Source organism: Poromitra crassiceps (genome assembly GCF_964638095.1).
Source record: "Poromitra crassiceps genome assembly, chromosome: 16".
Taxonomy (NCBI): Eukaryota; Metazoa; Chordata; class Actinopteri; order Beryciformes; family Melamphaidae; genus Poromitra; species Poromitra crassiceps.
Window position 1 is genome coordinate 1,583,049 of NC_139645.1, and position 71,425 is coordinate 1,654,473.

Genomic DNA, 71,425 nt, shown 5'->3' on the forward strand with positions numbered 1-71,425 from the left:
AGTACGCTATTAGAGCAACAAACACTGCAAATAAATTAGTTCACCGTTCTCAACAATACAGCAGAGTCTTACGTACACAGGTGAGTACAGCTGATAATATTAGTGTTTAAACAGAGCAGTGACAAAAGAGCTGTATCCAGGTGGGATGTTTCCACTTGTGTAGTGGTGCCTGGAGAAGTGTTATTTATAAGCGCCATACAGCAGATAAACACCATGTGTTACACAGTGACATGTAACACTACTCTTGTATATTTAGTTCACCCACAAATGGGACAGTAATAGCCTAATTATTTGCACATTGTCACTTAACTTTTACGGCTTAACTTCAGGAAGTAGCCTAGCTAAGCATCATAGCGTGTTTGTCATTTCAGATAACCACATGGCTCTCTGACATAGCTACTTATCACAGGATGTCATTAGGAGATTAACCTCGCGTCACCAGGCTCTTCTCGGCGAGAAAGAGCCTGGCTCCCGCCCACAATTGATTTTGTCACCCTACTGGTTCCCGCCTAGAGCCCGCCCTAGACCGGATGGCAGCGTTTCTAGCTCGTCAACTTTCACGTTAACTTGACAATTTGACCCAAGTATCAGAATCCTCTTTCACCGTTTTGACCGGTGTGTCAGGCGGTGGTGGCGGAGATGCCATATTGCATAAACGTTTTGTTTTATGTAACACTAGCTTTGTTTTGATCAGACTCTAGTTTAGGTAACATCACCGCGTCAAGCTAACGGCAACAAAGACGTTGTTAGGCGCATTGCCATCCGGTGTTAATTCTGGGTCCGGGGTTTACGCCCCCATGACAAAAAGCGGGGTGGAAGGTGCCCAGACTATTAGGAGATGAGCATCACTCTCATGGCTTCAACAACATGAACAAAACCAGGAATTCACTATTTTAGCTTGATTAATTTGTGCACATTGAGTCAGATGAACGCTGCTGGTCTGTCTCCTCTAATCTGTAACACCTGCCTCCATTTGGCTCTCTGTTAAACAGATCAGTGCATGTCTTCAGAAGTTACAGGACTGATGGCTGTCTATAGGAGACTTTTTAAATGACAGTTTAACTCAAAGATATGATAGGCTGCACCACTGAAAATTATTTAGCTAACGCTAATATTTAGTTATCGCCTAGTAAACAACAGATTACAGTATAGCTAAATATGATTCCTTCACTGTCCCTGCCCTGCTAGGTGGCACAAGTTACACTAGTATATAGGCTATAGAGGGGATTTGGAAGTGGGTATACTCAATGCTGACTGAAAAACACCCTGCACTGCTGCTACTGGATGTTTCCTTGTTTTCATTTTGCACTACTTGTCAAATAAAGTTTCCAGTGAATTGCAATTTAACCACATAACTCAAAATGACTTGATAATATTACAATAATATAACTTTGATTGGCTAATATGTATATTCAAGAATTGTGTTTCACTTTCTGTCTCTGTGTCTTAGACATGTCTGCTGCCAGCTGTCTCCTCTCTGAAAAGCAGTTCCTGTGCTCCATCTGTCTGGATGTGTTCACTGATCCAGTCACCACACCATGTGGACACAACCTATGCAAGAACTGCATCACTCAGAACTGGGATGTTAATGTCCCATGCAAGTGTCCCATGTGTCAAAAGCGTTTCAACAGAAGACCTGAGCTGCAGGTCAATACTTTCATATCTGAGATGGCTGCTGAGTTCAGAACGTCAGCTAAGATGAAAGCCAGCAGCTGCCCAGACCAACTATGTGGCAAACCAGGAGAGGTTCCCTGTGATTTCTGCACTGGGCCCAAACTGAAGGCCCTGAAGTCCTGCCTGGTGTGTCTGGCCTCCTACTGTGAGACTCACCTGGAGCCTCATCAGAGAATCACAGGCCTGAAAACACACAAGCTGGTCGATCCTGTGGAGAACCTGGAAGAGAGGATGTGTAAAGAGCATGAGAAACCACTGGAGCTGTTCTGCAAGACTGACCAGATGTGTGTGTGTGTGTGCTCTGCACTGTTTCAGACCACAGGTCACATCAAATTGTTCATCTGAAAGAAGAATATGATGGAAAGAAAGCTGAGCTGGGGAAGACAGAGGCTGAAATTCAGCAGATGGTCCAGGAGAGACGACTGAAGATTCAGGAGATCAAACAGTCAGTGGAGCTCAGCAAGGAAGATGCAGACAGAGAGATAGCAGGTAGTGTGCAGGTCTTCACTGCTCTGATACAGTCTGCGCAGAGAGGCCAGGATGAGCTCATTGAGACGATTGAAGAGAAGCAGAAAACAACAGAGAAACAGGCTGAAGGCTTCATCAAAGAGCTGGAACAGGAGATCTCTGAGCTGATGAAGAGAAGCGCTGAGGTGGAGCAGCTCACACACACGGAAGACCACCTCCACCTCCTCCAGAGCTTCCCATCCCTGAACGCTCCTCCACAAACCAAGGACTGGGCAGAGGTCAGTGTCCACTCATCATATCAGGGGACTGTGAGGAGAGCTGTGGAGAAGCTCAGGAAAGAGATGGAGAAGCTGTGTGATGATGTTGAGCTGAAGAGTGAGCTGAAGAGGGTCCAGCAGTATGCAGTGGATGTGACTCTGGATCCTGATACAGCAAACGCCAGGCTCATCCTGTCTGATGATGGGAAACAAGTAAATGAGGATGATGATGGTGATGAAGAGACAAATCTCCCAGACAACCCAGAGAGATTTGCTCCGTGTGGCTGTGTCTTAGCAAAGCAGAGCTTCTCTTCAGGAAGGTTTTACTACGAGGTTCAGGTTAAAGGGAAGACTAAGTGGTTTTTAGGAGTGGCCAGAGGGTCGATCAACAGGAAGGGAGTCATCATAGCGAGACCACAGAATGGCTTCTGGACTATAGGTTTGAGGAATCGAAATGAGTACAAAGCTTTTGCTGGCCCTCCTGTCCTCCTCTCTCTGAAAAGGAAGCCTCAGAAGGTTGGGGTGTTTGTGGATTATAAGAAGGGTCTGGTCTCTTTTTATGACGTAGATACTGCAGCTCTTATCTACTCCTTCACTGGCTGCACCTTCACTGAGAATCTCTACCCACACTTCAGTCCCGGTCTTAATGATGGTGGTAAAAACTCCGCTCCTCTGATCATCTCTCCTGTCAATCACACAGATTAGACCATTGGTTTTTCTCAGAGGATTCACTGTAATTTAAAATCATTTTACACACGTTCACTTGCTGGTTTTCTAATGTTGACTTTTATAAAACAACAGAAAAACTACTAAACAGACTTGTTTCAGCACATTTGAAGATTACTTTGTTTTTTCAACGGAAATCCCAGTAACTATTAATGTATCTTGTCTATTTACCTTTCTTCTTCTTGGCAAATTATTTAGTTTTATAATGAAAAAAGTTAAAGAAACATTAAACTCTGGACTGTGGTTAATATATGCTGTATTTTTCTTTATATCCTGTTTTTCTGTATGGTATTAATTTCAGCAAACACAGTGTAGCACTGTCGCCTCACAGCAAGAAGGTCCTGGGTTCGATTTTTTTGTAATAATTTGTGTGGAGTTTGCATATACTCCCCTGGGGTTTCCTCGAGATAAGAAAAAAAATGCAATATACAGGGGTCATTATAATTTTATTGAAATCACTATTGCACAAGTGTAGTTAAACTACCAATTTTCTAGCTTCTTTGTAACATGTCCAGGTGATGGTGACTACTGTCATACTGTAGCAGTGTACATATACTGAGCATCTTAAAGCTTTACAATTAACCTACTAATGAGCATTTTATGGAAAAAGAGGGATTCTGTATCGAGGGTTTTCATGGAATTGTATTGCTAAGGAACAGTTTGAAACCTAGCTTCTTTCCTGTTGGCTATTGCATTAGCAAACACTGCAACAGAAAGTAAGCTAGGGGCAATTTAGGATATTTATGTTGTCAAGTTAAAACTGTCTATAAAGAAATTACTGAAATAAATACAATCCAATGGAAAGTGCTTGTATGGGTACATTATTTCCCTGCATAGTCTGTTGTTGATCAACTATTGCCAACAATGGCTAGCCTGGCTAGAGCTAACCCTGGCTGGTTTACCCACTGTTTTAATGGAATGCGGTCAACTCGGGTGTGATGTCACGTCACTCAACTGGGATATCCCTAGTTACCAATACAGAAAGAATGACCCTTATGATCAGATGCAAACCCAAAAACCTCCATCTCCACAATGTGTGTTGTGTGGTCAGTGTGAAATTGACAATCAGAATCAGCTTTATTGGCCAAGTAAAAGGAATTTGACTGGTTTGCATTGCTCTCAAAGTACTTTTACACACAGAAAAAGGTATGCTTAAAGTTACAAGGCACGCATACATTTAAACATTTACAACATTTAGCATTTACTATATACAATAAGTGTGGTGTAAAGTCTATTTTAAATGTTTATATGAAAGAATATATGTACAGAATATGTATAAGTAAACCATAGACAAAGGCTTATATTATATTTTCAGATATTGCAGATTATTTACTGTTCAATGTGAAGGAGGCTTTGAGTCAGCCATCATAATGATCACCCATAACCAACCAATGTATATACAGTATAGACCAAATCAGCGGGATGTTTACATTTACTTCCGGGTACCCCTGAGGTCCACACATTATAATGGCGGTGGACGGCACAAACTGACGTGTTGAAGACAAAAACAGACAAAGAAGACAAAAATGGTTCGTCCGTGTTGTGTTGTTGTTTAATATCATTCATAACAACACTTTCACTAACGTTAGTGGAGACCAGACTAGCTAATTTACCTGTTGGACCAGACCAGAGTAGACTTGAAGCTAAATTAAATTAACGTGGCGTCAGTAGCTCTTTCTCGCCGAGAAGAGCCTGGTGACGCGAGGTTAGTAGCTCTGTCTGTAACGTTAACAAGTCTGCAAAAAAACAGCGAGTTTGACAGACAAACAAACGTTATTAGCTAGCTAACACTACATAAAACAAACACAGAAGAAAGGCTAGATACGTCGGACAAGCATGTTTACCAACCGTTTAACCATTTAAATTGAAAGTAGTCGGCCGAAAACAGCGAGAGGGTTTGACAGCATTTATTTGACAACACGCACATTTAAACCTGCCGCCTTCCCCAAGTGGTACCCGGAAGTAAATTTGTTTACATGGTGACGTCACGGTGATTTGGTCTATACAGTAGGAAACTTCCATAATGTTTTGTGATAGCACTTCCAAATCATTGCTTTTAACAGTTTCTAATCATTCAAACATGAAATGAGTTCTAATTTTCTGTCTTGAAGCTATAGAGGTAGTGGCATAGTCTATTCAATTTAACATGACTTCTGATGCAATATTGCCTCTTTAAAGTTTTCCTACGAGCACCAGTTTTGAGATGTACAAGTGCAGATTTGCAGCACTAACTGATGTTGCCCTGTAGCAACATTGTGATCCAAGATGGTAAAGATAGTGAAGCATTGTGAGGACTGATGCTAGACATCTCTCCAGACCGACCAAGACCACATTTTGATGGTCTCGTCTCGGACAAACTGGACTCTGGATTTTATTTCAAGATCATTCAAGACCACAAGGCCCATTCTGAGCCAGGAAAAACCCTGTTTTCCATTGTGTGAAATTATTTTCTACTGCAGGTTTACATTTCAAATTAATGTTTTCTCTTGCTCTCTCTCTTGCTCTCTCTATGTTTTCTCTTGCTCTCTCTCTTGCTCTCTCTATGTTTTCTCTTGCTCTCTCTCTTGCTCTCTCTCTCTCTCTCTCTCTCTCTCTCTCTCTCTCTCTCTCAACATAACCACTAGACTAATGCTTCTGCGTTCTCCCACATACAGATCATATAGTCTACTGTATTATCACACAGGTTATTATTGACCAATCAGTGGCTGACAGTTTGGAGGAGTCATCATTTAGCAGCAGTAAGGTTCATTCTGCTCACTGTGTTGAGCCTTTCCAAAGGTCTGTGATATGGAATTGCAGCAGATCAAAGGAGCCTTCAGTCACTGAGGATATACTACAGCCTTTTGTATTTGACTACAATTCATAAATAATGATTTATTTCATTGTTATTAGAGCAATGGTGAAAAGGCTAAGCCATATCATTAGAGTCATGCTCTTGAAAATGGGCTTGCATTGGTCTGGCCTTGGCCTTGGTCTCGTCGCCCCTCGGTCTTGGCCTTGACTCGGTCTCGGCACCCCCTTGGTCTTGATCTCGGTCTTGACCCCTGACCCCCCCCCCCCCCCCCCCCTCCAGCATAGCAAGGTAACGTTAATGATCTATGGAGCCAGTGTAGCAACATAGTGGTCATCCAGCATGGATCAGCAGCTCAAGCTTGGGAATTCCATGCTGCGCACTAGCGCCCGGCGAGAAACAAAAAGAATAAAATAAAAACTTTTTTCATCACAGAATCAACTGTGAATCAACTGGTGAAATAGCCTATAGGGTTAACATTATACAGCACCGCAGTGTCCCCAACTTGAATGTAGGCTATACTATAGCCCATAGTAGCCTTTCAATATCCTTTCTATACATTAGCTTCAATACTCGCGTGAATTGGGTGTCCTGGTAGAACCATTGACTAGAATATTAGGTCAAAGATGCATAAACCTTGAACTGTCTAAAAAGGCTAAAATAATCTTTACAAAAAGGAAAGAAAGGTGTAAATGGTGGGGTTCAGGGGGGCCGTACTTGACAGTGTCTAGGTCCCCCAAAACAATATTTCCGCTTTTGGTTCTGGGTTAAAATGTAACACCCAGCAGGGGACAGGTCAAGTTTAAAGTGGGGTACAGAAGGAGGATGTGCACGTTTTGTACCAGCACTACCAGTACCAGCACAGTAGTCTGTTGTATTTTTCAGGTAATAACTCCTTAGATATTTTTTTCTATGATCAAGATTATTTTTAAGATGAAGAATTTCATCATGGGCAATAGAGACAGCTCAACTTCCAGTCACTTGCCTGGCTGTCTCAAGAGAGCCAAAGTCACGCCCCCTACCGAGCCACGCCCCCTACCGAGCCAAGGGATTTCGCCCATAGACATATAATGACGAGAATAATGGAAACAAACAACTCGGCCACAGGACACAATCAGTGTTCTGTGACATGGATTATAGAGCACAATGGAACTATTGTGCTCCTATGCGGCTGGGAGACGGTGCCTGATGAAAGCAGATTGAAGGAGAATTGTGCAATAAAAAGTCTGTAATTGAAGCTGGAGTGCAGCCCTCTGGCATCAAAGTCTGTTTCATCATGGATCCGGAGTCGCTTTTATTCAAATGAGACAACTTTGAATGTCATATTTGAATGCTGCATACTTAGTTAGCACAAAGCAAAATTTGTGATTCATTCATTCAGTCAGTCATTTTCCATACCTGCGCAATACTCCTATTCAGGTTCAGGGGGCTGGAGCCTTGCTATCCAGGCATTGGGTGCAGGAGGCAGGAAACACCGCGGTGGACAGGTCGCCAGTCCCTGACTGACTGGGGGAACATTGACAAAAACACAAGCAGTATACAAATAGGATGTCAAGGGACTACTACTGGTAGCGCTTTACATTACAGCTTAGTAATAACAACATGATAAAGAATAGTGTGATAATAAAGATGTAATAATTGTGATATACCATCAGTGTTGGGGGTAACTCATTACAAAAGTAACTTATTACATGTAATATATCACTTTTAGCAGTAACTAAGTAATATAACTTATTACTTATAGGATTTCAGTAATATTATACCAGGTACTTTGTCAAGTAACTCAAGTTACAAATTGAGTTACATTTGATTAAATCAAAGCACATATTTAAAAAAAAGATACAATCATTTCCTAATCAAATTGTGTGTTTTTATGGAAATAACCACTACAGATGACAATAACAAAGGTGTGAGGAAGCTTGTGGGCCTGCCTCGTGAAGTGTGCTGGATCGTAGATGAGGGCTCACGGGCCGTGGTCGATCAGAACCACAGAGATGTCGGTCCTCGGACGCGGTTGAAGGAATACCACTCGTGACCTGGCTGGTTGTAAGGCAGTCGGTCACCAGGGCCTGGCTGGTTGTAAGACAGCCAGGATTCAGCTCGGGTTCGGATTTGGTCGTGGTAAGGGTAGACATTATGAAGTAGAATAGAAGAAGTAAGAATACCGGATACAGCGTCACAGAGCACCTTGTATATATATGTTATATCTGACATCGCCGATGACCTCACAGGTGAACTCTATGCTATGACATCATCGGTGACCCCGTAAAGTCCCGTCTGCCGTCACAGTCAGCCTAGACCGCCTGACGTCGCCGATGACCTCACAGGTGAACTCTGACGTCATCATTGATGATGTCATCATCATTACGTCGTTGGCGCCGCCGGCTCGTGGGCATCGACTGCCCCAAGAACAGGCCTGGCGGTGGGCCATTATGGACCCTTTTCTACAAAAGGAAAATAATAAAATTTAGAATTTTGGATTGTTTACACTGACTTCAAGGCGGTTGAAATAATTTTTTCGGGATGGTTCTGGGGCAGCGATGTCATTCTGCTGCTGCTGTTGTTTTGGTAAAAGTAATGCAAAAGTATTACTTTCTGTGTAAAGTAACGAGTTACTTTACACAGAAAGTAATATTGTAAAGTAACTTATTACTTTCAAATGAAAGTAACTAGTAATATGTAGAATATTACATTTTTAAAGTAACTTGCCCAACACTGTATACCATGTATATAGAAATGTAAAAGCTGTCTTTCATGTTTTAAAAAATGAACACCTCGCCCTAAAATATCAAACATAGGCTACATTTTCCTCTCACCTGTAGTGCTATTTATCCACCTAGATCGCTTTGTGAATAGCGTATGTAAAACATGCCATATTTTATTTATTTATTATGTAACATTTATTTTCTTGTTTGGGAAGGAGCGCTTTTATTTATTTATTTATTTATTTATTTATTTATTTATTTATTTATTTATTTATTTATTTATTTATTTATTTATTTATTTATTTATTTATTTATTTGGACTGTTGTTGTTTGTTTGAGGTGCTCTTTGGATAGAGGGAGGCGTGCTCTGTACTTAGGGGGCGTGTTCTGTACTGGCCCCGGCTGGAGCTGGATTTGGCTGTTATGGTTATGGTTCCAGGAAGCGTTGGGATCAAAATCAGCTGTCAAAAAAAAGTAGCTAAAGTGTAAGCAACGGAGCTGGAAAGAGGTAATCTGTTAACGTCGACTAACGTTAACGTTAATTAAATAATCAGTCAGCATACATGTCGTCTTTATTACAATGTTTGTTTATTGTTGGTTGTGATTATGGCCGTGGCTACCCAGAGTGTCGCTAAATAGCGAAAGTTAGCTTGCTAACTAGCTAGCGTTAGCTGGCTAGCAAGATTAACTCGGAAGGTAACTTAGATAATTAAGCTAAATTAACGTTAAAATATCGGACGTTATGTTAACGTATTGTTTATTGTTGGTTGTGATTATGGCCGTGGCTACCCAGAGTGTCGCTAAATAGCGAAAGTTAGCTTGCTAACTAGCTAGCGTTAGCTGGCTAGCAAGATTAACTCGGAAGGTATCTTAGATAATTAAGCTAAATTAACGTTAAAATATCGGACGTTATGTTAACGTATATTGGCGAATCTGTAATCCACATTGGTTAACGTTAATGTGCTTGTGTGTTTACTACCATGTCATCTAAAGTGTTGATACGTTGATGTCGTCAATGTTGACATATATAGCTGCTAGCTAACTACTATAGCTAATTTGACTGCGCTATCATAGCAAGCTACCAACGCTAGCTACGCTAAATCTCTCGATCCCAGAATCCATCTGAATTCTAGCAAACCTTACTCTGTCTCGTTACATATGCACAGCACATGCTATAGGATAGCTGAATGACAATTTACTTATTTTATCTTATTGACATTTTACTCATGATCTTGAAAAACGTAGCTAACACAAATATTTGCTGTGTCCAGTCTAGCTTTGGCCTAGCTGTGTGGCCCAACTGTATACGCTATATAGGCTTTGAGATGGGAATGGGAATCTCATTTACCAGAGGCAGTCATGGTTTTACGTTTTTTTTTGTCACAGCCTGTTTGTTCAAAAGCATGTGAACAGCACTGGATGCTTGCTTGTGAGCGTTGACTGAACACAACCGTGAAGATGCCTGTATCCACTGGGGTCAAGGAGCTGTATCTTTCTACATCTCTGGGTGAACTCAATAAAAAGGCGGAAATTAAGCCAGACAAGATAAACACCCGAAGGTATGTTTCACACTCATGATGCCATTTTACATTGAGCAATCGGAAACGTTACATAAGCCTCCAAAGTATACTTAGGCTATTATGTGTTGTGGAAAATTTGCCTTATGGAGAATTAACGGGGCCAACAAGCCAGTATGATGATTATATCATATATGTCAGTGATATCACTGTTCAAAGGAATTGGAGAACATAACACATTCATGTTCCAAATTGTGTGAATGCATATTTTCATCTTTGAAGTTGCCAATTAAGGTGAGAATTGTCTCTTACTGTATCACAGCTATGTTCAGAGTGCCTGTAAAATCTTCAAGGCGGCAGAGGAGTGTCGTCTGGACAGAGACGAGGAGAAGGCTTATGTTCTGTACATGAAATATCTAACGGTGTATGATCTAATCAAGAAAAGACCAGACTTCAAGCAGCAACAGGTAATGGCCATTAATCAAATGAAAAATGTAACTTGGAATATTTCTATGGCTGCTGCACTAATCTACTGTTAGCCTGGGAACCGGATGAATCTGCAGACCAAATGGGAATTGGTCTGGCGATGCTATGGCTAATCTACTGTGGGAATGACGTTTGAAACGAACATGTTTTTTTTATGTGAACAGTGCTTCCTTTTTATGTAAAGACTTGTTGATCCGTGAAAATGAGTCAAGAATTCAATGATTCACTAACTTCTGCTTTAACTCTTCTCTATTCCAATGTCTAAAGGAGTATTTCCTGTCCATGCTTGGCCCAAACAGCTTCAAGAAAGCAATCGAAGAAGCGGAGAAACTTTCAGAAAACCTTAAACTCAGGTTAGAAGCTGTGGTTGTATTCACTTTGTCTGTAGCTTATTCAAGTATATTATATTATTATACGTATTATAAGTATATATATAAGATTTCTGAAGAAGGTCGTGTGAGACCAAAACGTCAATAAATAAATCTATCGGTCTGGGAGAGATCTTGTTCAGCAGAGTGAGGACTATACTCTTTTTCTGCTTATTCAAGTATAACCTGAAACATCTATTCATTAGGTATTGCAAATCAAGAATGCTGGCTTAACATTGTACATATGAGAATTGTAAATATGTAATCTTCATATCTTTTTTTTCTGATTTACATTGCTGAGTTTTCTTCTCCTCCCCCCCAAACAGGTATGAAGAAGTTGAGGTTCGAAAAAAGCTTGAGGAGAAGGAGAGACAAGAGGAGAAGAAAAAAATGGAGGAGATAACGGAGAAAGAAAGGGCTCGAGCCTCTCCTAAAGCACCGTCAGCAAGCAAGAAGGACAGCAAGAGGGTAATGTTCAATACTGCATATATCAACATTTCTCTGATTGGATAGTGGGAGGTCGACGCCAAATTTGTATCCAATCAGAGAAATGTTGACGTTTTCTGGGAAACGGAAGGTCAGATTGCGATGCCTTTAAAGGACTACCGTATATATATTTTTTCACCCCGAATCCACCCTGAGTCTCTACGAGTTACGGTTGCGGAGATACGTCCGCCCTGCCTGCAGGACTACAGGAGAGAGATAGAGGACAGTGGGCGGTTGGGGGTTTCAAGTTACTGACTAAACACTTTCATTGATTGCTGTCACAATATACAGCCATTTAACACTGATTTTAACACAAAACATGGCTGAATGCAGCTTTAAGCAGTGTAGAATTCAGTCAAACTGTTTCAGCTTAATTTTTTGTGTCTCTATTTCAGGTCAAAGGAGAGCAGAATGAGTTGAAGAATGCACCCTCAAAAGGTAACTGTAACATCACAAAAACAACTCGGGAAGCTGTGTAGTTGTTTCTAAGACATTGTAGAATTCCTAGTAGAAAGTCTGAAAAGCCATTCTTCCATGTGGCAGCAGCAGCTCCTGCTGGAGGGCTCACAGCAGTGCCTGCAGGAGGGCTCACAGCAGAGAAGCTCTTCAACATGATGAAGGACCAGACCATTGCGATCGTCGTCATGGACGCCCGCAGCCACAGGGATTTTGAGGACTCCCACATCCAGGTCCCAGCCCAGACCTGCATCAGCGTGCCTGAGGAGGCCATCAGCCCAGGGTGAGATACTGTAGGAGGGCGAAGGAGTTTGGGGATCAGGCTTCATAACCCAAATAACCCAATGTTTTGATTTGACACTTGTTGTGTCAGCGGACTGTGACAACGCTGTGACAAACCAATGAATGAAATGTTGCCTGAAATTGGTCACCACTGTTGGTGTTGATCTATTAATAACTTTCTAAACTGGACTGTCAAAACCTTTTCAGAATCACTGTGAATCAGATTGAGGCGAAGCTGCCGGAGGTTTCCAAAGAGCAGTGGAGGAGGCGGGGCTTTGTGGATTATATCATCCTTTTGGACTGGTTCAGCTCCGTCACTGATCTCAGACTGGGCACCATCTTGCAGAGCCTCAAAGACGCTCTCTTTAAGGTAGCTTTTGTACAGATCAATGTGTCAACGTTTGAATATGCGAGTGTGTGTGTGTGTGTGTGTGTGTGTGTGTGTGTGTGTGTGTGTGAGCTTGAACAGCTGTTGTTCCTGTGAGGTAATGTGCTTTGCACCATCCGCAGTGGGACAGCATCACCATCCTGCGCAGTGAGCCCCTGGTGCTGGAGGGAGGCTATGAGAACTGGCTGCTCTTCTACCCCATGTACACAACCAACGCTAAAGTCCGCCCCCCTAGACAGAAAGCCATCAGCTCCCTACCCCAGTGTAAGTATCACCCCAGTGTGAGTATCACCCCAGTGTAAGTATCACCAGTACGACACGGCAGGGCACCAAGGTTTGGTGCCCTTTGGTCAACACTAAAACCAGTCATGTGTCCGTGGAAGACCACTTGCCCCGGTGATCCATGCTGCTAACACTTAAAGCTAAATGTTAAGTCATCTTAAATGATAATGTGGCCAATTCTGTCAGCGTTGAGGAGATTGGTATCATTTACACGAAACACAATAGACCCCTTGTGTGTTCACAAACAGCGATTACGTATTTTCATGGGCGGAGCCAAACTGGTGGCGGAAAGTGAAGCTCATGCACAAATGTTAAATTGTGATTATAATTTAATTCACTATTATAGCTGGATTTTTGTAAGCAAGTGATGATCCTTTATAATTTCATTCTCTCTTTACTTCTGTATTGAGCAGTGAACTTCAGCTACCCGTCCCTAGAGGAACCAAAGCCTCCAAGCCCACCTCAACCAGAGGTGGAAGCTGCTCCTGAGCCTCAAGCGCCCCCAGCTCCCCTGCAGGTGAACGGGGTCGCTCCAGCAGAAAACTCCACCCCAGAAACGTCCACGGTACCTGACAGGCTGCCAGACACCATCGATCCCCCCGTCACAGATCCTCCCGTCACAGATCCCCCCGTCACAGGCGCCACAAACTCTGGATTGGATAAGACGGGCCCTGCAGCAGGTCCACCTAGCCAGTCAACTGCCACAGCCAAGATCATCCCCCAGGTAACAGCACTGTCTGACTGTCCAACCTTTGAATACAAGAATAGAAGGTCTCTCATAGCACCTTTTAGAGTGTCTATCTAAAGAATAGAAGGTCTCTCATAGCACCTTTTAGAGTGTCTATCTAAAGAATAGAAGGTCTCTCATAGCACCTTTTAGAGTGTCTATCTAATGTTATTGTCCTGTTCTCTTCTCCCAGATTGACCGTACCAAGAAGCCCTCTGTGCGGGTGTCGGACGAGGCAAAGCCCGGTCAGAATGGCTCCGCCAAGGGGGATTCAACCCAGAACGGCCCAGTGGTCCCAAACCGCTCCGCCAAGCCCTCCTTCAATCCCAACAGCTCTCTGTCTGAAGAGGAGCAGAGTCAGATCCACTCTGAGGCGGTCGCGCTGATGGAGAAGGCCAGGCAGGAGCAGGAGAAACGCAACCAGGAGCGCCGCGTGGAGGAGGAGCGTCGGGAGAAGGAGCGGCAGGAGGAGGAGGATGTTGTGAAAGAACGCCACGAAAAGGAGGAAAGTGAGAAGAGGAAGAAGGAAGAGGAGGAGAAACGACACCAGGAGAGAAAGAGACTGGAGCGACAGACGGCACAAGAGGAGGAGGAGAAGGAGAACGGAAGTGGGGAGCAGAAAGAGAGGAGGGGGAAAGAGCAGAACTCTGATGCACCCGCTAAAAGTGCATCTCTGGACTCGCCTGCTCCCAACCACCTGCTCAGTGACATGAAGGTGAGTCCCTGCATCGGTCAGTCTTTTGCCACCAAAGTCAACTTTCAGTTCACCCTCGTTGTCCACGCAAAATCTGTAATACATGTGATTCTTCAACGAGGGAAATTTGTCCCTCAGTCCCATCCATTGTCACTGGGGAATTCTGCCCCAAATCACATATTTTGGGATGCAAATTTGTATCAATTTCCTTAATCGATTAATTGGTCATGTTAACGATCAATTAACCGATTAATCATTATATTAAAAACTGCTTTTGACATACAAAATAAGAAATACAAAAATGCAGGGTTTTACACCTGTCTTTAGGCCGACCCAACAAGTTGATCAACAAACTAAACGTCCTGCATTAGCTGTCATTGTGCTTGTGGACGTGAGATATTTCAACATTGTATTATAATGTTTACAATGATTAAACTGCTGTCTTTTTGGGTGTAATTCTCCACCCTGGACTTTCTGTCTGCTAGCTTGGCTTTCTTCTTCCTCTGTATGAGCAGTGAAAGTTACATTTTGCCCTTGTGGTCTTAAATCATTTCAGCAAAGAAAAAAAAAAGAGAAAATAGCACATAGCCTACATTGTCGATTAATCGGTTACCATATAGTTTGATCGATCAAATTCTTAACGACCGATTAATGGATTGTCGATTAGTCATTAACATCCCTATTTAGATCAGACGTTACCCTTTCTTAAATTGTTACGGTTATGGGATGGAACAAAGTGTAGGGCCCCAGATCTGTGGCTAAACGGGCAACGGGTTGAAAAACGTACCTGCTAGCTAAACCGCCACACGGTCACCGAGTGAGTTGCCCGTTCCATATTCATGCCATCTCATTAATTTGACAAACTCTTTAAAAGCGGAATGATTTGAAGCTCTTGTTTTGTCCCCCAACCTCCTCAGGCTCAAAAGGCAAGGATTTTAAAAGATAGAACGCCCGATGACTATGACAGACCCAAGGTAGAGCAACGATACAGGCATGCTTTTTACCCACAATGCTTCAGCCAATTTCCAAATCCTTTCAGCCCAAAAGCATGTTGTTTAATAGAGCTCAACGGTCACGTGACCTTTCGTGACGTCACTTGCCCCGGAAGTAAGTCGTTCCTTTTCTCCATAGATATTTCGATAAATCCTCATAACGAGTTTTAAGGCTGGAACCAAGCCAACCCCTGACCTACTGAATCGTGAGTGACCATAAAACATTCGGTTTATACAAAGCGAATCTTTGTATAAACAGTTGTTATTTTTTGTTTTTGCATAAACTGAATGTTTTATAGTCACCCACGATTCTCTGGACGAATGGTTGGTTTGGTTCCAGCCTTAAAACTGGTTATATAAGGATTTATCCAAATGTCTATGGAGAAAATGAATGCGGAACTTACTTCCGGGGCAAGTGACGCCACGAAAAGTCACGTGACCGCTGAGCTCTATTGGGAATGGCTTGCCACAAGTGGTCACGAGTAAGTTTTCCCAGGAAAAAAGAAGCGGCTTATTGCAGCGTTTGACGGACTGACCTCATAATACAACACAATGCAGCAACTATATATGCAATTAAAGTGCATGCTTCGCTTTTTGAAATGTCCGAAAATATCAGAGCCATTTGTCACAGCTGGACACAGCCTCAGTCAGTTGTGTTATTGGTAACTCGTTGGATAAGAATCCAGCAGTTGTTGCTCGCATCCAATCAGAAAATAAATAATCTTTTCTGTTCGCTCTGTTTGACTGAAACAAGCAAATAAGCTCAATGAGAGTTTGACGGTGGGCAGTAATGAACAGTCACCATCCAGCAATAATGAGCTGTCAGAAATATGTGAAAGTGTTGACTTTCATTACATGTTGCCTCCATTTGTTTGATCCTTACCATGAAAGCTCCCCTCATATTGTTGTAGAAGACGATTTTAAGTGATGTGTGTGTGTGTTCGTTCGTGTGTGTGTGTGTGTGTGTGTGTGTGTGTGTGTGTGTGTGTGTGTGTGTGTGTGTGTGTGTGTGTGTGTGTGTTGTGTTTGTGTGTGTGTGTGTTTCTTCCACAGAGAGAGCCCCTGACCAGAGCAAGGAGTGAGGAGATGGGTAGGAGTGTACCAGGCCTGCCAGACGGTTGGATGAAGGTACCAGACATCTGCACATGAAAAATGTTTTGCTAGGACATAGATTGTTTATTAGCCACATGCTTAACTCATTGAGTGCCAGCCACTTTTGGAGAACGACGCTCCCAGTGCCAGAGTTTCAGAGCGTTTTCAGTGATTTCTCGAGGCCCACAGAATATTGTGTGATATTACTATGTAAACACCGAACACGCAAAAAGAACAAGGAGACTCTATTGTATCATCAGCAAAAAAAAGTTTATTGATGATACCATTTTCCGTTCTTTAGTTATGAGCCGGAGAAGATAGGTTGTTTTCAGCGTTTTCAGGCATTTCAAATTATAAGCTGAGATATTCAGCCTTTTGTGAACTGAAGCATTTCAAGCACATTCACTGACTCTAGCTAATATTTTCTGATGTAGTGACGTGGTGTAGTTGTGTCCTGCCCTGCGTGCCCCACCCCCCTCTCCCCCCCTCAGCTGAAAACTCCTCCCCACACTAGTAACACACAGCCTCACGCACCCAGCGTCTATTTTCGGAGTGCTTTTTGTGCGCCGCCTCCCAGGCAGCGCAACATGGAAAAGCCACACGCGGACTGCAGGGAAAGGTTTGGCTTTTCAGTGTCGGCTGCTGCTTTTCTAGCGGCTAATCGTGTGGAGAAACTATGCTGACAGACAGACAGAGGCAGAAGGGCTCAGTTGTGGGAGCGGATTGACTGTGTTCGCAGGCACCGTCAGTTGCAGCCAGAACAATCTACATGGCTCTGGGCTGCAGCATGAGCGGTTTTCTCTTTGATCACGGGGCTTTTTCAGGCTGTCATTGGCACTCAATGAGCTAAATGGGTGACTATACTATAAATACTAAACGTGATTTAGCGGGTTCCTTTTATCAGTTTGACTTGAAAAAATGTCACAGGCTGGGAAAGGGTCTAATCTAACATGAAAGTACGTCCGAGTACGTCTTTGGCAGAGAATGAGTTAAAGGAACACTCCGCCCATTTTCAACCAGCTTTGTATCATTAGAACATCAGTAGTATATCAGAAAACTGTAAACGGTTTTGAAGTCTGTCATTTAATTTGACAGTTATTGAGTGTTAAAGTCTGGACCAGTGACATCACTGGTCCACACTAACTCAAATTAATAACTCATTAACTCAAATCAACTCTCAATAACTGTCAAACTATTCATCATTCATCTAGTTTGACAGTTATTGAGAGTTGATTTGAGTTAATGAGTTATTCATTTGAGTTAGTGTGGACCAGTGATGTCACTGGTCCACACTTTAACACTCAATAACTGTCAAATTAAATGACAGACTTCAAAACAGTTTACAGTTTTCTGATATACTACTGATGTTCTAATGATGCAAAGCTAGTTGAAAATGGGTGGAGTGTTCCTTTAAGGCCGGTGGGCTAGTCGGTACAGTATGTTAAGTTAAACTCACAGCACAAGATACATGGACAACAGCAGACACTCGCATATATTATCACGAACAATACAGAAGATCAATACATACAGGAGGGGACTGAAGGGAGTTCTGCTTGATACTTGCCTTCGGTTCATGTCGTCCTCCTTCAACTTCTCTCCAACCAGTTCCTGGACACCGTGACGGGTACCTACCGTTACTACCATTCCCCAACCAACCGCGTCCACCTGTACCCTCCTGAGGTCACCGTCCCCCAGACTCCGCCCTCCACGCCGCCCACGGCCAAGCAGAAGCAGCCGCGGCCACCGGCCGAACCGGACCAGAGCGGCGAGCAGTCCAAACTGAAACGCTCGTACTCCTCCCCTGATATCAGCCAGGACCTCAGAGAGGAGGCGCAGAAGAAGACCATCATCCCCCCCACTGCTACCACACCCACCATCAACAGAGAGACCAAGTAAGACACACACATGTTTCTTTGTTTTTACATTATTTTTGTGGCATTTTGCCTTTATTAGACAGGACAGTAGGCAGACAGGAACCCATGAATAACATTATATATCATCTCAGACATGTGGTATGTGGTAAGATATGTGTATTTCTGTCCTCCAGACCTGTACCTAAGGTCTACACTAAGGTGTATTTCTGTCCTCCAGACCTGTACCTAAGGCCTACACTAAGGTGTATTTCAGTCCTCCAGACCTGTACCTAAGGTCTACACTAAGGTGTATTTCTGTCCTCCAGACCTGTACCTAAGGTCTACACTAAGGTGTATTTCTGTCCTCCAGACCTGTACCTAAGGTCTACACTAAGGTGTATTTCTGTCCTCCAGACCTGTACCTAAGGTCTACACTAAGGTGTATTTCTGTCCTCCAGACCTGTACCTAAGGCCTACACTAAGGTGTATTTCTGTCCTCCAGACCTGTACCTAAGGTCTACACTAAGGTGTATTTCTGTCCTCCAGACCTGTACCTAAGGTCTACACTAAGGTGTATTTCTGTCCTCCAGACCTGTACCTAAGGTCTACACTAAGGTGTATTTCTGTCCTCCAGACCTGTACCTAAGGTCTACACTAAGGTGTATTTCTGTCCTCCAGACCTGTACCTAAGGTCTACACTAAGGTGTATTTCTGTCCTCCAGACCTGTACCTAAGGTCTACACTAAGGTGTATTTCTGTCCTCCAGACCTGTACCTAAGGTCTACACTAAGCTGTATTTCAGTGCTCCAGACCTGTACCTAAGGTCTACACTAAGGTGTATTTCTGTCCTCCAGACCTGTACCTAAGGTCTACACTAAGGTGTATTTCTGTCCTCCAGACCTGTACCTAAGGTCTACACTAAGGTGTATTTCTGTCCTCCAGACCTGTACCTAAGGTCTACACTAAGGTGTATTTCTGTCCTCCAGACCTGTACCTAAGGTCTACACTAAGGTGTATTTCTGTCCTCCAGACCTGTACCTAAGGTCTACACTAAGGTGTATTTCTGTCCTCCAGACCTGTACCTAAGGTCTACACTAAGGTGTATTTCTGTCCTCCAGACCTGTACCTAAGGTCTACACTAAGGTGTATTTCTGTCCTCCAGACCTGTACCTAAGGTCTACACTAAGGTGTATTTCTGTCCTCCAGACCTGTACCTAAGGTCTACACTAAGGTGTATTTCTGTCCTCCAGACCTGTACCTAAGGTCTACACTAAGGTGGAGATCGCCCGGCCGTCGGCTGCAAAGATCCGCAACCTGAACCCTGCGTTCGGGGGCCAGGGCGCCTCGCTGACCGGCCTGCGTAACCTTGGAAACACATGCTACATGAACTCCATCCTGCAGTGTCTGTGTAACACGCCTGCCATGGTCGACTACTTCAACAAGAACTACTACCAGGAGGACATCAACAGGTCAGTAGACTCAGTTCTCACTTAAGGCTCTATCCCCGTCGCTCAACTAGAGACCGACTGAGAACTTTCTCCCAGCTTTCGTTGTTCAAACTGGGCGGAAAACTGCATCGCAGAAGCTGCAGAAGCTGTGTGCTTGTAAACAGAACAAAACGGAATCCAATAATAACGTTCCATTGCGTTCCATTTCCAGAGAAGTGTAACGTCCCTGTTCTCTCCCTCTGCCCAGGGCGAACATCCTGGGCCATAAGGGCGAGGTGGCGGAGGAGTTTGGCGTCATCATGAAGGCGCTGTGGTCGGGTCTGTACAAGTGCATCAGCCCGCGCGACTTCAAGATCACCATCGGGAAGATCAACGAGCAGTTCTCTGGCTACGACCAGCAAGACTCCCAGGAGCTGCTGCTGTTCCTCATGGACGGCCTCCACGAAGACCTCAACAAGGTAGAGCTCACTTGATAGGACAAGCCAGCATGGGGATAACAAGGTAGAGCTCACATGATAGGACAAGCCAGCATGGGGATAACAAGGTAGAGCTCACATGATAGGACAAGCCAGCATGGGGATACAGGGAATCGATGTTTTAACAGTTTTACAGTGTTACTCACAGGTAAAAAAAGATCTGGAATTCTGCGAGCATGGAAAGAAAGGGTATAATGACTTTGATTTATTTTCAGAAGATTTGATATTTCCAAAATGAAAAGGAGGGATTTAGACTATGAGACCTTCATCAGAGCATACTATACTCTGTCTCATAGACCTTCATCAGAGCATACTATACTCTGTCGCATAGACCTTCATCAGAGCATACTATACTCTGTCTCATAGACCTTCATCAGAGCATACTATACTCTGTCTCATAGACCTTCATCAGAGCATACTATACTCTGTCTCATAGACCTTCATCAGAGCATACTATACTCTGTCTCATAGACCTTCATCAGAGCATACTATACTCTGTCTCATAGACCTTCATCAGAGCATACTATACTCTGTCTCATAGACCTTCATCAGAGCATACTATACTCTGTCTCATAGACCTTCATCAGAGCATACTATACTCTGTCTCATAGACCTTCATCAGAGTATACTCTGTCTCATAGACCTTCATCAGAGCATACTATACTCTGTCTCATAGACCTTCATCAGAGCATACTATACTCTGTCTCATAGACCTTCATCAGAGCATACTATACTCTGTCTCATAGACCTTCATCAGAGCATACTATACTCTGTCTCATAGACCTTCATCAGAGCATACTATACTCTGTCTCATAGACCTTCATCAGAGCATACTATACTCTGTCTCATAGACCTTCATCAGAGCATACTCTGTCTCATAGACCGAAAGCTTCGCAATAGTGCACTTTTTGCATAGATTTAAGTGTGCAGAATCCTTCCTTTTCACTTTGGACTCTTTGATGCTTCCCGCACCTTAAACTAAGACTGAGCCGGGTGGAGCGCTAGTTATCCTGCATTCAAAGATTTGATATTGAAATGGTTCTTGATGATGATATTATTACATTATATAAATGTGCTCATCTTAAATGAAATGTTGAGTAATTAAATATGAAGTCATTTAATTATTTCAACCGAGCCTTGTACCCCTGTGTATGTTGTTGCACATTTGCATTTTAATAATCAACACTTAGCCTTTTTTTTATTATCACTTATAATCACGTATCTTTCTTTTTTCACTGGTTTTCATTTTGATGGCAAATTAGCGAGTAAGTAACTAGCTGTGTGTCCCTGGTCCTCGACCTCCTGTGCTGTGTCTGCGTCTGTGTGCTCTGATGCTCCGTCAGAACCTCTGTGCATGCGGACCCGACACATGACCCGACACGCCTCATCGCCTGTACCGGCTGACTTCTCCTCTACTGGCTTCCTGTTCATTTGAATGGGGGAAGGGAGGAGCTGGATTGGCAAAAGACCAAAGGAGAATATTTGATTTTGAAACGTAGATCATAGTACTAGACAAAAGATTAACACCCCTGTATGACCTGATCCCTCTCCATTCAGTCATTCTTTCCTAGTGTCTTCAGCGAAGATGAGGGTGGGAGTTAATACTGATGTCTGTCTCCACCTGGTGGCGTGGGGGAAGTAGAGCATCCAATAGATTTCACTTTTCCCACCTATCCAGTGTTTCAAATGAAAGGAGCCATGGTAGAGCGTGCGGGCTGAGATGACAGCGGGGCCCTCCCACGCATCGCTCATGGCACCCTCTCCATCTCATCTCATCCCTTGTTGTGTGACCCGTCTTCTGGCCCAGGCCCAGTCCACTTTGTCTCTCCAGAATGATCAAGTCCAGACTAATTAATGAGATATTAATTAGCAAGTGTTAAAAAAGCCTGTCTTTTGTGTCTTTCTGCCTACCATACTGGTAGTGAACTGGATATGGCTGATCTGCATGGGGATAAGATTTAACAATGGACAATGTTTGGTGCTCATGGCAATTCAGTATCTAGTTCTTCAGTCCCAATATTCCATCTCTTGTCAAATATTTTAATTGTGACCTAAGTCAACTATCATTGACTATAAGCATTAGTGGCATTGTGAAGGCAGGTTTTTGCTAACGCCTTAGCTGCGGTTGTTCCTATGTGCCAACATGTTTTTCTTCTGTCCGTGGTGTCAGGCGGACAACAGGAAGCGGTACAAGGAGGAGGACAACGACCATCTGGACGATCAGAAGGCAGCAGACCTGGCCTGGGGCAAACACAAGCTGCTGAACGAGTCCATCATCGTGGCGCTGTTCCAGGGCCAGTTCAAGTCCACGGTGCAGTGTCTCACCTGTCACCGCAAGTCACGCACCTTTGAGACCTTCATGTACCTGTCGCTGCCCCTGGCCTCCACCAGCAAGTGCTCCCTGCAGGTGCGTCAGACTAGACCTCAGACACTCGCATCAGCGAGTCATCTGTCATCTGACAGGATGTCAGTTCGTCAGACAAATTCAATTTGATTTGTTTGTGAACGACGACACAACAGAAAAAAAAGTAGTTGTACCTCGATATCATCTGAAAGTAGTTTTGTGCTTTGTGACACTGGATGTTTGCTGCTGTGCGACAGGACTGTCTGAAGCTGTTCTCCAAGGAGGAGAGGCTGACCGACAACAACAAGGTGTTCTGCAGACACTGCAAGGCCCACCGAGACTCCACCAAGAAGCTGGAGATCTGGAAGGTCCCTCCCATTCTCCTGGTCCACTTAAAACGGTCTGTAGTGCTGCGTTTGCCAACTTCGCTTACATTTCAAATTGTGTAGATTGTGCGGCTAGGGCCAAAATACTCACTAACAACCTCATCACTACCTACTGATCAGTAGTAAATACTACTACTAGTTTTTATACAGACACAATATAACTTCTATGGTTAAGTACAAAGATGTAGCCAGCATCCGTGCATGAACAGGTATTAATCAGATAAGTACTATCCACAGTATCCAGGAAATTAGATTATACAAATTAGCCATGGATCGATTGTAGAAATGATAATTGTTAGAGTCCTGATGCTTCCTGACTTTCCCCTGACTACCACTTTCTCTGGACTGAGCTTAGTTTGGGTTTTTCTTTGTGTTACATTACTATGTTGACTAAACTCTGTGTGTGTGTGTGTGTGTGTGTGTGTGTGTGTGTGTGTGTGTGTGTGTGTGTGTGTGTGTGTGTGTGTGTGTGTGTGTGTGTGTGTGTGTGCAGCTTCTCCTACGAGGGCAGATGGAAGCAGAAGCTCCAGACGTGTGTGGACTTCCCTCTGGACAGTCTGGACCTGTTGCAGTATGTGATCGGACCCAGGCAGAGCCTCAAGAGATACAGCCTTTTTGGACTTTCTGTAAGTAGTAGTGTGTAGTAGAGAATCTGAAGCGACGATTATGGTCCGCCAGAACTGTTGCTGGATGGCCTGATGTGTGAGCGTTTTGGTGCTGTTGGAATTAGGGGTGTCAAAAATAATCGATTATACGATGCATCGCGATGCGGGCGTGCACGATTCTGCATCGATTCACAAATGTCAAAAATCTATTATTATTATTATTATTATTATTATTATAATAATAATCGAAAAACTTCTGTTGACATTCAGATTTTAAAGCACTTTCTAAGTAAAAAAGGGACTTGATATTTATCTGACTGCTTGTATTAATTAATGAAAAAGTAGCCATGTGCAGTAATAATACAGACAATTGAGGATTTGATACTTGGAGCTGCAATACTTTGAGCTGTATCGAGATGCATCGTCGAATCGAATCATTGACAGATGAATCATAATCGACTCGAATCATGAGGCCAGTGAAGATTCACAGCCCTAGTTGGAATGTGTATTTGGTGACTTACCAGGGATAGGCTAGCCAGTCCCGTGGACTACCAGTCCCGTGGACTACCAGTCATTGTGCGAAGCTAACTAGTAGGAGAGGCATGTCGCTACTTTCTACTGCACGCGCACAGAGAAGAGAAGGGCATCCATCTTCTCCTCTTAATATCGGGCATATGGCAAATGAGGAGTAAAGCTTAATTTATACTCATTAGAAAGTGTCGCTCAGCACATGGTCGCAGACGAAAAAGAAAGTGTCGCCCATGGTGTTGCATTTATACTTCAGTGAATGTTCGCCTCGGTTCAATGGTCACGCGACACTCGAACGCTATAAGCAGACAGCCAAGAGAAGAGAGGGAATGGAATGCACAGTGAAACCACCTCGGAGGCAAGATGTAACGTACTTGGCTGCAGCCGCATATAAACGACACACAACTCACCTCCTCTCTCTCTGGGAAATTGGTCACGATGTTCTTTGTGATTTTCACGAAGTCATACATCAAGGACAGGCTGATAAAAATAGCGGCGACACGTTCATTCGTTTCAATCGAGTGAAAACCAAAACAAGGAAGTCAAGCGCGTGCCGTCTATATAGCCAATCAGACTTGCGCGACACATCGACATTTCACCAGGTAGCAGACACTGCTCGCCGACACTTGAAAGTGTCGACTCAATTCCTCATTTCTGTCGGCGACCGTTTCAAAAGTGTCGGCAAATGAAGCATAAATTGGGCTTAAGTGTAATGATCATCTGTCTGCTCACATGGCACCCATAATCAGCTCTCTTCTTCTTCTCCACCACCAGAACCACTACGGGGGTTTGGATGGAGGCCATTACACGGCCTACTGCAAGAACTCCGAGAAGCAGCGCTGGTTCAAGTTCGACGACCACGAGGTGGCCGACATCTCCACCTCCTCCGTCAAGTCGTCCGCTGCCTACATCCTGTTTTACTCCGCCCTGTGATGGAGCCGCGCCACACGAGAGGACACTACACCGGTGCAGCGATGCTCCAGCCTAGAGGCTGTTGTGTTTTTTATTTTGAAAAATCACACCTCTGAGGACCTGTTAGTTACGCAGGGTTAGGCCTGTGTGTGTGTGTGTGTGTGAGGGGTGGGTGGAGGTGTACACACGCGAGAGTCTGGTGAGGATCCAGTCAGTCCCAGATGGGAGATTGGTGCAGGCACTGTGCAATGCTTCAGCTACTAGAAGATCCCATAGCTGTTATAAAAACATGCCGCCGTCGATTCATATTACTGATCATCTAGAGACCTACTGAGATTTAACAGACGTGCTCCTGCAGTTCTTAACTGACTTGTGACTTGGTGGTTTTAACAGACGTGCTCCTGCAGTTCTTAACTGACTTGTGACTTGGTGGTTGTGTTGTAGGACTGACAGCCGCTTCAGATGCGCTTTACTCTCTCTCTCGTTTCTGTTGCACTCTGTGTGGACGGCCTTTTAGCAAAAGTGATCTTCAGCTTTCTTGTACTGTGAAAACACCAGGAAGACGGCGTGTTCATAACCTACCAATGCTGATGTTGCACATTCAACCTGTACATATAGAAGAGATGTTTATCTGTCAAGTGACCAAATTCTTTTGTTCCTTTTTCATTTTGTTTCTTGAGTGTAGCAGCCATCATAGTATCACCCTGTTTATGATGACAACACATTGGATCTAGGAGTGCTCTTCATAGCCATATACTGTTCAAGGGGTGGGGAGTGTCTCTTAAAGGGGGTGGAGCTTGTGCTTGTTCGTATTTAGCCACGTTGTTTATCAACCGCTGCAACATGATGCACTTAAGTTGCACAATATGCAACCATTGTAAGTTGTTTCAAGCAGATCACATTGTTTGAAGAGACGCTAACGAGCGACTCGGAACGCTCGACTTTGAGATTGATACTAAAGCCTGATCAGTTCACTTTGCTGTACAAGGTTGGCAATACTACTTCTCTGTTGAATACACTCGACTATATACATTATTATACTGTATCTCCAGTGCAAACACATCTATTTAGGGCAGAAATGCAACAGTCATTTACTTTATTTTTTTTTAGGATGATTTGGTCTGGATGTCGTCCTTATATCTATGATGCAGAGTTTGACAGAACAGGTGTTTTGACTGGTTTTGATCTTGTAGTTTCTCCTCTGTCAGCTTGATTGCGGTTTGCAATGACCTTCAATGTTCAGTACTCATCATCTTGAGTGAATGTTCAGTACTCATCATCTTGAGTGAATGTTCAGTACTCATCATCTTGAGTGAATGGGAAGCCATCAGGAATTGGCCTTATTTGCTTACATGACCGACTGTCAATCTGAACCTGACATTTAGACCGACTGACTGACGGACCGACCGACTGTCCCTGACAACAGCAAGCACAAAGCATACAGATATTCTTGCCTGAGGAAATGTGTTTCTGAGGTGAACAGGTGTGACTCTGAGTACAGAATGTGTCTAGCATGAGATCATAATGTGTTTCCTTTCTTGTATATGTTGATTTTATTTCTTAATGCTCTAAAAATTGTTTCAGATATAACAAGTATATTAACCTCAAACAACTCATATGACTATACCTATTTATTAAAACTGCTTCCAAAATACACATGTGGACCTTTTTTCTCAGTGTGCATTTATGAATATTGATAATTTCAGCAAACGTCCTCCGTGCTGCTGTGCCGACAAAAAGGGATTTGTTTAGTTTCCCTTCATCCTTTGTGTTTGTAAGACGATACAGTTTAATGTACGCAGACATCCTGCCAGCATTTCGCACACTATGCATTATGTAATTGTAGCCAGCAGGTGGTGCTGTGTGCAGCTAGTGAGCAAACCTCACTCCCAGATGCCTCAAGAGACGCTCTTCTAGCAACCGACAGTAGAGCTCCACCTCCCATCCCGGAGGTTCCTGGTTTGATCCCCAGCTGCGGGGGACTACACCAGAGGTTCTCAAATGTTTTTCAGCCAAGGAGCCCTCCCGGCTTACAAGATAGAAAATATACCGGGGACCCCCTCATGCTGATTTGTGATTTTGGGCTAAGCTTAATAGTTTCCATGGTAATGTGCTTGACTTTTAAATTGATAGGTTTGTTAGATTAGAATGTAATCCATGAACCATTTTAGGTTTAAAGCATAACATCTTTTTGTTGAACTATGAATCTTTTACACACAAAATGATATCTAAATATATATATATATATTTTTTTTTCCCCCCTGAAAACCTTTTGCGGACCCCCTTGCAAAGTGCCATGGACCCCCATTTGAGAACCACTGGACTACACAACGCAGGTTACACATCATAATAACACACATACTGTACAATTGTATCACACAGATGATCTGTTTTAATTGGGGAGAACTGAAATGACCGGACGCATAGAGATTTAGCTTGACTGATGCAGGCACAGGGCCAGGTGTGTGCCAGGTTCTCCTCATGGTTGAAATGCATTGTTATTGCAGTAGATGTTATTGCAGTAGATGTGAAGAAAAGTATCTCACCCTGTAAGAATGAGAAGATAGCAGCTCAGAGCCCGGGGATCTCTGGCGGGTGGAAGGGAGTGCGGCTGTAGAGCAGTATGTAGGCGTTAGGAGACTGAAGTGAGCCATCCTGGACCTCCTTGACCACAGAGTCGTCGAAACAGTGCCAGCTGTGGGTCAGGGCGTTCTGGCACAGAGCTGTGTAGTGGCCCATGTCCAGGTGACCTGTGTGGTTCTGGAGAGGGAAGAGTTGCACGATCAGATCAGAAAACAAGACAACCCACCATTGTTGCACAACAATAGGTCTGTTTTTGTCAGTTTGTCATTCATTTCCTTTTGGCTGTATGTAACAAAGTCTTGCAGAACTGCCATAGTGTCGCACTGTCAGTGGTTGATGTATCGAGTTCAAGCTGTTCTAAATGTGTGGCTTTTTTTTTAAACCATCTCAAATCAATAGTCTTTTCTCCAAACCTTGCACAGCAACATTCATCAATAACTTATTTGAATTGGATGTGGCAGAAAATGTGGAAATCGCTAGCAAAGCTTTCTTGAGTAAATGGATCATCGTTTGCTGTACTGTGTCAAATATTATCCCGAAAAATGTTTGAAAAGGAAATTGGTATTTTCCAAAACAAGTTAGTACTTCAGAATAAGCAGAAACCAGAGAACAAAGACTGTGATGTTACACCATTGCAAGGCCTGGATCATCATCCAGTGACAATGAAGCTTCAGTGTTCGACCTGGTGCAGCAGCACAGTGACACTCGCCCTTGTCTTGGTTATTGAAGATAGTAGTTGTGTGTGCTTTCATGAGTACAGCCAGGTATGAATATTTCAAAGATGTGTGTGTGTGTGTGTGTGTGTGTGTGTGTGTGTGTGTGTGTGTGTGTGTGTGTGTGTGTGTGTGTGTGTGTGTGTGTGTGTGTGTGTGTGTGTGTACACTCACCACTACAGCGTAGAGAGAGTAGGAGGTGTGCTGTGCTGAGGGGCTGCATAGAAACGGGTTGAGGTCAAGGTTCTTTGAGAACAAAACATTGGTCCTCCTCAGTTTCACCTTGTTCTTTCCTTTGCAATAAAACCTGCAATTGATATCAACATGACACAATAATTTTTTTTAATATAAAATAAATTAAATATAATCTTTTATGATCATTTCAGACTTTCAACAGATGCAGTGCTGATGTGTCGTTGGATATGTATCCACCGTTTGAGGTGCAGCAGGAGGATCTCAGGGGGTTTGTCCAGGGAGGTGAGCACCGTGGTGTCTCTCCTCACTCCACATGCTGAACACAACAGCTGCTCTCCTCCGCTCAGTATACTCTGCTGGAAGAACAGAGACAGGCAGTCCTGCCCGAGACACAGACAGAAGAATACAGACGAAAACAGAATAATAATGTCAAGACCCCCTGTATGTAAAATATGACACACACACATCATGGTGTGTGTGAATGGGAGCTGTGAGGAATCTGCTCCGGTAGAAGATGGGTTACCTGAAGGGAGCACTTGGTGGTGTCTCTTGGGATGGGTAAGGACAGCATGGTGAAGGTCTGTTGGTTGTGGGCCTGGTGGTCACAGTGCAGACAGAGGCTCATGTAGCTCAGCTGGCCCTCGAACAGACTTGACACGATGGTGGGCTCCCCCGCTGCAGAGCGAGGGTCTCCATCCTGCTCCTGTCTGGACTCTCGTGTGGAGAACATCTGATGCCTCTTACCCTTTGTGCGCGCACACACACACACACACACACACACACACACACACACACACACACACACACACACACACACACATAAACACACACACACACACACACACACACACACGCTCTCAAATGAGTTGACATACTAGGTCAGTGGTTCTCAATGTGGGGGTCCATGGACCACCAGGGGTCTTTTGGGGGGTTTCCATGGGGTCCGCAGAAAATCAGCATCAAGACATTTAGGTCTACAAAAAGTTACAAAATCTCATGAAATTGGGGGTGTCTCTGGCTCTAATCTGGACTAAGTAAGGTGATCTGCAGATGAGTGGTTAGAGACTGCAGAGACCTGAGTGTACCTTCTGGAGGTCATCTTGCAGCGCGTTGAGGAGGAAGAGCAGCAGCTCCTGGGCGTCCTGCTGGGATGGGTTGTTGAACTGGGGGTGGATGGAGCACACCGCCGACCTGGCCTCCACAGGGGCCCAGCTGGGGCTCCGTCCCAGCCACATCTCCTCCAGCAGGCGGACAAACACCTCGGCCACCCGACACTTACGCCTGACCACAGGTGAGATCAGGGGAGACTTCAATCGTAAACAGCTGTGGTAACCACAACCATTTAAATCCCCTGGAAACCAAACTCTAAACACATTAGAAATTGGTTAGTTTATGACTAACTAACGTGAAATTATTTTTAAAAAAATGGTCGGGGGCCACTCTGTGGCGGGCCGCATCTGGCCCCCGGGCCGCAAGTTGAGTATCACTGACCTAGGGTCATAAGGGTCCATGTTATGACCCTAGGTCAGTGATACTCAACTTGCGACCCGGGGGCCAGATGCGGCCCGCCACAGAGTGGCCCCCGACCATTTTTTTTAAAATAATTTAGTATCACTGACCTAGGGTCATAACATGGACCCACAGCAGTCTCTATATGACCCTATAGGGTCATAACATTGACCCACAGCAGTCTCTATGAGAGGTTGGTCTTACCTTGCCAGCTCCTTGCGAGTTCCCTGATCGAGGAGGTATTCCACCAGAGGCACCGTAGCGCAGAGACACTGTAACACGGTGTTTAAGTAGCAGGAGTTGCCAGAGTTTTCCAGACCACAAACCCCCGGCTGCCTGCAGGCCTGCAGCCTCACTACAGACTCGTCAGTCTGCATCGCCTTGCCGCTTGTCCTGCAAGACCAGTGACAGAAGAGAAGACAGCAAGTCTGATCTCACCGTCTCCCATAAAGTTCAACTTGGAAGAAAAATATTTAACACTTTATTTTAGAGCTCAAATTGTCCAAATACTTGAAAAAAACTCAACAGAAAACTATTTATCACACGTCTAACACTTTGGTTTGCATTTTGTTTTGGCCCCTGGTCCAAGCATCAATGCAAGCAATATTGTGGAGGGTATTATTAGCTTGAAGTGAAAGAGTGCACAGTAATAATAAACAGTCAGATGAACCTTTGCTCAGAGAGATGAGTGATGTAAGTGTCTTGGTATGAGCCGGTGTGCGGCCCTGACAGGACGGGTACAGCTGCACTGTTGTCCACAGCCAGCTGAGAGGCCAGAGATGTGGTGAAGTCCGTCAGACCGACCTGCCTGCCTGAGTTCTGGTTCCGGTTCTGAAGACTGTGCAGAACAAACGTGTTGATGCAGATCATGTGCAGCGCGGCCCAGAGGCCCGGGAGGAACATGTCCGCCGTCGCCCCCTTCAGGTCCGACTGAGGAAACAGAGCGGGCCCGGTCCAGCCCTGGAGATGGGCCACCAGCTGAGCCCGCGGGTCCTCAGGTGTCCACTGGTGCTGATGCGGCACGGCTGGCAGAGATGAAGAAGAGCCCTCCTCCTCCTCCTCTGTGACTGACCTCTTAACAGAAGCAACAAAGTGGACATTGACCCCCAAGTGGGAGAAGGTCTCGGCGAGTCTGCCCTCCATGATCCACGCAGACTGGTCCAGCTGCACCAGGTGTCCACGGCTGTGATACGGCCTCAGGAGCCGGCCGACGACCTGCTCAACCACAGGTGTGCTACTGCGCTGCTGGAGCTGCTCTGGACAGTACAGGTGCATGTTACAGATGAAGCCTGAGCTCAAGTCACAGAGGAGGGCGAGGTGGACAGGACAAGGAGGAGCCTGCTGGTAGGATAGAAGGTATTTCTTCACAGCCAGATGCTGACCGGGTGTATATAAGGCCTGACACTGCCTGGTTAAGTGGCCGCAGAAGGCAGAGAGGGCCTCCATCTTGCCTCCGTCCTCCACCCTGGACAGAGACAGGAGGTTGGTCTGGAAGCCGCTTCTCTTCAGGACACCCTGCCACCTGTCCAGGTGCAGAGAGGACTCAGACTCAGACTCGGGGCGGTCCTCTCCTGAGGACAGGCCGCTCTGCAGAACGATGGAGAGCCAGGTGACGGCGTCGGCGTACTGCTCCTCTGACAGCTCTGCGCTCTGCTCCCTGCTCGGCCGGCTCACAGTAGAAGCCCTCTTGACCAGCTCCTGGACCGCTCCTCTGTCCAGCACCTCCAGCAGAAGCTCCCGGGCCGTGTGGTGCACCTGGTAGGTGGGGCCCGTCCGAGTCCTGGTGGTGAACGGTTTCACTTTTCTAGACCTGAAGAGGTTTGGTAGACACAGGCTGTCCCGCTGGGTGGCCACTTTCATCTCATCCACTAGATGGCACTCCTCCGACGTCCAGGCGCACTCCTTCACTGACAAAGCCTTGGCCTTCATCTCAGCCTCTCCTCAGTCTCAGCAAAAGCCTTCTCAACTCAGCGTTGGTTTCTCTCGCAGTAAGACACCTCTGATGGGAAGCCTCTGGGATCTGGCAACAGACATGCCACAAAGAAACTCCATTACTATGTGACTTCAAAAATGTCTGCTCCACTTCAGTTTGTCCTGGTAGCTCGTTTGATTTGGCAAGAGAACCAGACACAGAACACAGAGCTGTACACTGACGAGGGTTCTCCTACTAGATGTTGTGTGTGTGTGTGTGTACGTGTGTGTGTGTGTGTGTGTGTGTGTACGTGTGTGTGTATGTGTGTGTGTGTGTGTGTGTGTGTACGTGTGTGTGTGTGTGTGTGTGTGTGTGTGTGTGTGTGTGTGTGTGAGAGCACACATTGTCTGATACTCATGAGGATCTGCTGTGGAGGTAAAGCACCTGGGAGCCACTGTAGCTAGAATGGAGCGAGACAAAACAACTGTGTCTTGGCAACGTATAAACACCGACAACCCGTTGAGATCTCATGTCATGTTTTGCCCAACGTGTGTCACCTCAGAGTTTGGATTGGTCTTCACCAAACCAATCAGAAGGCCGCTCACTGAAGGGAAATGATATAGAAATCATATATTGTCCTTTTGGTTCATAAGTTGTATATATATATATATATAGCAGACATATATATATATATATGTCATTTAAAGTTCAACACGAGATCCCGCTGTAAAAGGTTCAACCTGTGTGTGAGACAGGCAGAGGCAGGTTGAACTTTTTTTTAACCAAATTCAGTTTTTTCTCTCTCTATCACTCTGCCGATGTCTCTCGCCCACAGGAAACCCAGGGTAAAAAAGTTAAATCTCTGCTGTAGAACATCATAAATTTGATGTATGTGTGTGTGTGTGGGGGGGGGGATCTCTGAACTGTGCAGTTTATTAGAAACACTTCAAAAAGTCCCTGAAAACCTGTAATGGTAGAAAAAAATATAGATTTTTTTAACATGCATAAGGCTATTCCAGCTCCAAGGACAGTGCAGATAATCATATATATTTTTTTATAATAACACTGAATAATAAATTAAGTTAAATTATATTTACACTAAAGTCAGGTGCTTTCATCACATTCTTTATGTTATTTTCCTTTAACTTGTGCTTTTTTGTCTTCCATCCATAATTGATTTGTTTGAATAAAAGTGGAAATAGGCATAACAATGTTGTTTTAGTTTTTATTACACTTATAATTAATTAGAGCATATTAAAGTGGGTCGCTAGGCATAAACAGCTGGTGACGTAAAAGATAAGGGCGGTGCTGTAATATGTCTCCTCCATGATTCGGGAATCGAACCAATAATCCACCCGTCAGGTAGAGACACAGACACAGTGACTCAACCTGCTGAGCTATGAGCTGTTTGGGGTTCACTTTCTGAATTCTACACACTGTGTTCAGACTGACAACAACACAGAGCATAAAGAGTGAGATAGGTTGGAATTGAACGAGCTGTTTATCTGACTGAGCTCGAGTCAGAGACTGACTAGACTCCTAAATCAGCTTATTTCTATCAGTGTTCAAACTACTGATGATGATTAAAAAAATAGCATGACGGGTGCTGCCTGAGGCAGGGATTGAACAGACAACCCTTCAAACACCACACAACATCCACATGTTCATCTGAGTGAGCTACAACCCACTTGTACCAGGGCAACACCTGATACAAGAAAATTCTTCAAAAAAGGTGTATTTCCATTGGATGTTGATTTCCATGAGATGTACCCCCCCCCCCCCCCCCCACTCACACACACACACACACACACACACACACACACACACACACACACACACACACACACACACACACACACACACAAATGACATTTACAGACTCACTACTAGATGACATGAGTGATATTTGTTTGCTGTGTGGAATAAAGGAATAAACAAGCCGACAAGCAGAAATAGCAGCCCTCTCAGCGTGCAGTCCTTCCTTCCTGAGTGTTTCCTCCACAGCTAATGTGTATCTCCAGCATGTCGTGACAATACTCTGCCTTTCTCTCACGGGGGCGGATGAATCATACAATTACCTCGAGGGGCCCAGCAGCTCTCTTACTTCAATCACATCCACTTTCAAGCCCGGAATATGTTAATCCGTTCAGATCAAAGCCTTGCTGCTCTCCTTCAACGCACCCTTTGTAGACTCCAGTTTCTAATCACATTGCAGTTTCTTCCTGCAAAGCAGATTTACTGTAGTACATTTCTAAGAAGACAGCCTGGAGACATGATGGTGTCCACTGTTGCTTGATCAAATGCTTTAGTGCTTCTCAACATGGGGGTCTGCTAGGACCAACCAGGGCTCCTTAAGGGGGTTCCAGGGGGTCCCCAGCAGGAAGTGTTCAACTTAAAAATGGATCTGAGAGACAAAATCTCATCAAATGGGTCCGTGTTGCCCTAATGTGGAGTGAAGACATGATCTGTGCAATTATAGAAGGAAAGGATGAGAGAGAACGACCTGATTTCATGGTAAAAGGTGTTGACTCCTGTGGTAGGTCAGAAGACAGTGTATCAATACTGTGTGGAGGACCACATATAGTATATTTTGAGAGACAAGACGAGGGCCACTTAAAATCAGTCTGCGGGCCGCAATTGGCCCCAGGGCCGGACTTTGGACATGGCTGCACAGGTCAATAGCACTCTGGAACTCTCTGCCCAAGGACATCAAATATACTGTTAATAATAAAACAACTTTCAGAAAACTGTATAACATGATGGCACATTCATGTACAGATTCTTTCCAAAAAATTAGAATATCATGTTTTTTTTCCATAATTCCTTTCAAAAAGTGAAACTTTCATAGATTATAGATTCATTACACACAAAGTAAAGTATTTCAAGTATTTATTTGTTTAACTTTGCATATGTCTGACTTCCAGCTCATAAAACCCCCCAAAACAGTATTTCAAGAAATTAAATCATATAAAACCAATCAAAACCCAGTATTTTCAAAACAGAAATGTCGATCTTCTGAAGTTATGTTCATGCCTGCACTCAATACTTGGTCGGGAATCCTTTTGCTGTAATTACTGCCTCGATGCCATATTTCCATGATATTTTTTTTTGGAAAGGATCTGTATGTATGTGTGTCTGTCTGATTGTTATTGTTTCTTTGAATAACCTCTTTCTTTTGTCTATCTGTTAGTAGCCTACTTTATTATCACATCACATGTTTCTTTCTCGGTCTTGTGTTTAATTGTATTGTTGTAGTTGACTAACTGACTATTCTACACGTCTGTATTGTCGACAATAGGCAGACATGCCGATTGTCGACAATACAGACGTGTAGACTGTAGTCTTACTGTATGTCTGTACTGTAGACATTCAGCCTGCCTGATCGTCTTTTTTATCTTATGTTGACTGTACTTTTTTATTATACGTTTGTATTTTCTATGTTCAGAAGCCCAGGAAGACTAGAGGTACATCCATGTGCTTCTAATGGGGATCCTTAAATAAATTAACTAAACTAAACTGGACTCTGTGGTTATGATGTGTGTTGTATTAAAATGTAAAGAGGGCACACTCTACTCTACCTGCTGTGGTCTTCTGGACTCTGTGGTTATGATCTGTGTTGTATTAAAATGTAAAGAGGACACACTCTACTCTACCTGCTGTGGTCTTCTGGACTCTGTGTTTATGATGTGTGTTGTATTAAAATGTAAAGAGGACACACTCTACTCTACCTGCTGTGGTCTTCTGGACTCTGTGGTTATGATGTGTGTTGTATTCAAATGTAAAGAGGGCACACTCTACTCTACCTGCTGTGGTCTTCTGGACTCTGTGGTTATGATCTGTGTTGTATTCAAATGTAAAGAGGACACACTCTACTCTACTCTACCTGCTGTGGTCTTCTGGACTCTGTGGTTATGATCTGTGTTGTATTAAAATGTAAAGAGGGCACACTCTACTCTACCTGCTGTGGTCTTCTGGACTCTGTGGTTATGATCTGTGTTGTATTAAAATGTAAAGAGGGCACACTCTACTCTACCTGCTGTGGTCTTCTGGACTCTGGTTATGATCTGTGTTGTATTCAAATGTAAAGAGGACACACTCTACTCTACTCCACCTGCTGTGGTCTTCTGGACTCTGTGTTTATGATCTGTGTTGTATTAAAATGTAAAGAGGGCACACTCTACTCTACCACCTGCTGTGGTCTTCTGGACTCTGTGTTTATGATCTGTGTTGTATTAAAATGTAAAGAGGGCACACTCTACTCTACTCTACTCTACCTGCTGTGGTCTTCTGGACTCTGTCGGCTGGTCTTGTCCTGAAGAGTCTGAAGTCTCATCCAGATCAGCAGGAGACAGTCAGAGGCCGAGTGAAACCAGGACCCGTCTGCAGAAAACCTGTCTCTATGAACCAGGAAGCCCTTAAAATACTCTTACATTCACAGTAATTCACCCCTTAATTCATGATGAATCCACTTAAAATGAGTTTAGGGAGTAATTAATGGAGGAGATCCCATGAAAACCCTAAACTCCACTTGATGTTTGTCTGTTAACTTTCTATTTAAATGTCAGATACAGGGAGACTGGAACTTTCGCTTAAACTCAATAACCTAAAAACCTGGTAAAATGTACAGGGAACAATATACCTCAATTCAACATCTCATACAAAATATGACAATTCATATGGTGGGTCAGAAAAACTAATGATATTAGCTCCATCAGTGTTTCCCATACATAAAGGAATTTGTGGCAGGCCGCCACAAAAGGATTTTGACCGCCACAAAAAGATGTTGACCAAATTTCTTTTTTTTTTCTACCCTGCACCTGAACGCAACATGCAAGATACCCGCTGAATAAGTGTCCAATAAATGTTCATGTCATTCTGGCCAATACTTCTGTTATAGCATTTCAGTCTGGAATATGGAATATCTTTCAATAATCTATGATTTAGCTGCTAAATTGTCAAATACCGCCATCTGCTCGCTACCCAGGCACTTATGTATGTACTTAACCTAACTAACTTAACCTAAGTAACTATCCGGTGTGCACGACATTGTCAGCCTAAACTCCGGCTGACACCCCAAAAACCTACAATCCGCTACAGAAAAATGTATATTGTTTGTTTATTAACTGGCCCCTCGCCTTCTATCATTTCACGAAAGTGGCAAAGCAAGTTGAGTATCCCTGACCTATAGGGAGAAATTTAGTTTGTCATTGTAAACCCACAGCACAGTAATGATGACATGTTCTTCATAGATCTAGCCTTTTAATTTTGCTCTTGAGCTTTCTCAAAGTACACCAAATTCATGCATTTTACTTTAAAATGTTTTTCAAAAAAACTTGCGGGGGGAGGGCATGCCCCCGCACCCCCCTAGGGGGTCTGCGGTCCCCCACCACAAATACCGGTACTCAAAATCCTGTGGGAAACACTGCTCCATCATATTAGTCTACTGTGGTAGCCTAATCACAAATGAGACACTTAACCATCACAGTTTCACAAGCTGCAAACCATAATTTACTTTGGAATGTCATTTTTTACATTGCTGTTTCTAGCAATCCAATGCCAAGGTTTATGGCTGAGAAATAAACATAATTGTGCACAGTCAGACTTTGCCGTCACTGAACTTTTATTTTGTTTGGATTATCCTGGATGGAAAAACCTATGAGCTAAAAGCTATGGGCGGAAGACCCAGAACCAAAGTAATGTGCTCCAGGAAAAATATTTCGCTAAATGTTTGCGTTCCGTTTAGAAAACATGGGCGACGCGAGTAACTGTTTCAAACACTTTGTTTGCTAATGTATGTCCATGCTTCTTATTTTTTCTCAAACTCGTAGCGACGGCCTACTGTTGCATTTCTGTGCGGGAAGGAAAACACTTTTCTCAGAGGTCACAGTTCATGTCATCATACCGTCTCTCTGTGACGTTCAGAGGTCACAGTTCATGTCATCATACCGTCTCTCTGTGACGTTCAGTATCATTTTCAAAATGTTGAGTACTTTTAATTATTGGTTTTAGTTTTTTTCAGTGCCCACCGGTTTTCTTAACTTACTTTAGGGGAGTCTAGTCTTTAGGGGGGTATAGTTTTTGACATTTCTGTCTGTATCTTGGGAGTTCTTTTAAGCCAGTGTGTTCTTCTTACAGGATAAGAGGAGGGACCCAGTTAAATAGGCTGGTAGGCGGCGGCCTAGGTGGACCAATCAGGTCACACTGCACCCTTGGCATCATAGTGTAATTGAAAACAAGCTGAATATCTATGGCAGGTATGGGCCTGAAAAATTATGATGCAGAAGAAATAGACAAAAAAGACAAAAATTATAGCAATAATGCAGATACAAAGTTCATACAACTTATACAACATACACATAATCAGTGATGCAAAATATATATGGTCAAGATATAAGAAATAGGAAAATTTTAACTTCTGCATTGTCACTTTTCAAGCCCACACCTGCCATACCTATTCAGGTTAATTGTTTTCAATGATGATGCCAGGGTGCAGTGTGACCTGATTGGTCCATGTAGGCCTACCAGCCTATTTAACCCATTGATACCTGATGCAGCATTTGTGTGTGTATCCCTGTAAGACCGCGAACCGCGTGACGCGATTCACGGTCTTAAAGGGATACACACAAATGAGGGATATACACACAAATGCTGCATCAGGTATCAATGGGTTAACTGGCTCCCTCCTCTTCTGCTGGAAGAAGAATCTGATGAAGGCCGTTGGACAGAAACATTATTATTTTGTATAATAAACCTTTACTTACAAGTGAAGACAGTGTGCGGGAGTGCTCCTTTCTCCGACGCACCTGTCATGTTTAGGTGTGCAAAAGTTTTACTCCTCCACGCCAGCGTGTTCAAAATGTGATAGAAACTAGTTACACGTGTCCGGTACTAAATGCTGTAGCTGTTATCTCTGCAACACAAACAGAAAATGCATGCTTTAGGCTCAAACACAAGTTGTGAAATGTTACAATTCGCCTCATAGTCTGGGTTAGATGTAACATGCCATGGGCTGAAATGTAGCATTATGAAATAAGGATTTTGACAAACGCTTAATGTATTGAAAGCTTAATTTTTATTAAACACATTGATTGAACAACAGTTTTATAATTAGATAAGAACTGGGTGTAAGTTGCATTACTGTTTGCTTTCGATAGAACTTGAATGCAGCAGTTCACTTTGAGCACCGGAAGTACTTTGTTAGGGGAGCAGTGAGAGCTTTGGCGCTGTTGTTCCAGGACACCAATTTGCAGCAGAGCCAAGGTTGCTCTTCCACAAAGTTCAGTCATTTAGTCTGGACTCCCTTTTGACAGTGAAGCCAGCAGTCTTGAATGTGCTCGCTCTTCTCTCCTCGTGCAGACCTGAACCTCAACATTTGCCGAACCAGGAAGTGGAACTACTTCCATGCAAACCCGCCCCCTCCTTGCCTGACATGCTCGGAGTGTCCATACAAAAGAGCAGGATCCAGAGCTTATGAATGGGCTTCATCTGCATAGCAGGGAAAAATGTAGCCCCTCCTCAGTCCCTGCTGTGGCCTGGGACTCAAGTCCAGGCTGAGCATTTCAGGACAACATTCCCAAAAATACAACACCAATCAAAACAAAAGAACTGTATTATTGTATGAATCATAAAGTAAACTACAAACTGTTGAAAAGGTTAACTAAAAGTGGGGGGCTGCCTCCAGCATGAACATGTTATATCTTGTTCAGGTACAAAGAAAAGTGTGTCCAAATTCACCTGATCAACAGGGCCAGCGTTGCCCCGATACCAGCAAAGGCCATGAGCGTCGTCCTCACTGTGGACTCTGGGTCGGATACCCGGAAGAATTCCACAAACCCATCCCAGCAGCAGTGTTTAGGTGCAGCGGTGTTTCTTCAGGCTATTCCACCGAATGAACATTCGCTTACAGCCATCGCACCAGTAGCCTGTTCCAGTGTGAATGTGTTGGTGTCTTTTTAGGCTACCTAACCTACTGAACCTGCTCCCACATTGGTCACAGCTGTAGGGTTTAAAGTCAGTGTGAATGTGTCGGTGTTTTGTTAGGCTACCTAACAGACTGAACCTGCTCCCACATTGGTCACAGCTGTAGGGCTTCTCTCCAGTGTGGATGTGTTGGTGTCTTGTTAGGCTACCTAACACACTGAAGCTGCTCCCACATTGCTCACAGCTGTAAGGTTTAGCTCCAGTGTGAATGCGTTGGTGTTTTTTTAGGGTACCTAACACACTGAAGCTGCTCCCACATTGGTCACAGCTGTACGGTTTAGCTCCAGTGTGAATGCGTTGGTGTCTTTTTAGGGTACCTAACTGACTGAAACAGCTCCCACATTGGTCACAGCTGTGGGGTTTAGCTCCAGTGTGAATGCGTTGGTGTCTTTTTAGGGTACCTAACTGACTGAAACAGCTCCCACACTCCTGACAGGAGTAAGGCTTCTCTCCTGAGTGAACTCTCTGATGTTGCTTTAACACGAAAAGTCTTGTGAATGTTTTGTCACACTGATCACAGCGGTGACGTCTGGGTCCGCTGATGTCTCTCTGTTTCCATAGAGAAAGATACAAAGAAAGAATCAGGGAAAATAGAGACAGTGTGTGTGTGTGTGTGTGTGTGTTGCAACATCAGTGATACAGGTGTGAAATACAGGAGGTCTCGGGGGTCCCAGACCCCTTGATTGACACTGAAAGCCTTGGGGGGGGGGGGGGGGGGGGGGGTCTCTGGGAAAGTCTGCAATTCTAGATAAAATTGTATTGTAAAAGCTTACTATGTCCAGTATTCATTCAACATTTTGCAAAACATTTCTTCAACATTGTGTTTCCTCGCCATGCATGATTCTTTCTGGTAAAGCTTCCCTCCATGGGGTGGCGCTGTTGAAAATGGTCCGTATTATCTGCAATCCAAACGGACCGCGCACAACATGAGAAGCTGTGGATTGTTTTTCTGCTTCGACTCGGTTCAAAATGCAGACTAAATATGTCAAAGAGAAAAAAAAAGTTCAGTACTTGCTAACTTTGGATTCACTTCTAAAAAGCTGAATCAGAACAAGGAAAATATAGTAGAGACACCAGAGCAGTAGGTAGGGGGAACCCCCGATTGCCACCGGGTATTTCACACCCTGGATACAGTGATGTTTTTTCCTCACCTCTTCTCTCCTCTCCTCTGCCAGATGTCTGTCTTCATCAGCTCTGAGCCTATGGATACAGGTGAGTTATTTGTTTGACAAATGGGTCATTTAAAGTAGAGTACATTAGATAATAGTCCACGTCCACTATGATATGCAAATTTCACACGTCGGATCTGCTCCAAAATGTAACCTGATGAGTTCTGTCAGCCTGTCAGCAGGTTTATGGAAAAACCTGCTGAGAGTCAGGTTATAGTATGGCTATTATGTTTGTGCGCTTCCCATCATGCCGTGCTGCAGGAGCAACCACACACACTCACACTCCTACAGACACTATTGGCCTGTATGTCTGCAGGTGGGAAGTGGGCGGGGCCTGTATGTATGCAGGTGGGAAGTGGGCGGGGCCTGTATGTCTGCAGGTGGGAAGTGGGTCGGGCCTGTATGTATGCAGGTGGGAAGTGGGCGGGGCCTGTATGTCTGCAGGTGGGAAGTGGGTGGGGCCTGTATGTATGCAGGTGGGAAGTGGGCGGGGCCTGTATGTCTGCAGGTGGGAAGTGGGTCGGGCCTGTATGTATGCAGGTGGGAAGTGGGCGGGGCCTGTATGTCTGCAGGTGGGAAGTGGGTGGGGCCTGTATGTATGCAGGTGGGAAGTGGGCGGGGCCTGTATGTCTGCAGGTGGGAAGTGGGTGGGGCCTGTATGTCTGCAGGTGGGAAGTGGGCGGGGTATGAGTTCTAGTCGCTGCACTAGCGGCTCCTCTGGTCGGCCTGTTGGGGGGAGACAGCGCACTATGTCCTGCTGGTGAGACTCCTCGCTACGGGGTTAAAAGAAGTGGCTGGCAGCTGCACATGTATCAGAGGAAGCAGGTGCCAGTCCAGTAGTGTCCACCTTTTATGGCTTCAGTACCCCCTTTCCCTGACTTCTGAACCCAAGTACCCCCTTTAACCGACTACAACATTTTGCTTAGAAAACGGCAAGAGAAAACCATAGCATATGATGCAATGAATGAATGACAACAGAGCTTTTGAAGAATAGAACATATTAGTTGTCTTAATTTATATTACAAATAAGACATGGAGTGAAAGACTTGTAAGTAGTGCCTCCTGAGGAGATGTATTTGAATACTGTGGCCATAACAACACATCACTGTATTAGACAGGACAGTAGGCAGACAGGAAAGGCGAGGAGAGAGAGGGGATGACCGCGTTCTACGAGGTGGACAGTAACTCTATTCAGAATACCACCTATTTAAACTGTAACTGTAATGGAATATAGTTCCTCATATTTTGCATTTTAAATAGTGTATTCTAGATACATCTATTCTGTTACTCCAACCTGTTCATAGTGTCTCCTTACCTTTGAGAAGACTGGCAGGAGCTCCTCTGGTTACGTTTACGACCAGTCTTCTTCATCCGTGGACTTGAGGTCACCGGTGCTCCATTTTCCAATGCTGGGCTCTGCATGGTCCTGTCCAGATAAGCCCTGCCCAGCTCCGTCTCCAGGACATCTCTGAGGATCAGACGGGGCCTCCTGCTCCAGGATGGAACACAGAGAGAACCATTCACAACCTTCCAACTGTCACCTCCCCTCCAACCCATTACAGCCCATCAAGCCCATCTGAGGATCTGGGCCCGTTCAGATGTTAGATCGCCGCTCTGGCAGCAGGTGCCAGTATAGGTCACAAGGCCCGCCTCCCCATGTTAGTGGAGGGGGAAATCACAACCGAAATAATCACAGTACACGTCAGATAATCTTTTTCCAAAGGTGTTTTGTATCATTTTAGATAGTTCTTATCACGCTAATGCCTGTGCAAGTGGTCATTTTTCTAATCAGTTTGTTTTTAAGTAGTTATTTGACATATAAAAAGGGATGATTGACAGCTGTGGCAGCCAGTCTCAAGCCGTCATTGGCTGGACAGTAGGGCTGTGGCGATTCACTTATCTCCCGATTCGATACTATCACAATACTTGGGTGCCGATTCGATATATATTGCGATTCTTAAGTATTGCGATTCTACGATTATTGCGATTCGATATTACGATTTATTGCGATTTTTGTTTCTTTTTTCTTTTTTTAGTTTGTTTGCTTTTTACACTAGATTAGAACATGAGAAAAGTTGAATCATACACTAGAGACTGTATATTATATCATGAGTAGGGCTGGGCGATATAGTTAAAAACAGGGGCGGACTGGGATCATAATTCAGGCCGGGCATTAGATACCAAGCAGGCCAGGCCGATATGGGCCGACGCGCGTGAAATTTGTCCGTTTGAAGCCCAATTTGGGCCAAGTCCAATTTTACAATGAGATGCACCCACTTTAACCCTGAAGTGTAATTATTACTTCAGACTAAAGGTCCTTACACACCGAGCACGTATTTTTCGTGCGATTAATTCGCACGTCAATAATATTTTCCGAACCTATATCAGTCAATGCAACCGTGCATACCAACGGCGAAGTTTCGCCCAGCGTTATTGCGGTGTTTATTTTTTCGAACTACGTTTGATTTTTCAGAAATTCGCTTCCGACGTGTACACATCTGTGGCTGTGATTGACAGGTGGGTCAAAACTCGCATCGCAATTTCGTGCCGTATATTCGCATCGCTCCCGATGTGTAAGGACCTTAACTAATAAAGTAATAAAACCACTAGTAAACCAGTAGGCAGCGCCTGGCCTGCTGTTCAGTGAGTGGCCTGACTGCGGGCACCCAATTTTTTTTTTGTTGTTGTTGCGATTATCGATTCTGGAATAAAAGATTGATTCAAAAAATCGTGACATTAAAAATCGCGATACTTAAGTGAATCGATTTTTTCCCCCACCCCTACTGGACAGGCTCTTCATATTCTAGTTAGTTTGACATAGACAAGACACAGTACTGCTTGATCTGTTATCCACCAGACATATCGATGGACCGCAATAAAAAGGACATTGTTTTGAGAAAGGTGCGCGACGAAGTAATGTTGGTTGGGGACTGAAGTAGTAAGTTCAGAAGATATGTGTTTTATTAGTTACTCCAGCTATGTTATCGGTTATTTTAATACACAATGGTTTTAATGGACGCAGGCTAGCATTAGCTGCTTGTGTTAACCGGCTGTTTTGCATTATTTGCCGGCTAAATAATAATATAGGCTAACCTAAAACCGATAACGATAGCTGGAATAACACAATAATAGAGACATATTTTCAGAACTGACCAGGTTTTCCAACTGCCTGGATATGCCAGGAAATGTGTTTTATAATGTTAACTTATACCCGGGTATAACTAGGGCTGGGTATCGAGTTTTGATACTTACTTGGCACCGAAATGGAAACATCGATACTAAGGGGTATCGAAGCCTCCCTTGTCAATCGATACCAATTTTCGATACCAAAACAAAACAGCGTCATTGAGCCTATAAGCATGCGACATGCTTGCACGCCGCGCTCTAATACGGCTGGTGATTGGCTGTCATGTAGAGGCATGCAGGAAACGTTACGCCCACTTTAGCCGGTGTGTTTGTTGTGACTGTGAGCCAGGCGTGCGGTGCGGATAGTATACAAGAAGTTAGCCACTCAAGCTACTCCTATCCTGGAGTACCATATGGCGAAGATGATGAAAAGCAGGAAAAGAAACAGAAACAACACGGACTGGTTTCCACAGACAAGAGAAATAATTGAGAGGTGGGTCAGCTCAGCTTACCGCAAGTTAGCGGTTATCAGATCCCTCAGTCTGACAAATCCATGCATCTAGCTGTGAGTTGTAGCATTAGATCGTTTAATTAATTGCCACCGTAACGTTAACTTATGCGCAAGCGGGCATTGTGTATTTTTAGCAACTCGTTAACAAACGCTGATGTCATGATAGTTTGTTGAATGTAAATGCGATTCATTTATATTGATTGGCTAGTCAGTGAAGTTGAGCTGTCTCGTCAGATTTGACAAGAATGACGTTCTGTTGCAGCAGTGAGCACACTGATCTGCAACGCTAGCGTTAATGTTTAATTAATTAGCGTTAACGTTATGTGCAAGCGGGCAGTTATCGCCCATGTATTTTTAGCAACTCGTTAACAAACGCTGATGTCATGATAGTTTGTTGAATATAAATGCGATTCACTTTGTGGCATATAAGGCTATATTGATAGGCTAGTCAATGCTCAACTAGTCTTCCATGCATGAAGTGGATCCATCTCATCAGTTTGGACAAGAATAGAGTTCTGTTGCATCAGTGAGCATTAAACCCTGATTTGCAACTCTCTGTTTTGCACTGAAAACTATTCCACTGATTTATTTGTTTTAGCTACATTTCTTTCCTTTGTAGTACTCCAATATTTTTTGTAGGGACGGCAATACGTTTAGAGAACTTAAAGTTATGTTAAATACAGTAGGTTTTATTTTTTTCTGCTGTAAAACTTAAGATGGGGGGGAAACTAAAGATTTGTAAAATAATTTCAATGTGTAATGCAGTTTTATTTTTGTTAAAATGGATTTTTCTAAAAATTGGTATCGAAAAAAGTATCGTTCAGGAACCGGTATCGAAATCCAAGTATCGAAACGGTATCGATATCGAAAAATTTTGAACGATACCCAGCCCTAGGTATAACACGGGGCCTACACAAGTGTACACAACCACCAGCCATTAGCTAATCGCTAACGGGTTAGCGTTAGCTTATACAGACACTGGAGGTTTTATTTTTGGTAGTAAAGCAATAAACATTTTTATATAGATATCTCAGGGAAGTGCTTTGACTGTGGGGATGTTCGTTCTTCACAAGCTCCTTTCTTAGCTGTTGTAAGGATAGAGTTACAGAGACGAGACCAGGCAGCCTGGCTAACGCACTGGGCTAACGTTACCACATTAAATACTTTAGTTACTTGGCTGCCCTATTCACACTATACCAGTAAACAACGTAGCGTAAAGCGTCATGGTTAGATTTGTTAAACCAACATTTGCTCCAAAAGGAATGAAATCATAAAGTTAATCAAAATGCCACAGAAACATTAGGCTAATCAACACAGAGCTGCAAACATCAGTTCATCCCATAATGAGCAGCCCGGAGGTCTGACTTGTCTGGCTGATACAGCTCAATCTCCAACAACCAAAATCAGATTTCCGTACAGGCGTCATTTTGATAAACTGATCTCATAGTGGGAATCTTCCTGGTTACTTTTGGCGAGACAAAAGATATTACAACTTAGTGTCATATTTACAGAGCTAGAGTGTATATAAATACACAACGCACTGTGCGCAAATCTAGAAACAGCAGCTCTACATAAGAGCAGCTCTACACCACGGCAAGAGACTGAGGTCTGCCAAGACCAGAACCACCCGCCACAAGACCAGCTTCTTCCCAACCGCCATCAGCCTCACCAACAAGGCCCGGAAACCCTTCCACCAAGGACCTCACCAACAACCCCCCCCCCCCCCCCCCCCCCGACACACAGACACACACACACACACACACACACACACACAAACTCACTACCTCCTCCTAAACTCAACTGAACCCCCCCCCCCCCATAAAACTGTAACTCATATCTAATTTAATGCCTGTTTAACTGGGACTGTAAATTCATGTAAATCCACTGCCTATTTAACGTCTATTTAACTCAGTCTGTAAATCTCATGTAAATTCAACGTAAATTCATATTTATCATCCACAGAACACTTCACCACTCATGTACATATTGTATATATTTACTCGATTTGATTGCACTTGCAACTTTGTGATTGTCTTTAGTTATCTTCCTACTTCTTATCTCTGTATATTGATGTGACCGCTACGCTGCATACAGACACTAAGACAAATTCCTCCTATGTAACTATGTAACTGTGGCAATAAAAGTGATTGTGATTGTGATTGTGAAAGTTCAGAGGGGCGGGGACCTCACAGAGGTTCTAACTCAATGGAGCTACTGCGCAGAATCTGGTTCACTGATCTGGCAGGATTTGGGCTTCACTCGACCCTGCTGGGTGGAGATAACCACCCTCAGTTCATCTTACATTATGTCGATGGTACGGACAGACAACCCGGATCCATAATGCCTCCGGCCTGGCTATCGCCGGCGGAGGCATAACAAACAGTAATGTCTTTATTTGATGTAGAATGCAGAGGACATTTAACTGTTTCGTTAAACTCGCATTCCAGGAATATTGTATTTACTGCGCTGCTCTAAATAACGTAACTGGCGTGTGCCTCAGACAGCCTGTTCGTCCTGGAACCCACTCGCTTTGCTCCAGAACACAATTGATTTGGGGGTGGAACACGCCAGGATTGGGCAACGCCAACGCCAGTGCCCAGAACTGTCAAATCAAATCATTGACAGAGACGCTATGACCCGCCTCCCAACTAGGGCTGCACGATATTGGGAAAAACTGACATTGCGATATTTCCCCCGCCTGCGATATATATTGCGATATGAAAAAATACAGAGATTTTCACCAGAATAGCTCTATTTTAAAGAAAATAATACTTCTAGAATTTGGAGGGGAAATTAGGTATTTTAATGTTTCTCAGCCACTGGGCTGTGGCCCACTGGTAGACCTCAGAGCGTCATCTATCAGGGTTCATACACATTTTGACCAATGGATTTCCATGACTTACATACATGACAAAGTGAGTGAGTTATGACATTCTACTTTAAAATGTCACTAGCCTACACTTCACTTAGTGTAATGTAGCTTTTAAAGCCAGGGAAAGACAACATGTATGCCGTATCACCATATTACCATATCCAACATCTAAGACCATATAATAGTCTCATATCACAATATTGATATAAAATGTATATATTGCCCACCCCTAATATTGAGTGCCAGAATCTACCTCCCAATGATGCTATTTGCAGAAAAACATTTGATTTCATTGATTATAATCACTGGTTTCAACTTCTTTCTGATGTAAATGCATCTTGTGAAGTTAAATGAGCCTGAGGTCAGCTGTTTTATTTTAATTTTAACTTTCTACTCAAATAACATTTCAATAAATCAACAATGAAACACCCCTGCCACTTTACACACTTGGTCTGACCCCCCGGAAACCCCCTCCAGAAACTACCAAGTGGTACGCTCCGCATCTGGGGAGTTACGGTTTTGGAGCGCACCACAGTACAGACTAGAGAGATGAGGACTCACATGCGGCAGACTGGTGATAAACAATTAATTCGTGAAAAGTAATAAATATACATTTAATTGCCGAGATATGTCTCTTGTCTTTTTATTTTCACGGAACTGTTTTGTGTAAATGAGTCGCTATGTATGATTAACTCTACCGTAACTGCTATCATCTGATGCAACATCAGAGACTGAAGGGGAGAGACAGCTGCAGTGATACATGGACAACTTCTCAGTAATCACTTTAGCCTTCGTGTTATAAGTTGCTGTCTTGCTTTTTGGTGTTTCAAGAGTAAATATCTCCACTCCACGGACATGTTGAGTTACAGCAGCCAGCCTGCTGTATGCTAGTGCGCTGCAAACTGTGGACGCATCCGCCTCACATGGTTTACAGACGGGCTACTGTAACGTAACGCAACATAAGCAAAACGAAATCTATTTAGCTCTCTGTGCTAGGGCTGTTCGATTTTGCCTAAAAATAAAATTGACGATTTTGTCTCTCAAAATTCGATTTCGATTTTTTAATACTATTATACTTCTCTAAACATTTTTTGCCCTGCAGAGCTCTTTTCCCCCCAATTTTTTTTCACAAGTGACAATTTACGCTTTTACTCGGAAGGCAGAACAACCCAACTTCCTGTTTTAGCCTAACTTGCCTAACTTCCTGGCTGTTGCTTGCTAACCTGCAGTCACTTGACACTAGAATAACAACACAACAGGTTTGCGGGAAACTGCGATAGCAGCAGTTAGGAGGAAATTCAGACAGACACGGTCAGTACTGGTAACGTTACAGCCAAGAAGCAGAGGCTACTCGTAGGCCTCATGTGTTGTTTATTTCAGGGTCCCGTGGTAACGTCTGTGTTCGTGTGTGCGCGCGCGTGTGTGTGTTGTGGTAATCGTTATCTTGCACAGCCCGCAGTGCAACACGTTGCTCAGTGCTCACACTCTGTGATATATGTGAATATAAATAAGTTCATATAAGTTCATTGCTGCTGTCTTTAGTAGCCAGCAGTAGTCACAGCCTCCAGAGAGACTTTACAGTGAGGAGAAGGGACGAGAGAGCCGCGGGACGAGAGAGAGCCGCCCCGGCGTAACGTAATTACCCTAGTTAAAGTGTAAATCGATTTTCATTTTTTTAACATCGTCCTAACTAATTAATTTGATTACGATTCAAAATGGATTTATCGAGCAGCCCTACTCTGTGCATGTTTGTTGTGTTGAAGCTAAGCACTAAATGAGTGAGTACAGTAGCGGAGCGTCTCTCTCCTTTGAGAGAGCCTGCATTTCACTCAGTAGGCTCCTCCCCTAAAGTGAGAGTTTACCAAGCAACATGACGAGTTAATCTGCTTGTGACATCACACGTCCTGCGATGTGACTATTGCGCATGCGCACATCGCCATGACGATGTGTAAACGATATATCGTGTAGTCTCGGCTCCCAGACGTTTGGTGAGCTGCGCCACCAAACGTCTGGGAATTTCACTGTCAGAAACTGTGTCTCCAAGCCCGGCGAGAACGGCCGGCAGCAGACACGCCTACATTTATTATTAGAATTTTATTTGGTAGCGGCAATGCCATTTATCATAGTCCTAACACAGAGCATGAAGCTGATATGCTCCAAACAAAATTTATAGCCGTGGTTTATTTAAATATATTTCTCTTTCGGAATTGGCGTGCGCGCTCAGCATTATCGTCCGTAGTGAAACACGAACCGGAGAAGTAGGCGAGTCAGATAGGCTCAGTTTTCTGACTAACCGCTTCACGTCACGGAGACAGAGCTAGCGTACACAGCCAAAATGGATGTCCGGAGAAATGTATCGTTTGAATCAATTTTATCGGATGTTTGTACAATCCACAAGATTGCTGTAGTTAAAAGCAAAAGCGACCGACAAGTGCCACATACCGCTCGAGGGAGACCGTCTCTCAATGTAACTGGTGCTCCAAAAATGTCCTCCAAAGCAGACGTGTAGTCTGGACGGACGGATGAATCTCGTCCTGTTAAAAGATTGTGTTTGTTTCTGAACGATAAATATGTTTCTCCACAAACGCGACAGACATCAACAAACTTGGAAGGAGTTTTCGTCGGTGACTGCGAAGCCATTTTGAGATTTTACCGCTGAGTATTCACACCTGTTCTGCATCACTGCCCCCAGAAAGCAGGCCCGCCCACAACACTCATGATTGGTTCTCCGATGCAAGGCTTCCAACAGCGCCACCTAACGTTATGAAAAGATTTAAATAGTAAAATTCTCAGTCTTACAGGAGTGAAACGGATTAAGACTGAGGGCTGAGTCTATATATCGTGCAGCCCTACTCCCAACCTAATTTTTTATTTTTATTTTTTGCACAAAAGTGTATCAACGTGGCTATATTATAGCCACGTTATAAACAACTAACCAAGGGGGGTACGGTGGTGCAGTGGTAAGCGCTGTCGCCTCACAGCTCGAAGGTCCTGGGTTCGATTCCCACCTGGGACGCTGTGAGCGCTGAAGGAATGCGTGCCCGTCCGCATGTCCTCGAGTGGCCACCGCCCGGGTGGGGTCGTCAAAAGGGCCTTTCTGTGTGGAGTTTGCATGTTCTCCCCGTGCCTCCCGGGTGGTTTCCTTCATATAGGAACCCCTCACCAAAACATGCAATATCCTGGTTGCTAATGTGGTTCCTCCTCTGGTCGTTAAGGGCGCCTGTTCAGAGGGAGGGGAACTGGTTGGAATAGCGTGGACCTCCCACCTGCTATGTCCTACCGGTGAAGCTTCCCCTGTCAGGTGAAAAGAAGCGGCTGGCTAACTGCCCATGTCTCGGAGGAAGCATGGAGCCAGTTTCGGCTCTCCCCAGATCGGCAGAGGGTAGAGCAGCAACCAGGATAAATACATTAAATTAGCACCAATGGGGGATAAAAATGGGATAAAAAAATCGGGGGGGGGGGGGGGGGGGGCTGCCATGTAACATAACTAACTAGCTGCTAACATTAGCCACAGTAGGCGATTACCCATGATGCATTGCACTCTTAAAGGGCTCGCGCTAAAAACGGGTCCATTGGAGTGAATGGAGATGTTGTAACCAAACCCTCCTGGCGTGAACTACAGTAATAATCACATGGGTGGGGACTGGGGAAGGGGGGAGTGTGTCGTGACTGGGGTTGTACCGTTTTGGAGGGCAAAAAAAAGCAGGTTTGAACCCATAGACACTTATGCTGTTGAAGGGGACCGCCTTCCATTCCGAAACACCACCGTTCCGACACCCCCCCACTCAGAAACCCCCCCATTCCGAAACCCCCCCACTCCGAAATTGAAATTGATTTAACCCCCCCACTCCGAAACCCCCCCACTCCGAAATTGATTTTCAAGTCCATATTTCTCCGAGTTTCCTGCATTCCTGCATCTTGAAATAAACGTTTCAACTCATTGTTTTTTTTATTATATGTCACTGTCTTCATATAATTTCGCTATAGCAGTAAACACGAGCCTGCTGCATTCAGATAGATACAGGAATGTGAACGTTGGATACATCCTAAAATCAGCTGTGGATCACAGACATGTTTGCACTCTGTGTTGTTCAGAATCGCGCGAGCCGCTGCTCAGGGACTGGGCACAGCTGTCCCGCTTGCTTTCTCCCCCACTCCGCAAAGAAATAGGCTACACCTTGACAACGCACACTCTAGTTAAGCGCGTATCGGGCCCGGAGCAGTGTTTTTATTTTTAGGCACACAGACTCTGCTGGTCTAAATACCAGGTGTGGTCTTGCGCATTCCTGGCTCGCAGTTTTCTGCAGGTGCACAGAGATATCTCTCTACAATCACTAAACATTGTTCATTTATGTTGTCTTGCCATACAGTTTGTTAAGTTTGTCAAATGCGTAATCCGAGAGCGCAAGGATCTGTTCCACAGCAGCATATTCAACTGATTATTTATATCTCCTGACACGCCGACAGGATCTAATCATAAATGATGTTTTCTACACATCTAAAGGTGAGCTGTTACACACGCCCACATTCATACCGTGAAAAGTGTTTGAAAAAAATGTATTGTAACTTTGAGTCAAATGCTCACAGTTGAATAAGGTTCATTGAGTCATATTAGCAAGATGAGGACGTTCTTATTTGTGAATGCCAGTCGGGTTGAACTGATTTTGTTTTATGAAAATCTGAGGAAATTTAGCTTCCCCATTCCCGATGGTCTAGCGCCGCCTATGCATATTTTCAATAAAAAACAATGAGTTGCAGTGTTTGATGCAGGAAACTCGGAGAAATATGGACTTGAAAATCAATTTCGGAGTGGGGGGGTTTCGAAATGGAGAGGATGTCCCCATTCGGAATAGCGGTGCCTTTAAAAAAAAGGGGAAAACCCCTCGATTACGAAGAATGGAGGTCGATCTTCGGAGTGGGGGGGTTTCGAAAAGGCAGGGTGTAACCGCTGTTGAAAATGATAAAGACTAGAATATTATAAATTTAGTCTTAAATAGTGTATTCTAGATACATGTATTCTGTTACTCTCCAACCTGCTCATAGTGTCTCCTCCTTACCTTTGAGGAGACTGGCAGGAGCTCTGGTTGTGTTTACGAGCACTCTTCTTCATCTTCATCCTCTTCTTCATCCTCATCCGTGGACTTGACACACAGACGTGAAGGGAGCGACACTGAGGATACGTCAGCAGCACAGGAGATGTGTGGATAGTTAGGAGAGACAGACTGAGGATACGTCAGCAGCACAGGAGATGTGTGGATAGTTAGGAGAGACAGGTGAAACTTTCTGACAGCTCCTCACAGCAAAGTTTGTTCACCTCGTTTTTTCTTTTGTTTATTATTACAGCCATTAACGGCAGCATACAAACAACAACTCTGGGTTTTTTATTGCTGTCATCACTATCGCTATTTTGTAATGGAACAGAAACGACAATAAGGCCGTTACTATAGTTGTCAGCTGCAAGACGGTATGTCAACAATATGGCAGCGTTCAGGGTTAGTGAATAAGGTCTATAGCTAAAAGGAAACCAAAGTATTCTGCACTCTGCAAAGTGCATTGAACAAGGCAAAACAGTGACTAAGCATTACAGCAGTTAAGCTAGCAGGTAGCAGCCTAAACACTGACTAAGCATTACAGCAGTTATAAGCTAGCAGGCAGCATGGCGATTCAATGAAAAAACGAACAGTGAAATAAAACAGACCAAAATATCACATGCTTACAGAAAAAGGAAAAGCTCCCGTTATTTGATATTTTCTGGCTTGAACTTGAAGCTATGGCTATAGTCATCTTACAATGTACTCTTACCGTGGGGCGTGGGCCATGAAAAGTGAAACCATTCACGCCAGGCTGCTCACAAAATGGCTGACGGTCGCCTTCAATCACAGGCTAATATAAAGGCTAAATTATGCTCACCCTGCCGTGAAGGGCGCGTGGGTAGCTCCGTCGGGCGCTCGCGCTGTGCGACAACAATCACAGGCAGGGATAGGCCAGTGGCAGGTGATGCCTTCAGGTGCGGCTGCGGTGTTCCACGTCACCTTCATGTCACCTGGGTGCAGTGTTGGGGGTAACTCATTACAAAAGTAACATATTACATGTAATATATTACTTTTAGCAGTAACTCAGTAATATAACTTCCTATACTTATAGGATTTCAGTAGCCTAATTCAAGATTCAAGATTCAAGATTTTTATTGTCACTCCATGGTACAAGTATCACGTGTGAAATTCTTGTGCTGAGGACTCCGTTTACAACATAGTACAAATGTGACAGGGCATATGAGTGCAAAAACAACAAGAGACACAACAACTTTATTATATATATATATATATATATATATATATATTTATGTAAGGGATAATGTATACTGAGCTGGTGATTACTGTGGAAATAATGACCGACAGGTGAATGATTTAGCCCGACGCGCAGCGGAGGGCTTAATATTCACCTGAAGGTCATTATTTCCAGTAATCACCGGCTCAGTATACATTATCCCGCTTAGAACACGGCCTACAACTAAATCATTCAATAATCTGACAAAAATAATTATTCAAATAGATTTTTTAATAGCGTTTTCAACACAAAGCGGTTTCATTCGTAATTGGCACACAAGACACCACAGCTGCAACTGGTTGGCCTAATTAGTAGCGTCTGTGGACAAAATGCTCTTACCAACTGATTGATCCAGGTGTGGCAGAGCAGCGGTCGGTTGTCGAGAAATAATGACCGGTGAATATTGTTGATTGACCAATCAGAATCGAGTATTCGAGAGAGCCGTGTTCTAAATATATATATTTTTTTGCAGTTTTTTAGAGAAAGAAGTTAGATCAAAAAGGGCCCAGATGGAGTCTGTCTTTAGTCTTTTCCGAAAGATCGGCAGTGATTCAGCTGGGCCTTCATTAGGTCTTCCTACTCCCACACTGTCTGAAAGAGCACGACCAGATTAGGGCTCCTTGATATGAAAAAGTGTGAGAATCACTGCTTTAGCGTGATGTGGCTATACTGCACATCACCCACCACAGTGATATTCTCCTAGAGCAGGGGGTTTTACTATACTACTGTAACCATCTCTTTAACCAACTCACACATATTATTCTATAAGATCTCCTTTTGATAACTAATGTAATAATAACTAATGTAACACGTTCCCACGTCCATTCACTGGGCCTCCCCTGAAACTACTTGGAGCCCTCCTGGGGAGCGCCCCTTTCCTCCCACTTTGAAAACCTCTGTCCTAGAGAAATAGTCCTCTAACTATAGTGTGTGGGTCCCGCACAACCAAATAAGACAGAATATGAATGATTTTCATCATTTCATGTAGGAGTCTAAAGCAATGGTAAACCTCTTGTGAAAACTCTTCTCAAGCTGTTGCTGCTTTTGTTTGTGAACGCACCTACAGTCCGATGAGTCAGAAGAGGCCTTGGAAGAGAATCCTCAGCAGCACACGTTCTCATCTGAATGTTCTCATCAGCACACTACTCTGAAGGCTCTGCTCTGACACTTCTCGGTAGTGCTGCTCTTTAGTGGAAAGCAGGAGGACAAAGGCTTAGAGGCAGATGGATGAACGTGTCACTGCTCTCGCTGTGTCTGTCTGCTGTTGTTTTGCACAGACTCCTTCTATGGCTGCGAGGACACCCAGAACGCTGGAAAACACTCATAACCTCCAAACCTGCTGACACGGCATGTTTCTTCCCTGGAGGACGACAGCTCTGTTTGTCTCTTCTGTACACATGCAGGCGCAAAAAGATGAATTACAAAATGCAAGTCAATCCACACACATCTTCTCAACTCACAGATGCAGATTCAACCATTGTAAATCTCTGTTTAGGCTCTCGAAATATGTCAGTGCTCAAAATAAAATAGATAGCCTATACGTATTCTAGTTTTTTGTCAGCTAACAAATAATTTATTTGTAGATGGTAACATAATATTATTTTAATATATATTTTTTGTATTTATAATATCTTCAATTTCTATTTATTTGATCACGTTGGTCAATAATGGTATTACAGGAATTCCCCTATGATGATTTTTGGCTTTGGGATGTTACAGGAGACAAGAGGAGCATGATGTTGGAGATGTTGTGCAGCTGCAGCTATAGGGAACTAAACTCCTCCATACCCACTGAGGCCACTATCTTCCATTTTCCATCAGGTGTGCTGCTGCCGCTTGTCTTCCTGAAGATGCACCAGAACACTGTCAGTTTGCTACAAAAATATGTCTGCCCAGCTGGTGATTTGCTGTAGGGCCTATTGGTAACAGACTAGTTTGGATGGGAGAGGCCACAGAAACACTGGGACTGCATGTACAGGTCATTGTCCACAGCCAAGCCAGAGAATACAGCAAGAAAATCCATCAAACAACTTATTTAGTCTAGTATTGGTGCTTTGCTTACAATTTTGTTTTCTTTGTGAAAAATACGCCACTAGAGTGAAATGGTTTATTAATAAGGTCAAGTCAAGCTTATTTGTTTAAGCCCTGATGGATCACCTGATGACCTGATGGATCACCTGATCACCTGATGGATCACCCATACTACTATTTCTATCATGTGACTTCAGTTAAGAAACTTCTTGGTACAAAGTTATTCATCAATAGCATGATTTCACTCGATACTAGACTAAATGACTCAATTGTTTTCCCTGTTCCCTCCCCACCTCCTCCCTTTCCCTGCTCTCCCCCCCCCCCCGCTCTCCCTCCCCTGTTCCCTCCCCACCTCCTCCCTTTCCCTGCTCTCCTCCCCCCCCCCCGCTCTCCCTCCCCTGTTCCCTCCCCACCTCCTCCCTTTCCCTGCTCTCCCCCCCCCCCCGCTCTCCCTCCCCTGTTCCCTCCCCACCTCCTCCCTTTCCCTGCTCTCCTCCCCCCCCCGCTCTCCCTCCCCTGTTCCCTCCCCACCTCCTCCCTTTCCCTGCTCTCCTACACCCCCCCCCGCTCTCCCTCCCCACCTCCTCCCCACCTCCTCCCTTTCCCTGCTCTCCTACACCCCCCCCGCTCTCCCTCCCCACCGCCTCCCTTTCCCTGCTCTCTCTCCTCCCCCACATTCCCTCCCTCTTTGTCTCTGTGTCTCTCTATCATAATGATTGTTCAATCATGTTGTCATTATTACTACTGTAATTGTTATTGTTGTGTCAGTTAGATTTAGCTAGACATATTCTCTGTGAAGTCCTCTGAGACATGCTTGTGAATTAGGGCTATAAAAAATAAACTTGACTTGACTTGGCTTCATGATGAAGATCTTTAAATCTAGGGTCGATCCATATTTGTATCACAACTAAATATAAATTATTTGGTTACTTGGCTCGTTGGCTGACGCACGGATGAACATGACTGCGACGGTACCTCATTTTCAGCTGGTAAACAGTGACAGATCATATGACAGATCATATGACAGTCAGATCAGTCAGACAGAGAAGTCAGACAGAAAAAACCCACACACAGACTTCTAGTGGTGACTCACTGTCTCTCTTACAAATGCTGACTGGGTGATATTTTTGTACAACTAGTAATTTGTTTGACCAAATCTGTATCCATTATATCCACAAATAATTCTTTGCATTCTGTAGGTTTGGCATCACACACACACACACACACACACACACACACACACACACACACACACACACACACACACACACACACACACACACACACACACACACACACACACACACACAGTCAACAGTGAACAGTCGTTTAGCGTCAGCATGAACATGGCTGTCTTGTGGGGAAATGCATTTGAAAGCATGGCAGCGTTGTCCTCTGCGAGTCCTGTAGAGAATGAACCACTGGGGCCTCCATGGCTTCTGTGTAAGTAGGCTTATTGACCGTAGGGGTTTCTTTTAATATGTTATTGTATGTTTTTATTCTATTGTTTGACATTGTATATTTTTATTGTATTGTTTTATATTGTATGAACAAGGGACTGGAGATGTAAAATAGCAAAAGATATAATCTAGTGCAATGCATCTTTTCTCTTCGGAGATTAACGTTTTTTTGTACGTTGTCCCTGAAATAAACTTCTAAATCAAACTAATAAAATCAGTTGTGTTTGTGTACCTCTGTCTGGTTTAGAGTAGGTGAGTGCAGCTGAAGGATCTGCTCTAGAGTGAGAACGTTCCGTGTGGAATGACCTCAAACAAAGGTCAGCTGTGTTTTGGAAAACCCTGGGAGTTGTTGTTACAGTGCAGATGCATGCAGGCTTCCGTGTGACGGCTGCTTGGAAAACCGGCCACAATGTGGAAAATGAGAACGACTGATAAAGTCTAATCTTCCTGTTTTCCATTCCAACCTGCAGACACATGAGGCCACATCATTACAACAACGGTGTCAGTGCACTGTGTGATCGATGTTCTCCACTGATCCCAACATGATGTTCATCCATCTGTGAAGACCAGATGCTGGTTTGTCTATGAGAAAGAATCCAAGTTTTATGATGGAAAGTGAATTGCACGTCTCTCTGTATTAGAAGTGGTCTACCAAGAAGAGCCATTACCACACTGCACACAGAGAGAACATTGTGTTTTTCGAGGGCCATGTGAACATTCACGCCAGGCTTGATAATCACTTTTTAGATTGATATTCTTTGGATGAGGACACACAATGATTCTGTGCCTCAGTTAGTCACCATGTTTATGGTGTGAGGCGCAGAGTGCCTAGGCCTAATAGAGGGAGGGATTATGCATATCTGACTAAAGACCACTCTGATAACGACATCAACCATTTTCAAAGGCACAGTCAAAAATATCAGGTCGTATCACCTCGTCCAAAAATCATTTGCAAGATGGTGGCAAATTTGAGGGTGAAATTACAGCCATGTTATGCAGTTAGAATGGAGTCAGAAAGTAGTCAGACTCGGTTTTATCTGCAGACTGCTAGTCAGAAAGTAGTCAGGACTCGGTTTTATCTGCAGACTGCTAGTCAGAAAGTAGTCAGACTCGGTTTTATCTGCAGACTGCTAGTCAGAAAGTAGTCAGACTCGGTTTTATCTGCAGACTGCTATATGAAGCATTTATTGAAATATCAATGTCATATTCATAAGGAGAGTGCATGGGCAATTCAAGTCAGGGAGGAATTCTGGGAATGGCTGGGCAAACCAGCATCGCGTTTACCAGAGATGCAAACTCATGGATAGTGAAAAAGGTGACGGTTACCAAGGGCAAACATGCACTCAGAAAGACTTCATAGTTCATTCATCAAGTGTCATATTTTGGGATGGAAAAAGGTCGCTGTTGTCTGTCACCTAAAGGTGACGATAGTTTGCATCCCTGTGTTGACTCTCCGGAACACACTCTTCTTGAAAAGCATCCTAAGAATCCACATTTTAAATGCCAACCACGATCCTGTCACATCAAAACATTGTTCACAAGTCATAAGTGTGACACACAGCGGGCTAATGTCAACAGGCAGGACTCTCTGTCACTTTGGCAGAGGTTGTATTCAAAGTGCCACAGAGCGCAGGTCTATTTATAAGGACACTTTGTGTTAATATATGGGTGCAGTGTGCACTCCCTGACACTAAACCTGCTGTAATGAACTGCCTCAGGTTTGAGCAGATAACTGAATGGACACATCCATAACCACGCTGCAGAATTCTGCCAAGCAACATTACTCACATCGCTCATCTAATTATATCACTTATTTCACTATTGCAGGAAATAGCAGCTTAGCTTATTTCCACTCTTTGATAACTCTCCGACATTGACTTTGAATTGGCCTCCCAGGAAGGAGAGTATAGCATTCATGCCCTTGATGCGTTAAGCCGCTGTCAGCTGGTGAGTTGAGCAGCTTATGCTTTTGTTCCTGGATCGTATTTTTAACCTGACGACACCTGACAGCCCAGAACCTCAGAGAGACCTCAGGGTCAGGGAGACCTCAGAGAGAACTCAGGGTCAGAGAGACCTCAGGGTCAGGGAGACCACAAAGAGACCTCAGGGTCAGAGAGACCTCAGAGAGACCTCAGGGTCAGGGAGGCCTCAGGGTCAGGGAGGCCTCAGGGTCAGGGAGACCTCAGGGTCAGGGAGGCCTCAGGGTCAGGGAGGCCTCAGGGTCAGGGAGACCTCAGGGTCAGGGAGGCCTCAGGGTCAGAGAGACCTCAGAGAGAACTCAGGGTCAGGGAGACCTCAGAGAGAACTCAGGGTCAGAGAGACCTCAGGGTCAGGGAGACCTCAGAGAGAACTCAGGGTCAGGGAGACCTCAGAGAGAACTCAGGGTCAGGGAGACCTCAGGGTCAGAGAGACCTCAGGGTCAGGGAGACCTCAGGGTCAGAGAGACCTCAGGGTCAGGCAGACCTCAGGGTCAGAGAGACCTCAGGGTCAGAGAGACCTCAGGGTCAGGGAGACCACAGAGAGACCTCAGGGTCAGGGAGACCACAGAGAGACCTCAGGGTCAGAGAGACCTCAGAGAGACCTCAGGGTCAGGGAGGCCTCAGGGTCAGGGAGGCCTCAGGGTCAGGGAGACCTCAGGGTCAGGGAGGCCTCAGGGTCAGGGAGGCCTCAGGGTCAGGGAGACCTCAGGGTCAGGGAGGCCTCAGGGTCAGAGAGACCTCAGAGAGAACTCAGGGTCAGGGAGACCTCAGAGAGAACTCAGGGTCAGGGAGACCTCAGAGAGAACTCAGGGTCAGAGAGACCTCAGGGTCAGAGAGACCTCAGGGTCAGGGAGACCTCAGGGTCAGAGAGACCTCAGGGTCAGAGAGACCTCAGAGAGACCTCAGGGTCAGAGAGACCTCAGGGTCAGGGAGACCTCAGGGTCAGAGAGACCTCAGGGTCAGAGAGACCTCAGAGAGACCTCAGGGTCAGGGAGACCTCAGAGAGAACTCAGGGTCAGAGAGACCTCAGGGTCAGGGAGACCACAAAGAGACCTCAGGGTCAGAGAGACCTCAGAGAGACCTCAGGGTCAGGGAGGCCTCAGGGTCAGGGAGGCCTCAGGGTCAGGGAGACCTCAGGGTCAGGGAGGCCTCAGGGTCAGGGAGGCCTCAGGGTCAGGGAGACCTCAGGGTCAGGGAGGCCTCAGGGTCAGAGAGACCTCAGAGAGAACTCAGGGTCAGGGAGACCTCAGAGAGAACTCAGGGTCAGAGAGACCTCAGGGTCAGGGAGACCTCAGAGAGAACTCAGGGTCAGGGAGACCTCAGAGAGAACTCAGGGTCAGGGAGACCTCAGGGTCAGAGAGACCTCAGGGTCAGGGAGACCTCAGGGTCAGAGAGACCTCAGGGTCAGGCAGACCTCAGGGTCAGAGAGACCTCAGGGTCAGAGAGACCTCAGGGTCAGGGAGACCACAGAGAGACCTCAGGGTCAGGGAGACCACAGAGAGACCTCAGGGTCAGAGAGACCTCAGAGAGACCTCAGGGTCAGGGAGGCCTCAGGGTCAGGGAGGCCTCAGGGTCAGGGAGACCTCAGAGAGAACTCAGGGTCAGAGAGACCTCAGGGTCAGGGAGACCTCAGAGAGAACTCAGGGTCAGGGAGACCTCAGAGAGAAGGGTCAGAGGCCTCAGGGTCAGGGAGGCCTCAGGGTCAGGGAGACCTCAGGGTCAGGGAGGCCTCAGGGTCAGAGAGACCTCAGAGAGAACTCAGGGTCAGGGAGACCTCAGAGAGAACTCAGGGTCAGAGAGACCTCAGGGTCAGGGAGACCTCAGAGAGAACTCAGGGTCAGGGAGACCTCAGAGAGAACTCAGGGTCAGAGAGACCTCAGGGTCAGAGAGACCTCAGGGTCAGGGAGACCTCAGGGTCAGAGAGACCTCAGGGTCAGAGAGACCTCAGAGAGACCTCAGGGTCAGAGAGACCTCAGGGTCAGGGAGACCTCAGGGTCAGAGAGACCTCAGGGTCAGAGAGACCTCAGAGAGACCTCAGGGTCAGAGAGACCTCAGGGTCAGGGAGACCACACAGAGACCTCAGGGAGACCTAGAGAGACCTAACTTAACTTAACCTAACTAACTATCCAGTGTGCACAAAATTGTGAGACTAAACTCCGGCTGACACCCCAAAAACCTACAATCCGCTACAGAAAATGTAATATTAATGTTTGTTTATTAACTGGCCCCTCTGGCCTCCTGTCATTTTGCAAAAGTGGCCCCCGGGCAAAGCAAGTTGAGTATCTCTGGTTTAGACAGCAGCAAAGCCTGGACATCACACCATGCCTGTGGCTGTGGTGAAAGCCAAGGTGTGCGTGACATCCTGGCCCTGATAAGGTGGCCGAGTGTTTGACCTACATTTGAGTCTTGCTGCTGCTCCTCTCTGTATCCTCACACTTAACACAGATGAAGCTGCTCCTCTCTGTATCCTCACACTTAACACAGATGAAGCTGCTCCTCTCTGTATCCTCACACTTAACACAGAGGAAGCTGCTCCTCTCTATATCCTCACACTTAACACAGATGAAGCTGCTCCTCTCTGTATCCTCACACTTAACACAGATGAAGCTGCTCCTCTCTGTATCCTCACACTTAACACAGATGAAGCTGCTCCTCTCTGTATCCTCACACTTAACACAGATGAAGCTGCTCCTCTCTATATCCTCACACTTAACACAGATGAAGCTGCTCCTCTCTGTATCCTCACACTTAACACAGATTGAAGCTCTGTTGCTTCTATTTGAAAGTGGAGGCATGGTTTTATCAGCACGGCTTAGGAGCGTCTTATTACTAAGAGAGCAGAGAAGCAACACATCGCTGGCCTGATTTCTCTCAGCGGGAAGCAGAACCCAGCTATTGTGTTAAACACTGATCTCCATCCTGTGAGGACGTGTGACGCAGGCCCGGTCTGCTGAAGAAGATACTGGACCCAATAAGAATGAGCAGCTTGCTGTGCATCTCCCACACCACGCAGCAGCAGGATCTTTCAACCTTGTAACTCTTCACTGTGCCCCTCTACAAATCACACGTTGAGACAGACAGCAAAGCAAACCCAGAGGCTGCAAACAAACTTGATTTAGCAAACAAGATATTTATAAACTAGAAACATCCCAGTGTTGAGATGAAAACATCCGACAGGCATATTCTACTCTCTCCAACTGCTGGAATTAAATCCCATAACTGGCTTTTATTTGGACATGAATTCCCTGCGGCCTGGAGAAGTGGATCATTTCCAAACATCTTCTCTTCAGTTTGTTCTCAAGTCACAAACATTGTCTGTAGCTTTGTCTGTCTGTTTGTTTCTCTCTCTGTCCCACTGATGACATCATCAGTGATGTCATAAATCCCAGTGATGTCATAAATTGTGACATTAGTGATGTCAGAGGCATTGTGACATCATCTGTGATGTCAAAACAGGTTGTGATATCATCAGTGATGTCATAAAAGCAGTTGTGACATCATCAGTGTCGCGTAGCGCCCAAGATCCCTAGTAATGCATAACCTACACATCATGGGTGCTAGCGAGATTTTTAATTTTTGTCTAGGTTCTGCGCCGAAGCTTGTTTGCATCCCTCATTTATTGATACTCATATCTCACTCACTGGAAACAAATCTAAAATGTCAATAAATAATATTCATGACATCACAATACTGAGTAGGGTTGCCACCTTCAATGTGGGGAAAAAAATCAGATTTTTTTTATGCACAAAGTTGTGCTTTTTTATGCATCAATTTCAAAGTCCTCTGCTACTCTCAACATGAATGTCAAGTAAATAAAGTCAATGATAATAACAGTAAAGCAGTTGCATCAATTGTTAAAACGGGACTGAAATCAGTCTGTAGACTGAGCTGTGCCACCCAGCCTACACATGTGCATATAACCCTACTGTGGGGGCTGTTGGTACCTCTGCAGTAACCAGGTAGGACATTGGAAATAGGTGTTCCAAGCAGACAGGTGTGATGTATGGTGGGGAGAGGCAGAGCTACATTTAGCTGCTGATTCAAGGCTGGTGTCCCAGTGTTCCTCAGTGCTCGTGGTGTAACCCAGTCTGCCTGCGTGGTCATTAAACCTGGACTCTGGACTCAGCACATCTCATCCATGCAGGAGATCTCATGGCCGTGACGTGGTGCTACAATATGAGGGACACAAACAGCACTTCACTCAGCACAGACCCTGAGAGCCACACTCCCGAGCAGAAAGAAAGGAGAGCAGTCGAGACTCTTTGCCGGTAACTTTATTTTGAGATATTTTGTAGAACAGGGGAACCAGTGATTACAAAAATAAAATAAAATAAAAAAGCCTTTCAAGGCAAAAAAAATAATAAAAAGTCCATAAATGTTCTACATGCTACACCTTAACCTAATTCGTCATGCTTGCTTGGGGGGCAAAAGTATAATATATAAATTTAATAAAAACATACAATTAAAATAAAATGAATGACGTACAATATACTTCACCTTTAACTTTGCTTTTAATGTACCTTCCTTGCTTCCATGCAGGCAATTTTTTTTAACAAGACATTTAGATAAAAAAAAATTAAGACTTTGAGGCGCTTCTTTAAACCATAAAGCAGTTTTTTCCACTAAAGACAAAACCTATAAATTAAAAACAAAAACAAAAAAACAAAACGAATGATATCCACTAGGACAATATTGATGGAATATGGAAAAGCCTCAACTTCTTTTCGAACGTAAAAACAGATGAACTTGCTTCCTACCATAAACAAAAAAGGACCACTTACACGCCCCGTTATAGTGCCGAAAAACAAAATGGAAGTCTGTCCAACCCCTCGATCTCCAAGAATCACATTGAAATAACAACATTTCTGTTAAAATAAATATCGCTCGTCGGCTAGAAATAAATAATGATTACTGAAACACTTGTTGCTATGTTAAACGCTTAACCCATCGATACCCGATGCAGCATTTGTGTGTGTATCCCTTTAAGACCGCGGCGGTCTTAAAGGGATACGCACACAAATGAGGGATACACACGCAAACGCTGCATCAGGTATCAATGGGTTAAGTGAGACAGCTTGAATCTACGTGACCACGTCATCTTTACGGTATGAGGATGGTCATGTGTGTTGTAAAGCACTAGAGCGGCGTCAGAGTGTCTCTCGCGGCTGTTACCTTGAGGTAGATAACACATTTACATCAACGTCTTAATGGTTGCTGCTGCTGGCATCATGTGTCACATACGTTTACAGTATGAAAGGGTCTGGCATCATGTGTCACATACGTTTACAGTATGAAAGGGTCTGGCATCATGTGTCACATACGTTTACAGTATGAAAGGGTCTTAAGGAAGCCTTCTTTGGAAAAGGAACAGAATAATTTACACCACTGGAGGAGAAAAAAACAAAAAAAAATACCCCATCCCCTTTTGCTCGCGTCTCCCATCCAAGGAAAGGTTGTTGGGTTTGAAGAAGCATCTCCGCCGCCTACAGCAATAATATTAGTGACAATGTCTTCCCACCTTCTCAGCCAAACCTCCACTCTCAGATTGATTAGACCCATTCTTTCTCCAGCTCCGCGCCTCCTGCTTTCTCCTCGCTGCTCGTATACAGTACTTGAGTGTGACAGAATGACACGCCAGTTTAGCGATGGGTATGTAGACGACATTCACCCATGAAGGCCAGGGTGATCAGGGCTCAGAGTGATCGTAACCAACACTCTTTTCAAATATATTAAATCACCCCCTTTGAATTCAGAATACGACAGAAACAAAAGTACATAAAAAAGGTATGAAATGATTCAAGTAAAATAATATATATCATTATTATAAAACAAAAACGTAAAAACAGAACTTCCTAGATTTTGCACTGTGAGGGAGGTCGTTTTTTGGGGCTATTTTAATTTAGATGCTTGAAGAGGCTGCTGTAGGTTTTGTGGGCGATCTGCGGCGAGCACTTGACAGCAGAGGGGGCGAGGGACGCCTGGATGGATTTCAGAGGCAAGTCATCGGCGGGCAGCGCCAGAGAGTCCAGCTGCATACTGAACATGAGCTCTCCGTTCCTGCCCAGGAGGTCCTCGTCCAGCTCGCGCTCCAGCCCCTCCGACGGCTCGGGCTGGGCACTGGCCACGCTCTCTCCTCCCCCTCCCCCCTCCTCCCTGCGGCTGAACAGACGGTCCAGGTAGCTGGTGTAGGTGCTCTCCTTCTGGAGGGGGTCCTCCTCCTGAACCTCCCGGCACACCTCGTCATCTATCAGACAGCCGTTCTCCGCCACTCTCTCCCCGCCGCCGAAGCTCCCCCAAGGGTGAGCGGGCCTGACTCCGTCCCCGCCCGCCACTCCCAGCCCGCCTCCGCCTAGCTGGGCCAGGTTCACCAGGCACTTCTCCTCCTTCTCCTGGCTTATGGACTTGGACATGGAGGCGGTGCGAGGAGCCTCCAGCTGGGAGACGGAGGAGTTGAGCTCGTTGAGGAGGCCCACCTCGCTCAGGAGGGCCACCTCGGGGCAGGGCTCCGGCTGCAGGCTCAGTTTGATGGTGCCAGCGATGAAGGAGTCAAAGTCAAAGCCTTGGTGTTTCTCCTGCTCCCTGTCCTTCTCCACCGGACTCTGGGTCTTCTCCGCCTCCTGCAGGGCGATCTGTGCCTTCACCAGGCCGTTCTTCTCACACTTGCTCTTGGCTTTGCGGTCGGCCTTCTCCTTGCTCTGCTGCTCCTTCCAATTGGAGAGGTCAATGATGAGCTTGGGTTCATAGTAGTGGTTGACCTCGCTCTCCCTCCAGATGAGGTTGTCCAGGTAGGAGGGCGACACAGCCTTGTAGTTACAGGTGTGGCTGCACTCCAGGTCACAGTATTTGTTCTCGTGGTGGTCGTCCTCCCAGGAGCGCTCCGGGGGGAACAGGGAGTAGTCGAAGGACGGCTCGTCCAGGAACTTCTCGCGCTCTCCGTCAGCATACTTACGGGGGTCAACCTGGAGGCAGACAAGAGCAAACGACCACTTAGCCTTTGTCACATCATTCAGGCAAATTTCATGTCAGTCAGTCCGGGGAAAGAAAATTAATTTCCGTTCACCTGTGCAGAGTCTCAATATTCAGTGTACATCTTCAAATTATTTCATACAAATGTTTTTGGACTACTTAACACCTTAAGTGCCATAGCCGAAATAATTCGTCTTACATAATCCAACGCTTGAGTGCCAGAGCCGAAATAACTCGTCTTACATGTTTTTTTGACGGTGGGACATCAATCAACCCCTCTTACATCTTCGAGATAACTATTTGGAGCAAGAGCATGTGTGTAATCTATTTTACCGACCACTAAGTGGCGACAGAGACCGAGAGAAGTCACAGCCACGGGACCCAAAAGCAGCCGCCTCCGCGGAAATGGCTTGGATTTTACAGTCAGAAGCCCGAGACACACACACAGAACGGACAGAGATCCCTTCCCCCCAGAGCCGCGGATCAACGCGCGAACACACACACACACACACACACACACACACACACACACACACACACACACACACACACACACACACACACACACACCGCGGGAGCAAGCTTGGCGATTTTACAGTAATCCAATCCATTTCAGGCAAGCAGGCAGGCAGGCACGCAGACAGACAGGCAGGCAGCACAACACGCTTCTGACACGCCCGCTGAAGCCAGGAGGAAGGAGGAGAAGACACACGGAGGGAGGAGTTTGAATGAGAGGGGTGTTTCCTGTTGTTATGGAGGAAATTACTGTTCAAAACTATTGTTTAGAATGTCTGACGGTCTTACTGATGCCAAAAATGAATGGTTAAAGTGACTGTTTCACAAAAAGCCATTTATCTCTGAATAAATTTCCAGACGCTGAAACCATGCTGTACTCAACGGCTAATATCTACATAACTACTAACTCTGCAAACTAACTCTTTTAGACAGAGAAAGCACACATTCTATTAGTTATTTTTAGATGATTGCTGTTCATGAATTCTTAACAGAAAAGAATCCTCGGCTGTTCTAAAATGAGCCAGAATCGTCAAAAACACCCCTGGCACAACTTACCTACAGGAATGAAAACATGGCTGGCACCCAATGTGTTAACAAAGTGTTCTATTACAGTACTATGAGAATCTTATTTAACTATGAATCCTCACACCTTAGCTGCAGATTTTCACACCTCCCACTGTCCATTTCCTATATTGAGATATGACTAACTATGATCACGATGACTGGAGGAGTAAACAAAACCTCTCGCTTGTGTTTTGAAAAGTAGACTCAGGAATATGGAGTGGACCATGTGAAATGCATTAAGGCTTCCATCATAAGTGTGCGTGGAGGTTCAAACACACCTGGACCTCCTCCTCGTCCGTGACGTCGGAGAGGGCCCTCGGGTCGACCTGAACTTCGTCCGGGTCGTGGGTGCTGTGCAGGTGCCAGTCGGCCTCGGAGAGCTGGCTCTCATGATACCTGATACAGAAGCAAAGTTCAGACTCTACCACACGAACACACGAACGGCCTCGAGTAGAGGATCGACCCTACGGGCCATGAACCTCTCCCCAAAACAGAGGAACGTGTTATTTTTCATAGCGTGTGATAGTTATGTAAACTCATATCCATATTCCCACTGTAGTGTTTGAATAACAAAAGAGTAGAGCAAACTGTTTTCTACTGAAATTAAACACCAGAAGAAAAAAAAGTTTGAATAGGGGGGAAAAAATCCTTTCGTCTTGAAGCATATTTACAGCGAGTGGCAGTTTGCGAGCGCGTGCGTACCTGTCCCAGGTAGGACTGTGACTCTGGTCCGTAAGCAGGATGTCGTCCACCTCGTCCTCGATGTGGAAGGGGTGCAGAGCGATCGGCTCGTCCAGGGGGAATGAGTAGTCCGCCATATAGGGGTGGGCCAGGGCCTCCTCCGCAGTCAGGCGGTCCATGGGGTTAAAGGTCAGGATCTTCTCCAGGAAATCCAGGGCTGGAGGAAGGAGGGAGGAAGGAGGGAGGATGATGAGGTTAACAAGTGGGAGAACACTAGGCGTGGCAGGAGGAACTTGGAGTTGATTTATCAGAATTGATATGGGACAGGAGTCTATCTGTGGTCCAACTCTGCTCAATCAACAGCAGACACCAGCTGATCCAATTTAAAGTCACTCACCGTCTTCATTATTCCAAGTCTAAGTTGCACAAGATTTATCTCTCGGTCTCACCACTTTGTGATAGGTGTCAGGTGTTAGAGGGTACATTGTCCCATGCCTTTTGGTCTTGCCCTTTATTATCTACATTTTGGTCCAAAATATTTGATTGGTACTCCAAGGCCTATAAAGTAACCCTTCAGCCGGAGGCGGAGCTTGCCATCTTCAGCTGCTCTGAATCTTCTCTGCTGCTTCCTACTGCTGTGCAGCAATCTCTGACGCAGGGGACGACCGTCACCAAGAGACTCATCCTAAAGGAGTGGAAGTCCCCCTCCCCACCTTCTTTTCAGCTATGGCTGTCAGACATGGTTTCTGTTATACGTATGGAGAGACTCAGGTTCCTGAGGACCAATTCACTTAAAAAGTTTTCTACCATCTGGGACCCATTCATGACCTACTTGGACGAGGTTAGGGGCAACGGGTAACTCACCCAACTGATCTCTCGTTGACTCCTCACACTGGATTCTATATATCGTGGTAGCACCTCACTACGATGTTGTAATGTTGATATGTGTATGCTTTTTCTTTCCTTTCCTTTCCTGTGACTGAGCTTGTGTGTCTTTGTTTTGTTCTTGTGTGTCTTTATTGCATATATAAAAAATGAAAAAAAGAAGAAAAAAAAGTGGGAAAACACTAGACATGAAATATGATATGAAGAGAGAGGAATGACCCTCCTCTTTGGCTAGGTCTTTGTAGAGGACATGGACATGCTTTACAAATAGCAAGTCGCTATTTGTGTATGACAGTGTGTGTGTGTGTGTGCATATGACTTTGTGTGTGTGTGTGTGTGTGTATGACTGTATGTGTGTGTGTATGTGTGTGTGTGTGTGTGTGTGTGTGTGTGTGTGTGTGTGTGTGTGTGTATGACTATGTGTGTGTATGACTGTATGTGTGTGTATGTGTGTGTATGACTGTATGTGTGTGTGTGTGTGTGTGTGTGTGTGTGTGTGTGTGTGTGTATGTGTGTGTGTGTATGACTGTATGTGTATGGGTCTACCTACCCTGGGGACTAAGGTCAGGTAGCAGCGTGGCCAGTGGCGTGTGGGGCTTGGACATGTCGTTGCGGAGGAACACGGGGATGACGCTGTGGAGCTCCTGGCGGTCTTCTTCTCGCAGCACGGGGATGGACTCCAGGATCAGCTGCATCTGCTCCAACTCGTGAGCCCCTGAAAGACACACCAGACACCAGACGTGAGGAGATCTGCTGGGAGTGAAGCGCCTTTGTTTGACTAAAGCACGAGTGCGGCCGATCATGAGAACCGTGAGCCTGATGTTTGGCTTGTGTTCAGCTCGAGGGGGTTTTTACCAAACCAGAACAGTCGCTCTGTTTATAGGAAGAGCGTTCTCTCACAACTTCAGTTGGGTGTGTAAAGGGAAGTGATGAGCCTAGTGCAGGGGTTCCCAAACCTTTCCGTCCGAGTACCACTACATGCCAAACCACATCCCCCCCCCCCCCCCCTAAAATTTAAATTTGCTGATTGAACCATGCAATAGCAGCAGAAAGGCTAAATGACAATATAAGGCTACTAGCTGGTTCAAAACAGACACACACAGCTGTGAAAAAGAGGACCCCTTTGAATCCCCCCCCCCCCCCTTCACAAAATTTAGCCTAAATTTAGAGTGTTATTTAGCTACCTTCCTGACAAGCTAGCATGACAGGGTTGGTTCAAATCGATTCCTTAGGTTTTCTAGTTTCATATGATACCAGAAACTTCACTCTGGCTTTAAAACTGAGCCTGCTGCAGCTTCTGAAAGTAAATGTTCAAAATTGTGGTATTTCCCAAATATCGCGATATTTCCGAAAATCGCCCCAATCCGGCTACTCCTAAGGGTTAATGTGTATATTATGTAAAAACTTTTTTTTTCTCTTTTTTTTGTGTGCAATTCACTGGCGGACCACCAGGCGGACAATAGTTTCAACCAGCGAATAGGAGAGAGAGCACCAAAAAACCACCAACTGACCTGCAAAGAGGGTTTTCCCTGTGAGCATCTCAGCGAAGATGCAGCCAGCGGCCCACATGTCGATGGCTTTGGTGTAGTTGTTTGGAGAGAGCAGCAGGCGAGGAGATCGGTACCACTTGGTGACCAGACCTTCAGACAGGTGGCCCTGAGAGACAGAGAAGGTACACTGTGGTGACCAGACCTTCAGACAGGTGGCCCTGAGAGACAGAGAAGGTACACTGTGGTGACCAGACCTTCAGACAGGTGGCCCTGAGAGACAGAGAAGGTACACTGTGGTGACCAGACCTTCAGACAGGTGGCCCTGAGAGACAGAGAAGGTACACTGTGGTGACCAGACCTTCAGAGAGGTGGCCCTGAGAGACAGAGAAGGTACACTGTGGTGACCAGACCTTCAGACAGGTGGCCCTGAGAGACAGAGAAGGTACACTGTGGTGACCAGACCTTCAGACAGGTGGCCCTGAGAGACAGAGAAGGTACACTGTGGTGACCAGACCTTCAGACAGGTGGCCCTGAGAGACAGAGAAGGTACACTGTGGTGACCAGACCTTCAGACAGGTGGACCTGAGAGACAGAGAAGGTACACTGTGGTGACCAGACTTTCAGACAGGTGGCCCTGAGAGACAGAGAAGGTACACTGTGGTGACCAGACCTTCAGACAGGTGGCCCTGAGAGACAGAGAAGGTACACTGTGGTGACCAGACCTTCAGAGAGGTGGCCCTGAGAGACAGAGAAGGTACACTGTGGTGACCAGACCTTCAGACAGGTGGCCCTGAGAGACAGAGAAGGTACACTGTGGTGACCAGACCTTCAGACAGGTGGCCCTGAGAGACAGAGAAGGTACACTGTGGTGACCAGACCTTCAGACAGGTGGCCCTGAGAGACAGAGAAGGTACACTGTGGTGACCAGACCTTCAGAGAGGTGGCCCTGAGAGACAGAGAAGGTACACTGTGGTGACCAGACCTTCAGACAGGTGGCCCTGAGAGACAGAGAA

At 45.0% G+C, this 71,425-nt stretch overlaps 3 protein-coding genes and 1 pseudogene across 8 annotated transcripts in view; 2 read left to right on the forward strand and 2 right to left on the reverse strand.

Moving 5' to 3' along the window:
• The first annotated feature begins 1,452 nt into the window (after window positions 1–1,452).
• LOC310791032 (E3 ubiquitin-protein ligase TRIM21-like) lies at window positions 1,453–3,104 on the forward strand (annotated as a pseudogene). The gene has a single exon. The product of its transcript is annotated as an E3 ubiquitin-protein ligase TRIM21-like (transcript).
• A 5,926-nt stretch (window positions 3,105–9,030) lies between these two features.
• usp8 (ubiquitin specific peptidase 8) lies at window positions 9,031–26,585 on the forward strand. 4 transcript variants are annotated; one of them, XR_014553410.1, is made up of 21 exons: window positions 9,031–9,129; window positions 10,008–10,180; window positions 10,461–10,605; window positions 10,892–10,977; window positions 11,319–11,460; window positions 11,874–11,916; window positions 12,022–12,217; window positions 12,424–12,586; window positions 12,727–12,868; window positions 13,300–13,610; window positions 13,807–14,328; window positions 15,225–15,281; window positions 16,353–16,427; window positions 17,997–18,283; window positions 19,495–19,713; window positions 19,940–20,150; window positions 22,339–22,575; window positions 22,770–22,912; window positions 23,392–23,524; window positions 24,806–25,338; window positions 25,388–26,585. XR_014553410.1 is itself a non-coding variant. In XM_083652657.1 (20 exons), exons 2-20 carry the CDS (start codon window positions 10,080–10,082, stop codon window positions 24,962–24,964), a joined length of 3,372 nt encoding a protein of 1,123 aa, XP_083508783.1. In that variant the 5' UTR covers window positions 9,031–9,129; window positions 10,008–10,079; the 3' UTR covers window positions 24,965–26,585. The 4 variants fall into 4 exon arrangements, 3 of the variants coding, with proteins under 3 accessions (XP_083508783.1, XP_083508784.1, XP_083508785.1); XM_083652657.1 differs by having other exon boundaries at window positions 24,806–26,585; XM_083652658.1 differs by having other exon boundaries at window positions 12,025–12,217; window positions 24,806–26,585.
• A 13,056-nt stretch (window positions 26,586–39,641) lies between these two features.
• LOC310791035 (uncharacterized protein) lies at window positions 39,642–53,462 on the reverse strand. The gene is made up of 5 exons (XM_083652749.1): window positions 53,424–53,462; window positions 52,571–52,683; window positions 42,320–42,493; window positions 40,987–41,035; window positions 39,642–40,384 (listed from the first exon to the last, which is right to left on the reverse strand). The coding sequence occupies exons 2-5, from the start codon at window positions 52,645–52,647 to the stop codon at window positions 39,707–39,709; spliced, it is 978 nt and encodes a 325-aa protein (XP_083508875.1). The 5' UTR covers window positions 52,648–52,683; window positions 53,424–53,462; the 3' UTR covers window positions 39,642–39,706.
• A 10,118-nt stretch (window positions 53,463–63,580) lies between these two features.
• The window catches only part of mapk6 (mitogen-activated protein kinase 6), a 33,615-nt gene continuing 25,770 nt past the window's right edge, over window positions 63,581–71,425 (reverse strand). For both annotated transcript variants that reach the window (XM_083652631.1, XM_083652630.1), the window contains exons 4-8: window positions 70,434–70,578; window positions 69,473–69,637; window positions 68,059–68,254; window positions 67,635–67,752; window positions 63,581–66,269 (exon numbers count right to left, since the gene is read on the reverse strand). In XM_083652631.1, coding sequence (XP_083508757.1) covers window positions 65,205–66,269; window positions 67,635–67,752; window positions 68,059–68,254; window positions 69,473–69,637; window positions 70,434–70,578 — 1,689 coding nt within the window. In that variant the 3' untranslated portion in view covers window positions 63,581–65,204. The remainder of the gene's footprint in view (window positions 66,270–67,634; window positions 67,753–68,058; window positions 68,255–69,472; window positions 69,638–70,433; window positions 70,579–71,425) is intronic.

Coding starts and splice junctions, on each gene's coding strand:
- usp8 (XM_083652657.1), top strand. CDS start 10,080: ATGCCTGTATCCACTGGGGTCAAGGAGCTGTATCTTTCTACATCTCTG. Junction 12,869..13,299: donor CATCAGCTCCCTACCCCAGT/GTAAGTATCACC, acceptor TGTATTGAGCAG/TGAACTTCAGCTACCCGTCC. Junction 19,714..19,939: donor TACCAGGAGGACATCAACAG/GTCAGTAGACTC, acceptor CCCTCTGCCCAG/GGCGAACATCCTGGGCCATA.
- LOC310791035 (XM_083652749.1), bottom strand. CDS start 52,647: ATGAGGATGAAGAAGAGGATGAAGATGAAGAAGAGTGCTCGTAAACAC. Junction 41,036..42,319: donor TCCTGCCAGTCTTCTCAAAG/GTAAGGAGACAC, acceptor CTGTATCCATAG/GCTCAGAGCTGATGAAGACA. Junction 40,385..40,986: donor CAGAGGAGAGGAGAGAAGAG/GTGAGGAAAAAA, acceptor CTATGGAAACAG/AGAGACATCAGCGGACCCAG.